Genomic DNA, 72,089 nt, shown 5'->3' on the forward strand with positions numbered 1-72,089 from the left:
CTAAATCCCTTAACTGTGCTGCAAACTGTGATCAAGAATTGGATCAAAAGTCTCGCACTGTACCATCGCACCCTCTCTTCAAGGATATTAGTATGCATCGCACTTCCCATGTGTTGTAGGTGGGATGCATACTGGAATCCCTGTGTAACAGGTACGCTGATCAGAAAAGGCTAATTTTGCCTCGAGACTTTGGTTTTTCTTCACTCTTTTCAGCTCTATTCAGAAGTTTTACTGTCTGTAGTCAGTATACCTCTGTTGGAGACCCCTTTCCTTGCCATTATTCTGCCTCCATTGTGCAAAGAACTGTAAATGTTTTTATGTATTGTGAGCCATTTTCAGTTCTCTTTTACAAAGAAGTAGCGTAATTGAACTGTCGTTTCTTGATTTGGAAGTGTCGCAAGTGTCGTTTTCAGTCATAGAAGAGAATTCGATTATTCTTGATAGTCGATTACACTATTACTCTTGTATTTGATTTGAATTAGTAGTTTTTCAAGTGTCGAAAGCAAGTTTTCAATTCCAAATCACAAAGTGTCGTCATTGTATTCATTTTGTCTTGAAAAGAAGCTTGTTAGTAATGTCGCTTTGAAAAATAATTCAGATTTGCGCTTAGCTTTCTTTTTATCATTCACACATTAAGAAGGCTGAAAAACAAATACATGCATGTGCATTTGCATTTAGACTGTTTTTTTGTTTGATTTAGGACAGTGCATATAGTGTGTGCTCTCTGCTCTCTGCTGAAAGAATATCATCTCTCTTTCTTTAGTAGCTAGGATTTTCATTGCAAAAAGAAGATTAAATGACTGTTTATCATCTTAGATTGCATTTTAGGAATTGTATATCTACATCACGCGGTGAACCTGAAAGGCAAATTTCTTAAGCAAGATCAACTGTAAAATAAATTTAATGAATCTAAAAACGCTTTGGAACCTAACGCACAACATTTAGAAGTCTATGCTAGAGACGTATTCCGGCGTCGTAAAGCCTGGTAACTGTTGTTTTCATTGCTGGTTGGGTGATTCCTCCACTTTGAGACGATAAGTGCTAGTACGGACTTGTGCTACCACGTACCATTGAGTATATATTGGGAGACCACAATAGGCTATATCCTTTATCCATAGGAAGCCGTGTCTGCCGCCCTATCGATTGCAATGCACTGAACACAGCATTCGGGAAGATTGACTGCCGTATCGTAAAAAGTATTCTGCAGTTTTTCGATTGGTTTGGTAATCCCTCTGTCTATATTTCCAGAGTAGTCTCTTTTGTTCCTTTTCAGACTCCTTAAAGGAAAAGGTCCATCTGAGCACTTGTCACTTCAAGCTCATTAAAAATCGAAGGCGACTAGAGTCATCTTTTGTTTTTTCTCGACTCTTAAGAACTGAAAAAACAAGTTGTGTCAAAGCGTCTAAAATTTATTTTAATCAGAATAAATATCACCTTTCCTATGTTGGTCTTAGGTTGAGAAAAATGGAGTCCACCAACCAAGGAGTTCCCCTTGGGGGAAATCCTAGTCCTTTCTCCTCTTGGGGAGATGTTGGTGCACCCCATATGGCCACATTGTCGCTTCCAGGATTGACAATCAACCTGCCCGTATGGCTCTTCTCGACCTCTGTCGTTCAGAACACCGTGATTCCTGAGAAATCAAGTAAGCAACTAGACGATACCAAAGCTACCCCCCAACCTTCTACTTCATCCGGTTCTCCCTCTCCTCCTTCCTCTTCGCTTGATGAAGCTGGTAAAGCCAAAAGTCAAGTAACTAAGAAGAAGAAGGAGAAGAAGAAGAAGGAGCCAAAGGCGAAAGGGGGCAACCAGGCATCATCTAGTGAAAATCCACACACTGCACTGTCAAAGCCTAAATCTCCATGTGTCATTTGCAAAGGAGATCACTATCATCGAGATTTTCCTTGCATCCCTCGGATCTTAAGGGACTGGTCTCCTCGTTTGCACAATCTGGTGTCAACAACCTCTGATGATCATGTTGAAAGTACACCGTCAACTAGTGAAAGCGAAGCGTCGGGACAGAAAAGGAAAATTAAATTCCCCTGTAAACTGTGTGAAGGCGATCACACCATCCACCGTTGTCCCTTCCTAGACGAGGCTAAAAGAGTTTTGGACGACTGTCCGGTTTCACCATTACGGCTTCCTCCTGGATATAAGAAACTCTTGCCAAGTCCATCACTAGTTGAAAATCCGACTGACACGCCATTGTGGTCGGTCGAAGCGTCTATCATTGAAGATAAACCATCTGAATCCACACCAGACGAAAGTCAAAAGGTCGAGGTGGCAGTTGACCCGGTCTTGCCTTCAGAAGGTCCATCTTCAGATGATACAGTCACCGGAGAGAACAAGAACGACACCGTTCAAATTCTCTTCGTAAACACAGACTCCGATGAACATGGGGGCAGTCTACCCATTCCTTTACCACAGGAAGGAAGTTCGTCAGAGTCATATCTGGCCGTCTATTCGGTCCCACCTCCAAGCAACCTAGTTGTTTCCTTCGATTGGAATCTACTAGGCAGACCCCGTTTACCGGCTAGTGTACCATTTCAAATCATTGCTCAAATATACAGAATGGTCATGGCCGGTACCATCATAGATGAAGGGGCTTCTGTGAGTATCCTTTCCTCAACTGCTTGGAAAGCGCTTGGTTCGCCATCGCTTTTGCCAGAAATGAAAAATCTAATAGGCTTTGACAAAGGAACCAGTCGATCGTTAGGGATCCTTCCCAATGTGCCGATAACATTGAGAAGGAAAACCGTTCACATGAACGTAATGGTAGTCCAAGGACCCTTGGATTATAATCTACTCCTTGGACGCGACTATATTTATTGCATGGGAGCCATTGTCTCCTCACTCTTTAGAGTAATGTGTTTTCCGCATGAAGGAAGAGTGGTCAAGCTCGTAGACCAACTTTCATTTCCCGGTTCACACATAACAAATAGTCAAATACCATCCCTGAATGGTCTTTTCACGCAAGGAATGTCTCATCAATCCCCAGTCCATCCACCCGATGAGCGCGAGTGATTCGGGAGGACATGACTGAAACCCAGGGGGCATGCACCCTGGTCTGTTTCAGCAGGAAAACCTTAGGTATAGGGTAGGTTTTCGCGAAGGATATATGACTGGTTTATGAGATTAGACTGGAATAAGATTCCTCCGTTAAAGTTATGTGAGTGGAGGCAAGTTGCACCGCTCACCTTTGTCTATTTCGGTAGACATTGTCGAGGAAGTGTTTTGTCTGAAGTGCGGATAGAACAATCTTTGGTAACCTGGAAATTTTTCGCTATACCTGTGGGCATGCAAGCGAAGAGCGAACATTTATTTTTTAAATTTGTAGGTCCTCTAACCCTTTAAACTCGTAGGATTGGTCGTTTCCTAACTTGCATAAAGAAAGGATGCGGGACAAAGCTTTGAAAAAATGCCATCTTAAATGAGGCATCCTTATTATATGACTGGATCGAGCAGTTTTTATGTGGAGTTCAAGCTCATTAAAAATTAAACATAAGCAGTGAGAAAAGGTTTCCCCTAGAGTTTAAGCTCATTCATTAAAAAATGAACCAATCTCCGGTAAATAACCATCGTGAATGAATTATCATCAGCCTTTGAAGCCTTGGTCGTGTTCTCATCATCACCTCCACTCTGTATTGGCCGATCATTCACCTCCATTTGATTGTTTACCCTTTTCGAGGAACAATTGCGAAGAGTGATCCTGTTAGCCATCCTTGTGACACTGCCATGATTGGAAAATTCCAAACCTTACCTGGAATTAGTTGCTACCTAAATTTATCACCCGTTCCTCGAAAAACGAGTCTCCTTTAAGCTCTTTTCATCTGACTCATAAAATATGAAAAGATTGCCAAGCAATTGGCCTCTCCAGCTCGTTAACGTGACCGAAAGTGCTATCACTCCTTTAGATTTTAATCTTTTTGGACCTGAGGGATTATTACACAAAAAGATCGAGCGCTTGTTTTGTTCGGCTCGTTAAAATTACCGAAAATTCATCCCTTTTGTATTATTTTATACTTTTTCAGACTTAAGGGATTATATGAAGAAAAAGGATTGTTGGAGTTTTCTTTATGCCCCTTTCAGACTCTCTAAAATTGAAAAGGACCGAGTTATCTTTGTCGTTAAACTCGTTAAAACCGAATAGCGACAAACTTGTCCATACAGACAAGAACGAGTTTCACTATCGCTAGGCTCGTTAAAACATAGCGATGGGTTTGCCCGAAGGGAAAATTATAGAACAAGCATATGTTATCCTCCTCAAGCTTGACAAAAATAAAGAGGTATTGGTCAGCAATGACTGGGGAAAAATTGGGAAGAAAACTTGAAGAAACTTTATTGGTAGCAAGTCGCTCTTGAACATGACACTTTCGCTCCGCATCCAAGTCGGGTTGGGTTGTTCCATTCACTGGTCATATCACCATTGGTCCATCACACCATCCACATTTGGGGTTAACACTACCAATCCATCATGTCAGTTTTGCTGATATGTTCAAGAGAAGTCGCTCAGAGAATTCACCTGTGTCTCATCCACTACAATACATTTACACTCCATTCTTTCATGACCGCCACCCTGAACCCTGTATCATCAGATTGTTTTCACCTCCAAAATCATTTACTCCGTTCCGTGCCGTAGATGTGGGATTCATTAAGGCCCTCCTATGGCGGGTCGCTTCTTGTCGACATCAGCTCATTATCCAAGAAGTCGACTTAGGGACAACCCTTTCAGTACTTTGAAGCTTGCATGCCTCAATGGCAAGTTTCTCACTTCCGGCGACAGGTTTACATCAATGGCCTTTGACCGAAAGATTTTGCGTGGTGTTCGATGCCAAGTCCCTTATTCACACCACGTGAATTGTACTATAGTGCCTTGAGGGTCATCATTATTATCGATGATTCCTCTCGCGCCTGTTAACAGCTTACATCATTGGCTGGTAATCAGGCGATGTCTTTCCGTGTTCGACTCCAGAACATCTCTCACATGGATCGACTTGTACTTTGAGTGAAGATCGAACGAGAATGAAGACCCCAGATCTAGTTTCATCCATCCGGGCTGCGATATATATTAAGGAGAATAAAGACATCAAATGTACATCATTGCTGCACATATAATCATCCAACTTAAGGGATGATGGCTCTACCAGAATCATCAGTCTGCACACAGACGATTATCTGTCCTATGTACATGAAAATGAATTTATAAAGCTGAGCATGGGAATGCCCGCCTCAGCTAGATCATGAAAATATTATGAAGATATTGTATTGTATTGTATCTTATTACAGGTCGCCTTCCAGCTCGAAAAAACTTCGGATCCTCATGATAAAGCATTTCACCCGACATCAAAAGATTAACGATCTCATGCTTTAGGGGGCAACTGTTATAGACATTTTTGGGCACTGCAACCCCAATCAAATATGTCCATAAACCAAGGGATCCTAAGTCCCTAAAAGTGTTGTTCCAACCCCTAAAAGAACAAGGTCAACTGATTACATCATCTCCCAGAAGTTCTCCATGAAAAACTACTCAGAACTGGTCAAAACTGGACCATCTCACCTGCTCCATGGTCAAAGTGCACTGCATCCCACCTAAATGCACACGGGAGGTGCGATGCATACTGAAAAGCCCTTCTATGGGGTGTGATGGGCGAGAGTGGACAAATGGCAGAGTCAATTTGCGAGGTGGAGGATCATGGAATCTTCCAGAAACTTCTCTTGTGACACTTGCCTCTTTGCATTCGCCCAGGGATGAGTAAGAGATCATCAATCTCCAAGTGGAATCAAGAACTATCAGAGAGAGGACACTAATCAAATCTCAGAAGCTGACTCACCCCCCTTGCAAACATCTATATATGGATCCCTCATCCCAGAGATCCAGAGGCTGGAATTTTGTATCTTGTAAGGAAGTGCTGCTGGTTTCTTGGTGTAACATCATAGTGTTGGATGATCTAAGCTTTTCATGAGGTGAAGAAGGGCTTTCTTGCTGAGAGGATGAAACTGGGTCAGAAAAATTGGTTGTAATCCTCTTTGATATTCTTGATATTAATAAAGCTATTGAAGTTTTCCTCCACATTCTTGTATGATTGATGATATATGCATTTGTGTGGTCAATATATATCTGGTCCTATATTGTTTATGATAGTAGATCTCTGTTCTTGGATAGTCTTATGCTGCTTTGATTCCACAGGTGCTCTTTGAAGTTGGGTAGACGGGGAAGCGAGTGGCAAAGATCTATCAGAAGGGAGAGGAATCAAGAAAGGAACCAAGCGCAAGACAGAGGTTGGTCTCCTTTGTTCCCCTCTTATCTACTTCTCATAAAGGAAAACGAAAGTAGTTTTAGTTTGTTTGTTTCTAATATAGCTACCAGTCTTAGTGGGACTAGCAGCTCTGCATAGACACTAGATTTCCCGATAACACATTGCTACTTCTAGGGAAGTTTCCTTAGTTGTCATTGCTTCTCCTGCACTCACGGTTTCTGCGGTCACCGATATAATGCTAGACAACAAATCCTGTGTCTCTTTGGGAAATCTCTCAAACACTGAACTCACCACCAAAGCTTCAAAGTTCTCACGGTTCATATGTGCTTGAGAGCTCAACACCTTAATTCTCAAAATGCTAAGTTTTTTTCGTTGGGCAGCCGCCTGTAATTTATAGGCGTTTTTGAATTCAAATCTGACTGTTCCCCCCAAAATTCATTCATAAATGCTGGATTGGCGGCAGATTTTCATAGATCTTCCCCTTAAATTCTGACTTAAATGTTGCCCCCCTGGCTCCATTTGGGCGTTTTCCCACTATCAAGTCATGAACAGTGACCCTAATGGTCACTTTATATCTGCCTTGCGCGGTCCCTTCTTGGATAGCGCAACTCCCTACGTGTTTTTGCTAACATTGTGACATTCCTTTATTCCACACAGCTCCCCAACCTGGGCAGTGTAGTTTATAGTCCCGCGCCTCCTTTCAGCTGCCTGGAGCACTAAGACTGTGTTTCCATCATGTAGTCATCTAGTTGGATCACCATTGTATGGCTTCAACTAGCTCCCATTCACCTTTCCTAGGAAGCGTTCTCCATTCAACTTTACCAACTGAACTGCTCCACTGTCGGTAATTTCCTTGATGGCATATGAACCTAGCGAATGCATTCTAAATTTTCCTGGAAATTTATCAAACTTGTTATCATACAATAAAACCAAATCATTTACCTTGAAGGTGTGCAATGTGATGTGCTGACCGTGCCATGCCTTTTCGTGCGCCTTTTGAACTTGTTGACGGAATCTAGCTAGAAATATATCCTCTTCGAGCTCTGTTAGCTACGCATGCCTTTCTTCCAGGGCTCCATGATCCTCCATTCGTGTGAATGCCGCTATGTGCAGACTAGGTACAATGTATTCGATTGGCATCACCACTTCTATGCCATAAACTAGCTTAAACGTCGTTTGTCCAGTCAGCTTCTTGGAAGTTGTTCTATAAGCCCATAGAACCATGGGTACACGCACATCCTAGTCGTTTCTTTGAGCATTGCAAACCTTTGTCAGCGCACTCTCTAGTATTTTATTGAATGCTTCCACTGTCCCATTATCCAGCAGATGGTAAGACATACTTTTCTGATGGTACACCTGAAATTCCTCCATCAACGTGCTGATTGTCTCATTGAGAAAGTGTGTACCACGATCGCTCATTATAATTTTTGGGCAACCAAACCTGGTTAATACATACTCAATGATAAAATTTGTTGTTGTCACACTTGTACAACCCTTCATAGGTTGTGCCTCCACCCATCTTGTTAATTACTCAGTCGCGGTGATAATGTACCACGCACCCGTCTTCCTTCCTCAGGGCTGAATCGGCCCCACAAAGTCAATCGCCCACTTCTCGAATGGTTGTAACGTCACCTGTGGATTCAGAGGTAGCTCATCCCTCTGCGATGACCTGCTTGTCCTTTGACATGCATCGCATGCCCTAGAATACGCTTTTGAATCCTTATGCAGGGTCGGCCACCACAACCCAATGCATAGAATCTTCTGTGTTGTTGCTTTTTTTGCATAATGTCCTCCCGCGGCTCCTCCATGAGCCTCAACGAGGATGCTGCTTCATTCAAACTCAAGCACATATCCTCGCAGTATTTCATCCAATCCCATTTTGTACAAGTGCCCTGTGATGACGGAAAAATCTGTCACACACACCACCAATTCCTTCTTCTGCTAGCTTGTATATCCTTCTGGAGTTGTTCCCATCGTCAAGAAGTGTATTATATCCTCGAAGTGATTGTCTGCAATGGATACTACAAAAAGCTACGTGTCTGGCAGTCCTTCCTCCAAATTAGTAGGCTCTTCTCCAGTTTCTATGCGCGACAGATGATCTGGTCTTGCATTCAATCGTCCTGGTTTCACAATGACTTCAAAGTCATATTCCTGGAACAACAACAACCACCTACATATTTTCCCCCCCAACACAGGCTTGTTGACCAGGTATTTCAACGTGGAATGGTCTGTATACATCTTAAAATGTCCACCCAACAAGTAATGCCTGAACTTCTGGAGCGCGTACACCATATCTAGTCCTTCGCGCTCTGTCGTGGAATAATTTTTTTCAGCTTTGGACAACTTCCTACTTGCGAACGCTATAGGGTGATCCAAGTCTCCTTCACCGGCATGTGTTAGTACTACTCCCAGCATAATACAGGACGTGTCCACATGCACATGAAATTCCTTCTTCCAATCCGGGAAGACTAGGATCAACGCGGTGACCATTTTCTCCTTTAGCACGTCCAAGCTCTTCTAACATTCTTCATTCCGACAAAATGTAACATCCTTTTCTAACAGTTTTTCCTTCGGTGTGGTTATCTGGGCATAACTTTCGATAAATTTTCTATAGTACCCTACATGCCCCAACATTGCGCGCAACTGTTTCACACTCCTTGGCGCCTCCAAATTAATTATGACCATGATCTTCACAGGATCTACCATCAAACCTTGTCTGCATACTACATGACCCAGCAAGATCCCAAAAGGGACACAAAACAAGCATTTCTTCAGATTGAGTGCAAGCTGGTACCTCCAACATGTATCTAGCATCAAGCACAGAATTGCTACATGGTGTTTTACCAATCCAAACACCTTCCAATCGTCAAAGTATACCTCCAGAAATTTGTGATTGAAATCTTATAACGATATGATGACTATGCGCGAAAATATCGTCGGCACGTTCTTTAGCCCAAAAGGCATCATCGTATACTGGAAGCATCCCCATTCAATTGTGAAGGTCATCTTACTTATATCCTCCGGTGCGATCTTGATCTGATGGTACACAGAGAACCCATCAGCAAACGAATACGCCTCTTGGCCGCCAACATTATCCAGGACCTCGTCGATGAACGAGTTGGGAAGGGGTCATGTATGCAGGCATCATTCAACTTTCTGAGATCTATGCATATCCGTATTTCTTCCTTCTGCTTCTTTTCCTGAACTACTATTGGGATTACCCAATCAAATTCCTCCACCGGTTCAAGAATACCTGCCGCGAGCATCTTATCTAACTCTAAGCGGACCCTTTCTTTATACTTCTGATTGAGGCGGTAAGGTCTTTGCCTAACAGGTTTCGCGTCTGGTTTTATGGTGATCTTCATGACAACTAGGTCCCTTATGATCCCTTTTAGGTCTGAAAACTTCATAGGGAACAAGTCCTAGTATTTGTGGAGCAACTCGCTGAACTTATCTACTGTCACATTGTCCCAATAGTCCCCAATCTTTGCAATTTTCAGCTCTGCCTCTGTGCCAATGTTCAACTGCCTAGTTTTGAGTGGCGCGGTGATGTCTGGATTCTCTATTTGCAGTCCTTCAACTTTGTGGTGACCTTCAGTCTCCGGAATATTAATCTTCCTTGGATCCTCATCTTCTTCATCAACAATCACATTATAACATTCCAGCGTGTGGCTCAACTGAGTAGTCCAATCAGGTTGAATCAGATCTAAAGGATCCTGCGGTATCCTGAAGATCGCTACCTTAAGCTCTTGTAATGCTTCATCAACGCGGTCAAATCCGTCCTCAAAGCTAAATGTCATGATGAACCCTTGGCACAAAATATTCCATTCTTCAGTACCATGGTGGAGCTCTGTCTCCATGTACCAATTCATTGGTATCACATCTAGAGTATGGAAAAACAGATGCACCCACTCAGGTTGAGGCTCTGCTCCATAGGCTTTAGTCCATTTGGCCAAGTGATCACGTGGATCGTCCCTCCCGTCATATTTTTCTGTTAATCACACTTTTGGTTGTCCAAAGCGTATTCTCATCATCTTCCTATATTCGCGCCAATCATCAAAACTATCTTTATGCGTACCCCACCATCTTGCGGGCATAGCGCACGATGCCCAATCCAATGCCTAGAAGTGATGCTTCTCTGGTACTTCCCTTTCAAAGGCATCCAAAAATGTATCAACATCAGTCAATCCATCATAAGAGGGCATATTTCTTACCTCTGATGACACACAATGCAGTGATTTGGTCATCATATTACAGCGTAGCGTAGATACTTCATGCAACCGATTCTGCCAGTGCTCCAATTCTTTGTTCGAATGTGATGTGAAGGAACTTTCACGTTCCCATGCAATACATCCATCCGCTATCGGATTCACCCTATCTTGATCTCGCGCTGTTATCTTATATATATGGTCCAAATCATCATCGCTTTCATAATCGCGGACTGGTTCAATATAGCACGACCCTTTTGGAGGGTCTAGTGGCACCACTACAAGGAGTGATTTCTTCTCAAATATCATTTTCTGCTTCTTCAGATTAATCACTGCATTCATGTCAGTGCCCAATCGACCCCAAGGAGCACAGGATAGGGATTGTTGTCATCCACAATCTCTATCACTTCAAATTCAGCTAGTGCGCTTGCGCCTTCAATATCAACTGTTACCCCCTGCAATCTCCCTATTGGGATGATCTTATGTTGATTTTCCATTCTCAACTGAATCGGATACCATTGCAACGCAGGTCTCCCCATTCGCTCCCATGTTTGTTTAGGTAAGACATTTACGTCAGATCCTAGATCCAAAATTACTTGATCCATTTCATATTCTCTTATCTGCGTGGTGAGTCTCATCTCATGTCCCGTTCTTGGTTTATGCTTACCAATCTTTTCGAGTACGCACAGTTCAATAGGAGCATTTTCCTTGCCAACACACCTATTGATCAGCTCCTGTAGTTCCTTCACCACCTTGCTATCGTGCAATCGCTTCATGCAGGTCTCTAAGAAAGTAGTAAGCATAGAGGATCCATTTCTTTAGTGGGCTTATCTTGGCTTCCTAAGGTAGAGGCCTCAGTGAAACTTTTCTTCGCTTCCATAAATGTTTCTTTTGCGCGTTCCAGATCAAGCCCAGTTTCCTTTTCTAGAGCTTTGCGGACCCACTCACCTTCTTGAGGCTGGTTGCCCTTATCCTCACCAGTCATTGCTCCGCTTCGCAGCACAATGTTTATGTTCAGGTCTTCTTTATGAGGCTCAATCCTCATCATCTGCAGGTTCTGGGTCGGTTGCGGAGGTTGTGCCCCCTTCTCATGTATCCTTGCTATTAGTATGGGGAAATCCTCAGCCTTGTGGTCAAACTGAGTACAATATCGGCATGATAGACGCGTCGGGTTTGTGCATTCTCATGCGTAGTGTTCTGATCCTCCACAATTATAGCAAATCACCTGCCCCCAACCTCTGCCATGTCCTCCTCCACCTTGCCCTCGTCCACGCCCCTGAAAGCCTGCTCGCGCTACCCCAATGCTTTAATCAGGAGGCTGCGTTTCTACCTGAACTCTATACACGGGTGTTCGTTCCATCATTAATTCATAACTATGGTAATTACGCTCATCATGACACACTGATTGACGTAAGTTGCAGAATAGCTGTTGCGGTGTCTATACAAATTTTTGCAACAGATGGAAGTTATCAGTCACATGTTTTCCTCCTACCTAACAAATGGAAGACCACAGTGCAGGCCTTGTACTTGGCCCGACTTGAGCTTCTGGCCTCAGTGGCATTGGTCCTCTTGCTGCAACATAGTTCGTGAAGACTAGGCAATGATCTTTGTCATGCCCCCGACCTTTGCATTTCAAGCACCAAACTTCTTCACGCACCTATGGCCGAGCGGTTCTGTCATTCTTCAGACTCTTTAACTCTAGGCAAAGGTTCTCTAACTATGCATGAATCTACTGAACTCCCAGATTCAGATCTTGCATCGATGTTTCATGCAGTCTCATCGTAATCTCCAAAGCTTCTGCCTGGTTGTTACAGGTCTATTCGGACACATCACTCCCAACATTCATATCAGTAAAATTAAGGCTCATCAAACACTAATTCAGTTGCTACATTCCCTAGACAAGTCATCACATTGAATGCCTTCATTCTTGAAAGTTTCCTAGCCTGAAGCCCTCCTGAAATGCCTCCTTAGGAGACTAGCGCAGCCTTGGTCAGGGGTAACTGCACTGCAGAGAACTTAGGCCCATTCAAGCCTTCTTTGCAGAGCACTTATGCCCACTTACACCTGTGTTGGGTGAGATTGAGCAAAATTTGCATAGGGTTCTAGGAATATTCCTCCATTCTAGATCATTCTAGAAGAATCCCTCCTCTTATCCCCTCCTATGAGCTCGAAATTGGATAGGCTATGGATCCATTAACCTCCTATCCTCTCATCCCTTCCTCCATGGAAACTAACTCTAAGTTTGGAAAGCCATTCAATGCCCAATTTATGACAAAACCACCTCCATTTCCTTATAAATTGAGCACTCATCATAGTGATCAAGGGGCTGGACTTTGAAGATTGTAAGGAAATATTGTTGGTTTGAGGTTTGAGATCATAATTAAGTAATGTTATGCTGTTGGATTGGTGTGGTTTTGGTGTGATGAAGGTTGGAACTCACGCTGGATGAGTGACATGGGATCAGACTTATTTGGTTGTAACTCTTCCTTATACCTTTAATAAAGATGTTTACACCTTTTCCCATATTATTGTCTTTATGTATGATGAATATATGTGTAAATGCTTTCGATTCCATTTACTTATAGTAGATAGATCATGTGTTTTGATTGTTGTCGTTCTCTATTTATGATTACAGGTACCACTTGAGCAGATTGAGTTCGAGAGGGAGCGACGAGAGAAATTCAAAGGAGACAAAGGGAAGTGAAAGATCACAAGTAGGTCTCTTGTCTTATCTATCTATCATAGGAAAAGGTTAAACTCTTTAATTTTGTTGTTCTAAGTGTAGCTACCCACTTAAGGAAGATGTGTTTATCCGTAGATACAAATTCCATATAACAAATTGGCAACCATACTGGGGATCGACCATCATTCCTGGTAGTTTACCTTCATCATATTACCTCTTAGTAGACTTTACTTGTCTACATTGATCTTATTTCAGTCATTTTCAAGTGTTTTTGGTCAAAAATTGTGCTTAGATGTCTCTTGATTGGCCTCTTTGGCACTAGCGCAGGCTTGGTCAGCAGACAGTGCTCTGTAGAGCATCCTTGGCTTAGAGACAGTGCTCTGCAGCGCAGTCTCTCCCACTCAGACCTGCGCTGATCCTCCTTAGGCTTAAAAACCCACCTTTGGCTTGCATTTTTCCAAATTTTCTTATGAATTTGTTTACTGAAAGATCAATTTTTTCTATGGTTCTGAAATCAACTTGCATCTCTTCTCCTAGCCCTACTTTGACCTTGATTGTTTAGTGTTTCTTAAGGGTTTTCTTTATCACTGTCAATTCTCTGTCAAAGTTAGCTTACATCGATTAGTCTTTTCTGAAAAGGAAGTGTTGTAAAGTCTTCATTTCTTTGAAAAAGAAACTGTCGTAAAGTCTTCGTTTATTGTGAAAAGCATTGATTAATCATTTGTGCATTTAGTTCCTTTTTTTTCATCTAAACACTAAAGGGACTGAAAAGAAAAATTTGCATCATGCATATTGTAGTTTGTGAATTCTTGATAGGAGTAGTTTAGGGAAAGTTGCATTAGATGTGCTCTATGATCTTTGTTAAAAGAGTCTGATTGCTCTATCCCTACTAGCTACGGTTTTCATTGTTCAAATCAAATGAAAAGAATGTTTCTCATCTTAGTTGCATTCTAGGAATTTCAGAAACATCACACGGTGAACCTGAAAGGCAAATTCTTAAGAAGATCAACTTAAAAGTTATCTCAATTAACCTAATGGAGCATTGTCACTTAATGCATAACATTTAGAGGTTCTAGGCTAGAGATGTGTTCCAGCGTCGTAAAACATAGCAGATGTTGCTAACTTGTCCGCGATACATTCCAAGTGTGATACCTCATTCCACATACGTAAGTATATCGTAGCTCGTCTATGTACTTTCGGGTATATAGGGCGGTGTTATAGTACGAAAAGTATAAAGGAATGCTCTCACTGTGCAGTTTCACATTAGACAATGCTAACACAGATTAGGCCTCCACATACTTTCAGGTATATATGGGAGGACTACATTAGGTTGCTATCCATCCATAGGTAACCGAGTCGGCCGCCTTATACACTGTGATACACCAAACACAACATTCGGGGAGATTGCCTGCATGTATGTTAAGTCCTTGGTTTACTGAGGCAGTATATTGCAATTCACAGTTACTTGGTAATCCTACTGCCTAGATTATCCCTCTTTTGTTTTGTTTTGTTATTTTGATTAAAATAAAATTAATTGGCTACGGATAACATCCTCCATGTCACTCCTTATTTGATCTTAGGTTGAGACATATGGCAACAAATCTAGAGTCCACCGATCAAGGAATTCCTTTTGATGGGAATCCTAGTCCTTTTCCTCCTTTCGGAAATATTGGTTCTCCTTATATGTCTACTTTATCCCTTCCGGGATTTACCATTGGCTTTCCAGTATGGTTGTTTTCAACCTCCTAGGTTCCAAATGTCGTGATTTCTCCGCAATCGAGTACTCCTCCAACTGGACAAAATCAACCTCCAGTTGATCCTAAAGGGACCCTTTTCCTTCTTCATCGGTTGTTTCTTCCTCCCCTTCTTCCTCTTCACCTGGTGAAAGTATTGACACTAGTAACGAGGTGGCTAAGAAGAACAAGAAAGGTAAGAAGAAGGAGAAGAAGCAAATTCAGCAGGGGGGCAACCAAGCAACCATTCCTTTGAATGCAACTGCTAATGAGAAACCATCCGATAAGCCTTACAAATTTCGATATCCATGGAAATTTTTTACGAGAGACCATCTTCTTTGAAATTGTCCTGATATTCCTCAGATCTTAGAAGAATGGTCTTCTCGTGCACATCATCCTATGTTATCAACTTCTGGAGATCATGTTGGTAACACACCATCAACTAGTGGTAGTAAATTTCATGGAAAGAAGGGTAAGGTTAAGTTTCCCTATAGGTTATGTGAAGGGAATCACCCCATTCACCTTTTTTCCTATCTGGATGAAGCCAAAAAAGTGTTGGATAACCATCCTGTTTTTCCGCAACAGCTTCCATCTGGTTATGGGAGAATCTCCCTTAATCCTTCATTAGTTGATGAAGTGACTAACCCAAATCAACCATTAGTTAAACCCACTCTCTCTGAATGTGAATCCCATGAGTTTATACTTGACCAATCATAGGTCGAGCAAACAATTGACCCGATTTCACCTTCAGTTAATCGTACCTTTCCCGTAGAGAGTGAGTATGATACCACTCAGGTTCTTTTCATTTCTTCAGATTCCAATGATCTTGGGGGCAATCCTCCTATTCCATCAAGACAGGAGGAAAATCCTCCCACTCTCATAACTCAAGAGGGTAATTCTCACGTTCTTGCAGTACCCCCTCCAAGTAGTCGGTCACTTCCTTTCATTGGGATCGACTGGCAGGATGTCGTCTTCCTTCTTATGTGCCTTTCCAGATCATTATACAGGTTTGTAATATGATTGTACCTAACACTATTATAGATGAAGGTGCATTTGTGAGTATCCTTTCCTATATTGCTTGGCATGCGTTCGGTTTGCCGCCACTTGTGCCTATTACCCAGAATTTGTTGGCTTTTAACAAAGGAACCAACCAACCATTAGGGATCCTTCCTCAGTTGCCTATTACTTTGGGAGGAAAAATTGTTTATCTCAATGTGATGGTAGTCCTAGGCCCTTTAGATTACAATTTACTTCTTGGGCGCGACTATGTTTATGACATATGAGCTATTGTTTCAACTCTCTTTCGAGTGATGTGTTTCCTACATGAAGGCAGAATTGTCACCGTTGACCAACCTTCATTTCCCAGTCCAAATATAGCTACCAGTCAACCATATTCCCTAAATGGTCCTTTTGTCCCAATGGTATCTTCCCCGCCACAGGTCAATTATGTGGCAACCCATTCCATGCCTACATCAACTGAAGATCAATTCCGTGATGTTGTGCATTATGTACTGGGGGCAATGGAACCAGATCTCTCTAATGGATTTCTCACTATGGATCCATTCCAAAGCATTGTTCTCCCATCTGATGAGAACCTCTTGGAAGTCATGACCTCTTATGGGTCATGATCAAGGAATATGAGGATAGTTCTTTTACTCTGTCAACCTCATTAAAAAAAAATGAAACAGGTCCAATGAGCATAGTTCCTTTTCTTGTGTCAGACTCGTTAAAAAAATGAAACAAGGAATATGAGCATAGTTCCTTGTCTTATGTCAAGCTCATTAAAAAATGAAACAAAGGAATGTGAGGATAGTTCCTTGTCTTGTGTCAACCTCGTTAAAAATGAAACAAGGAATATGAGCATAGTTCCTTGTCTTGTGTCAACCTCATTAAAAATTGGATCAAGGAATCATGAGCAAAGTTCCTTGTCTTGTGTCAAGCTCGTTAAAAAATGAAACAAGGAATATGAGCAGAGTTCCTTGTGTTGTGTCAAGCTTGTTAAAAAATGAAACAAGGAACATGAGGATAGTTCTTGGTCTTGTGTCAACCTTGTTAAAAAATGAAACAAGGAATATGAGGATAGTTCCTTGTCTTGTGTCAACCTCATTAAAAAATGAAACAAAGGGTACGAGCAGAGTTCCTTTTCTTGTGTCAAGCTCGTTAAAGAATGAAACAAGGAATATGAGCATAGTTCTTTGTCTTGTGTCAAGCTCATTAAAAAATGAAACAAGGAATATGAGGATAATTCTTTTATTGTGTCAACCTCATTAAAAAATGAAACAGATCAATGAGGATAGTTCCTGCTCTTGTGTCAACCTCGTTAAAAAATGAAACAAAGGAAAATGAGGATAATTCTTGGTCTTGTGTCAACCTCATTAAAGAATGAAACAAAGGAAAATGAGGATAGTTCCTGGTCTTGTGTTAACCTCGTTAAAAAATGAAACAAAGGAAAATGAGGATAGTTCCTGGTCTTGTGTCAACCTTGTTAAAAAATGAAACAAAGGATATGAGGATAGTTCATTGTATTGTGTCAACCTCATTAAAAAATGAAACAAAGGGTATGAGGATAGTTCCTTGTCTTATGTCAACCTAGTTAAAAAATGAAACGAAGGGTATGAGGATAGTGCCTGGTCTTGTGTCAACCTCGTTAAAAAATGGATCAAGGAATCATGAGCAGAGTTCCTTGTCTTGTGTCAAGATCGTTAAAAAATGAAACAAGGAATATGAGGATAGTTCTTTTATTGTGTCAACCTCATTAAAAAATGAAACAGGTCCCAGAGCATAGTTCCTTGTCTTGTGTCAAGCTCGTTAAAAAATGAAACAAGGAATCTGAGCAAAGTTCCTTGTCTTGTGTCAAGCTCATTAAAAAATGAAACAAGGTCCCCTGGAGCAAAGTTCCAATTCAAGTCTTTGATTAGATCTCGTAAAATCCTAGTCGAGTCTTTCATTTGATCTCGTAAATGAACCTTCATTCCATCCACCTGATAGCCACAAGTAGTCGACATAGGTGAATGCAATGAAGCTTCGGGGGCATGCACCTAGAATCGAGTCATCATGCTGGGGGCATGTAAACCAATCTCAAGCATAGTTTTTTGTTTTAATCTTGTGTAAAAATGAAACTGAATCCAAGCATAGTTTTTTGTTTCAAGCTTGTGTAAACATGAAACTGAATCCAAGCATAGTTCCCTATGGTTCAAGCTTGTGTAAAAATGAACCCATCTCCATTTTAACCCTCGTGATTGCCATTCTATCAACCTCTTTTGTCAGATGAGCCTTGGTTTTTCTCCTTCCATCATCACTATCTACTTGGCCGATCATATGCTTTCACTTGGTTGTTTTACCATTTTTGAGGAACAATTGCAATGAGTGGTCTTATTAGCCAGCCTCTTCACATAAATCAACATGTTTTGAGAAGTTCCAACATCACCGGAACCAGTTGCTACCCTAGACACCACTCGTTCCTCAAAGTGGAGTCCTCTTTAAGCTCTTTTTAGACTCTCTAAATATGAAAATATTACCGAGCACTTGTCCTTTTGAGCTCGTTAACAGATTGGAAACAACATCTACTCAGTATAATTTTAACCCTTTTTCAAACTGAGATAGATTATTTACGAAAAAGGAATACGTTGATCGAACATGGTCAATAGGTTATCTCTTGTATTATTTTACGCTTTTTCGGACTTGAGAGGAAAATTTACGAAAAATAACTTGTGGAGTTTTATTTTTGTCCCTTTTAAAACTCTCTAAAAATGAAAAGGACTGAGTTCTCATTATCGTTAAACTCGTTAAATATCAAATAGCGACAAACTTTTCCATCATGACAAGACCAAGTTTCACCTTCGCTAGACTCGTTAAAACATCACATAGTGATGGCTTCACTTGAAGAGTCGAATTATACTATAAGCATATGTTATCCTCCTCAAGCTTGATAAAAAATAAAGAGGTACTGGTCAGCAATGACTGGGGAAAATGGGAAAAGGGGTAAACCACTTTATGGTAGCAGGTTTCTCTTGAACATGACACTTTCACTTCATCTCTGTGACTATTTGGGTTGGGTTATATGCTTGATGGTTATCATACCTATGGTCTATCACACCATCCATCACTTTGGTTTTGGGTCAATGCTGCCAATTCATTCAGTGTCGCCGATATGTTCAAGAGAAGTCACTCAGTAAAATTCATCCTTTGCAATACTCATAAACCTTCATTTTCATGACCGCCATTCCTGAACCTTGTGTCGTCAGTCACATTCTGTCTCCAAAAATCATTACACTCGTTTCGTGTCGTTGATGTGGGATACATCAAGGCCCTCCTGTGATGAGTCACTTCTTGTTGACATCAGCGCATTATCCAAGAAGTTGAATTAGAAACACCCTTCCAGTACCTTGAGGCTTTCATACATCAATGGCAAGTTTCTCGCTTTTGACGATAGGTTGACATCACTGGCCTTCGATAGAAATACTTTGTATGGTATTCGACATAAAAACATCTATTCACACCATGCAGAATGTACTGCAGTACCTTGAGGATCATTATCATTATCAGTGATTTCTCTCGTGTCTGTTAACAACTTACATCATTGGCTGGTAATTACATGGTGTCTTCCCATGTTCAACTTCAGATCACATATTCACATGGTTAGACTCGTACTTGATTGAACAATTGGACAAGATAGAAAACCCCAAATCTAGTTTCATCCATTCGGGCTACAATTTCAGAAGAGTACTAAATCATCTGTATGATGGCTTTACACAGATGGTCATCCTATCATGGGTCTATATTTGTAGACAACTATCTGATTTATCTACATGTAATGAAAAGTTTATATGTTGAGCATGGGTATGCCTTCCCTCAAAAATTCATGAAAAATCCAAAATATCATGATATTATGTATTGTAATTGATGTAGGTCACCATCCGCTTCAAATCCTCCTCATCACATCATAAATCATATCACTTGACATTATCATTTTCGACTTCATGCTTTAGGGGGCAGCTGTTATAGGTCTATTTGGGAACATCACTCCTGACATTTAGATTAGTACAATTAGGGCTCATCAAACCCCAATTCAGTTGCTACATGCCCTAGACAAGTCATCACATTGAATGCTTTCATTCCTGAAAGTTTCTTGGCTTGAAGCCCTCCTGAAATGCCTCCTTGGGAGACCAGCGCAACCTTGGCTAGGGGTAACTACACTACAAAGAACTTAGTCCCATTCAAGCCTGCTTTGCAAAGAACTTAGGCCCACTTACACCTGCGCTGGGCGAGATAGAGCGAAATTTGCATAGGGTTCTGGGAATATTCTTCCATTCTAGATCATTCTAGAAGAATCCCACCTCTTATCCCCTCCTATGAGCTCAAAATTGGATAGGCTATGGATCCATTAACCTCCTATCCTCTCATCCCTTCCTCCATGGAAACTAACTCTAAGTTTGGAAAGCCATTCAATGCCCAATTTATGACAAAACCACCTCCATTTCCCTATAAATTGAGCACTCATCATAGTGATCAAGGGGTTGGACTTTGAAGATTGTAAGGAAATACTGTTGGTTTGAGGTTTGAGATCATAATCAAGTAATGTTATGCTGCTGGATTGGTGTGCTTTTGGTGTGATGAAGGTTGGAACTCAAGCTGGATGAGTGACATGGGATCAAACTTCTTTGGTTGTAACTCTTCCTTCTACCTTTAATAAAGTTATTTACAACTTTTCCCATATTCTTGTCTTTATGTATGATGAATATATGTGTAAATGTTTTTGATTCCATTTACTTATAGTAGATAGATCACGTGCTTTGATAATTGTCATCTTATGTTTATGATTGCAGGAACCACTTGAGCGGATTGAGTTCGAGAGGGAGCGATGGGAGCAATTCAAAGGAGACAAAGGGAAGTGAAAGATCACAAGTAGGTCTCTTGTCTTATCTATCTATCATAGGAAAAGGTTAAACTCTTTAATTCTGTTGTTCTAAGTGTAGCTAACCACTTAGGGAAGATGTGTTTATTCGTAGATACAAATTCCATATAACACCGGGTCACAATCTTTTGTTGCGATAGCACAATCCTTAGATGAGGCAGAAGCGAGGCCACAAACCATTTGTAGGGCTGCCCATCTGTCAGATTCATGTTGGCTTTATGGATCTTGCACTTCAATCTTTGGTCCAGCTCCCAGGGCATCTCACTAGGCTTCATCATGATCTCCTTGAATCCCACAACGGATTGCGCTTCAAACTTAGGTCTACTGAATTCCTTATTCATCGCAATGTGGATATGCGCTAATGCGTACGTCAGGTTATCAGTGCAATATTTAATGTACCACGTTAGTGCGCGGTCTTGCAAGGCACTAACTAGCTTCGCTTTCTTCATTTTATCATTCGTGATACCCTGAGCTTCCCACATAGACTTTGCGATGAACCAAAACTGGGTTGGATCTTCATTCCCTAGGCCTTTGAACATAGGAATCTTTACCGAGTTCGCCATACTTAATGGTGGTGGAGGTGGTGGTGGTGTGGGCAAGGGTGTAAGCAGTGGAGGTGAAGATGGAGGCGGTGTGGGTGGATGTGGTATCTGTGGGAACCCTTGTCTTATCAGGTGAACGACTGTTATAGACATTTTTTGGCACTGCAACCCCAATCATACATGTCCATAAACCAAGGGCTCCTAAGTCCCTAAAAGTGTTGCTTCACACCCTAAAGGAACAAGGTCAGCTGGTTACATCATCTCCCAGAAGTTCTCCACAGAAAACTGCTCAGAACTGGTCAAAGCTGGACCATACAGACTGCCCAGTGCAGAGGGTGTGATGCATCTCACCTACTCAGTGTAAAGGGTGCGATGCATACTAGAAATCCCTTCTGTAGGGTGCGATGGGCGAGAGTAGACAAATGGTAGAGACAGTTTGCAAGGTGGATCGTCATGGAATCTTCCAGAAACTTCTCCTGTGACACTTGCCTCTCTGAATTCGCCCAGGGATGAGTAAGAGATCATCAATCTCCAAGTGGAATCAAGAACTATCAGAGAGAGGACACTAATCAAAATCCTAGAAGATGACTCACCCCCCTGCAATTATCTATATATGGATCCCTTATCCTAGAGATCTAGAGGCTGGAATTTTGTATCTTGTAAGGAAGTGCTGTTGGTTTCTTGGTGGAATATCATAGTGTTGGGTGATCTAAGATTTTCATGAGGTGAAGAAGGGCTTTCATGCTGGGAGGATGACGCTGGGTCAGATCAATTGGTTGTAATCCTCTTTGCTATTCTTGATATTAATAAAGCTATTCAAGTTTTCCTCCACATTCTTGTATGTTTGATGATATATGTATTTGTGTGGTCAATATATATCTGGTCCTATATTGTTTATGATTGTAGATCTCTGTTCTTCGATAGTATTATGCTGCTTTGATTCCACAGGTGCTCTTTGAAGCTGGGTAGACGAAGGAAAAGCGGCAAGGATATGTCAAAAGGGAGAGGAACCAAGCAAGGAGCCAAGCGCAAGACTGAGGTTGGTGTCCTTTGTTCCCCTCTTATCTACTTCTCATAAAGGAAAGCGAAAGTAGTTTTAGTTTGTTTGTTTCTAAGATAGCTACCAGTCTTAGTGGGACTAGCAGCTCCGAGTGGACACTAGATTTCCCGATAACAAAATGGCGACTCCACTGGGGAGCGAATAGATTGTTTGCTTGTCTATATTTGTTTGCTTTATAAACTTACAGACGGAGCCTGAAGTTAAGCCAGCTAGCCTTCGAACTGCATTTTCTATGCAAGTGTAAAGTAGATCAATGCTACTTCAGTCTATCTCCAGGTTTTGTTTATAAACTGAACAATCGATTTGAAAACATCCTAATTGCCCTAGTGGTGGCTCTAGTAACTTCATTGGATCAGCCCCTTTGATTTCTATTTACTGACTATCATTAGCTCGGCCTAAATCCATGAACTAAGTTGCAAACTGTGACTAAGAACCAAGTTGAAGTCTCATCCCTGGACCATCGCACTTTCTCCTCTTGGGAATCTGGATGCATCGCACCTCTCGTGTGCAGTAGGTACGCTGCATGGCACCTTCCCTGTGTTGCAAGTGCGCTGATAAGATAAGACCTCTTATGCTCTGAGATTTTGGTTTCTGTGTTCACTCTCTTCAGCTTTATTCAGGAGTTTTGCTGTCTGTGATCAGTATACCATTGTGGAAACTCCCTTCCTTTGCATGATTCCACCTCCATAGTACAAAGAATTGTGAATGTTTTTATGTATTGTGCACCATTTACAGTTCTCTTTTACAAAAAGTAACGTAATCAAACTGTCGTCTTTTGATTTGGAAGTGTCGCAAGTGTCGTTTTCAGTCAAAGAAAAGAATTCTATTGTCCTTGATGGTTGATTATATAGTTACTCTTGTATTTGATTTGAATTAGTGGTTTTTCGAGTGTCGAAAGCAGTTTTCAATTCAAAATAACAAAGTTTCGTCATTATCTTCCTTTCGTTTTTGAAGAGAAATTTGTTAGTACTGTCGCTTTGAAGAGATAATTCAGATTTTTACTTAGCATTCTTCTTGTCATTCACACATTAAGAAAGTTGAAAACAAATACATGCATGTGCATTTGCATTTAGACTGCTTGTTGGTTTGATTTAGGACAGTGCATCTAGTGTGTGCTCTCTGCTCTATGTTGAAAGAATATCATCTCTCTTTCTTTAGTAGCTAGGATTTTCATTGCAAAAAGAAGATTAAACGATTGTTTATCATCTTAGATTGCATTTTAGGAATTGTATATCTACATCATGTGGTGAACCTGAACGGAAAATTTCTTAAGAAAGATCAATTGTAAAATAAATTCAATGAACATAAAAATGATTTGGAACCTAATGCACAACATCTAGAAGTCTAGGCTAGAGACGTATTCCGGCGTCGTAAAGCCTGGTAACTGTCGCTTTCATTGTTGGTTGGGTGATTCCTCCTCTTTGAGACGACAAGTGCCAGTACGGACTTGTGCTCCCACGTACCGTCAAGTATATATTGGGAGACCACAATAGGCTGTATCCTTTATCCATAGGAAACCGTGTCTACCGCCCTATCGATTGCAATGCACTAAACACAACATTTAGGAAGATTGACTGCCGTACCGTAAAAAGTATTCTGCAGTTTTGCGATTGGTTTGGTAATCCATCTGCCTAGATTTCCAGAGTAGTCTCTTTCGTTCCTTTTCAGACTCCTTAAAGGAAAAGGTCCATCTGAGCACTTGTCACTTCAGGCTCATTAAAAATCGAAGGCGACTAGAGTCATCTTTTGTTTTTTCTCGACTCTTAAAAATTGAAAAAACAAGTTGTGTCAAAGCGTCTAAAATTTATTTTAATCAGAATAATATCACCATTCCCGCGTTGGTCTTAGGTTGAGGAAAATGGAGTCCACCAACCAAGGATTTCCCCTTGGAGGAAATCCTAGTCCTTTCTCCTCTTGGGGAGATGTTGGTGCACCTCATATGGCCACATTGTCACTTCCAGGATTGACGATTGGCTTGCCAATATGGCTCTTCTCGACCTCCGTCGTTCAGAACACCGTGATTCCTGAACAATCGAGTCAGCAACTAGATGATACTAAAGTTACCCCCCAACCTTCTACTTTGTCCGATTCTCCCTCTCCTCCTTCCTCTTCGCTTGATGAAGCTGGTAAAGCCAAAAATCAAGTAACTAGGAGGGAGAAGAAGGGGAAGGAGAAGAAAGAGAAGAAGAAGGAGCCAAAGGCGAAAAGGGGTAACTGGGCATCGTCTAGTGAAAATCCACACACCGCACCGTCTAAGCCTAAATCTCCATGTGTCATTTGCAAAGGAGACCACTATCATCGAGATTGTCCTTGCATCCCTCGGATCTTAAGGGACTGGTCTCCTCAATTGCACAATCTGGTGTCATCAACCTCTGAAGATCATGTTGAAAGTACACCATCAACTAGTGAAAGCGAAGCATTTGGACAGAAAAGGAAATGTAAATTTCCTTGTAAACTGTGTGAAGGCGATCACGTCGTCCACCGTTGTCCCTTCCTAGACGAAGCTAAAAGAGTCTTGGATAACCGTCCTGCTTCACCGCTACGGCTTCCTCCTGGATACAAGAAACTCTTGCCGAGTCCATCACTAGTTGAAAATCCGACCGACACGCCATTGTGGTCGGTCGAAGCATCTGCCATTGAAGATAAACCCGCTGAATCCATACCAGACGAAAGTCAAAAGGTTGAGGTGGCAGTCGACCCGGTCTTGTCTTCGGAAGGTCCATCTTCAGATGATACAATCACCGAAGAGAATGAGAACGACACCGTTCAAATTATTTTCGTAAACATAGACTTCGATGAACATGGGGGAAATCTACCCATTCCTTTACCGCAGGAAGGAAGTTCATCAGAGTCATATCCGGTCGTCTATTCGGTCCCACCTCCAAGCAACCTAGTCATTTCCTTCGATTGGAATCTACTAGGTAGACCCCGTTTACCGGCTAGTGTACCATTCCGAATCATTGTACAAGCTTACAAAATGGTCATGGTCGGTACCATCATAGATGAAGGGGCTTCTATGAGTATCCTTTCCTCAATTGCTTGGAAAGCGCTTGGTTCACCATCGCTTCTGCCTGAGATGAAAAATTTGACAGTCTTCGAAAAAGGAACCAGTCGACTGTTAGGGATCCTTCCCAATGTACCTATAACGTTGAGAAGGAAAACCATTTATATGAACGTAATGGTAGTCCAAGGACCTCTAGATTATAATCTACTCCTTGGGCGCGACTATATTTATAACATGGGAGCCATTGTCTCCTCACTCTTTAGAGTAATGTGTTTTCCGCATGAAGGCCGAGTGGTCCAGCTCGTAGACCAGCTTTCGTTCCCCGGCTCGCACATAGCAAATAGTCAAAAGCCATCCCTAAATGGTCTTTTCACGCAAGGAATGTCTCATCAATCTCCAATCTGTCCACCTGAAGAACGCGAGTAATTCGGGAGGACATGACTGAAACCTAGGGGGCATGCACCCTAGTCTGTTTCGGCAGGAAAACCTTGGGTATAAGGTAGGTTTACGCGGGCGATATATGACTAGTTTGACACACCTGTCCATTTAGGGAAATAGGATTAGACTGGAATAAGATTCCCTCGTCAAAGTTATGTGAGTGGAGGCGACCACGCCACTCACCTTTGTCTATTTCGGTAGACATTGCCAAGGAAGTGTTTTGTCTGCAACGCGGATGGAGCAATCTTGCAAACGCGAGAGCTTTCATATGGTAACCTGGAAACTCTACTTCGCTATGACTGGGGGCATGCAAACCTTTTTGCCTGCAAGTAAAGAGCAACCATTGATTTTCCTAGTTTGTAGTTTCTCAACCCTTTAAACTCGTAGGATTGGTCGTTCCTAGCTTGCATAATGAAAGGATCTGGGTCAAAGTTTCGAATGGTGCAAGCTCCCTAAAAATTGAGCCTATCGATGAAACATCTTTATTATACGACTTACACGAGCAGTTTTTATGAGAAGTTCAAGCTCATTAAAAATTAAACCTAAGCAATGAGAAAATGTTTTCCCCAGAGTTTAAGCTCATTAAAAAATGAGCCAATTTTCGGTAAATAACCATCGTGAATGCATTATCATCAGCCTTTGAGCCTTGGTCGTGTTCTCATCATCACCTCCACTCTATTTTAGCTGATCATTCACCTCCATTTGATTGTTTACCCCTTTTGAGGAACAGCTGCAAAGAGAGATCTTGTTAGCCATCCTTGTGACACTGCCGTGATTGGAAAATTCCAAACCTTACCTGGAATCAGCTGCTACTTGAAATTATCACTCGTTCCTCAAAAGACGAGTCTCCTTTAAGCTCTTTTCGTCTGACTCGTAAAATATGAAAGGATTTCCGAGAAATTGGCCTCTCCAGCTCGTTAAAGCTACTGGGAGTGCTATCCCTCCTATAGATTTTAATCTTTTTGGACCTGAGGGATTATTACACAAAAATATCGAGCACTTGTTTTTTTCGGCTCGTTAAAAATATCGAAAATTAATCCCTTTCGTATTATTTTATACTTTTTCGGACTTAAGGGATTTCATGACGAAAAAGGATTATTGGAGTTTCCTTTACGTCCCTTTCAGACTCTCTAAAATTGAAAAGGACCGAGTTATCTTTGTCGTTAAACTCGTTAAAACCAATAGCGACAAAACTTGTCCATATAGACAAGAACGAGTTTCACTGTCGCTAGGCTCATTAAAACATAGCGATGGGTTTGCCTGAAGGGAAAATTATAGAACAAGCATATGTTATCCTCCTCAAGCTTGATAAAAATAAAGAGGTACTGGTCAGCAATGACTGGGGAAAAATTGGGAAGAAAACTTGAAGAAACTTTATTGGTAGCAAGTTGCTCTTGAACATGACACTTTCACTCCACATCCGAGTCGGGTTGGGTTATTCCATTCACCGGTCATATCACCATTGGTCCATCACACCATCCATATTTGGGGTTAACGCTACCAATCCATGTCAGTGTCGCCGGTATGTTCAAGAGAAGTCGCTCATAGAATTCACCTGTGTCTCATCCGCTGCAATACATTCACGCTCCATTCTTTCATGACCACCACCCTGAACCTTGTATCATCAGATCGTTTTCACCTCCAAAATCATTTACTCCATTCCGTGTCGTAGATGTGGGATTCATTAAGGCCCTCCTACGACAGGTCACTTCTTGTCGACATCAGCTCATTATCCAAGAAGTCGACTTAGGAACAACCCTTTTAGTACTTTGAAGCTTGCATGCCTCAATGGAAAGTTTCTCACTTCCGGCGACAGGTTTACATCAATGGCCTTCGACCGAAAGATTTTGCGTGGTGTTCGATGCCAAGTCCCTTTTTCACACCACGCAAATTGTACTGTAGTACCTTGAGGGTCATCATCATTATCGGTGATTCCTCTCATGCCTGTTAACAGCTTACATCATTGGTTGGTAATTAGGCGATGTCTTTCCATGTTCGACTCCAGAACATCTTTCACATGGATCGACTTGTACTCCGAGTGAAGATTAGACAAGTTTGAAGACCCCGGATCTAGTTTCATCCATCCGGGCTGCGATATATTCAGGAAAATAAAGACATCAAATGTACATCATTGCTGCACAGATGATCATCCGAATCAAAGGATGATGGCTCTATCAGAATCATCAGTCTGCCACACAGACGGTTGTCTGTCTTATGTACATGAAAATGAATTTATAAAGCTGAGCATGGGAATGCCCGCCTCAGCTAGATCATGAAAAATATTATGAAGATAATGTATTGTATTGTATCTTATTACAGGTCGCCTTCTAGCTTGAAAAAACCTTCGGATCCTCATAATAAAGCATTTCACCCAACATTAAAAGATTAACGACCTCATGCTTTAGGGGGAAATTGTTATAGAAATTTTTGGGCACTGCAACCCCAATCATACATGTCCATAAACCAAGGGCTCCTAAGTCCCTAAAAGTGTTGCTTCACACCCTAAAGGAACAAGGTTAGCTGATTACATCATCTCCCAGAAGTTCTCCACAGAAAACTGCTCAGAACTGGTCAAAGCTGGACCATACAGACTGCCTAGTGCAGAGGGTGCGATGCATCTCACCTGCTCAGTGTAAAGGGTGCGATGCATCTCACCTACTCAGTGTAAAGGGTGCGATGCATACTGGAAAACCCTTCTGTAGGGTGCGATGGGCGAGAGTAGACAAATGGCAGAGACAGTTTACAAGGTGGATCATCATGGAATCTTCCAGAAACTTCTCCTGTGACACTTGCCTCTCTAAATTCGCCCAGGGATGAGTAAGAGATCATCAATCTCCAAGTGGAATCAAGAACTATCAGAGAGAGGACACTAATCAAAATCCTAGAAGATGACTCACCCCCCTGCAATTATCTATATATGGATCCCTCATCCTAGAGATCCAGAGGTTGGAATTTTGTATCTTGTAAGGAAGTGCTGTTGGTTTCTTGGTGGAATATCATAGTGTTGGGTGATCTAAGCTTTTCATGAGGTGAAGAAGGGATTTCATGCTGGGAGGATGATGCTGGGTCAGATCAATTGGTTGTAATCATCTTTGCTATTCTTGATATTAATAAAGCTATTCAAGTTTTCCTCCACATTCTTGTATGTTTGATGATATATGCATTTGTGTGGTCAATATATATCTGGTCCTATATTGTTTATGATTGTAGATCTCTGTTCTTCGATAATATTATGCTGCTTTGATTCCACAGGTGCTCTTTGAAGCTGGGTAGATGAAGGAAAAGCAGCAAGGATCTGTCAGAAGGGAGAGGAACTAAGCAAGGAACCAAGCGCAAGACTGAGGTTGGTGTCCTTTGTTCCCCTCTTATCTACTTCTCATAAAGGAAAGCAAAAGTAGTTTTAGTTTGTTTGTTTCTAAGATAGCTACCAGTCTTAGTGGGACTAGCAGCTCCGAGTGGACACTAGATTTCCCGATAACAACGACGCTCTGCGGAGAAGCTTGTGCTGCTTCCTCGTCATCACTTGGGGGAGGTTCAATTAGCGGGCTATATTTAGGGCCTCTCCTCCCTTCGCTCCTGTAAGTTCTTCCACTTCGCGTAGCCTCAAACATCAAGGCAACTTCATAACCCTCTTTTCACACAATAGCATCTTAATCCAAGTATTTAAAGACCTTAAATACTTACCTCGCAGCCCTTTGAAGAAACATCGCTCTGCTTCGTTGTAATTGACCGAAGTATCGACCGCGAACTCTGTCATAAATCCTCCTATGATAAGATCAAGCTAAAGATCGACAGCGCGCATGATCTTATCTTTAGAGGTTTCCAATCTTCACACCAACTCGGGTGTCCAGACAATTGGACCATCAAGCCTCCACCTCCCTTGGTTGTCTGCTAACTTCGGGATCCACTCGTACAATTCCACTGGGAAGGAACCAAAGAAGATTTTGTGTATCTTTGTGTAGAGATATCTGTCCAATCAATGTTCTTTCATCAATCACGTATTCCTATTCTCTTGCATCGTGAATTCATGGATCTTTCTGTCCAACCAGTTTTCAGTTTCTTTCTTAGTTAGATTCCAGTGATGCGACATCACACATCTCTCATGCAGATCCCGGTCCCGACAACAGAACCATTTGTTGGCTTGATGAGCCCTAACCCAGGTTTAGCATTAGTCAGCCAAGCAAATCCCTACACTATTGGCCCTTTCGACATCAATCCACAGAGTGCAGACTGAAGTCTCGCCCGAAGCAGTATGGGGGGATGCAGGAACCAAGCTTCCACACCCTCAGATGGTTGTGATGTTGGTTTTATACCTTCAATTCCTTCCTCACTCAGGTCAATAAGCCCTTTAGGCTTATCAATATATTCTTCTTATTCATTCTCTAAACCTCTGTGAAGGCCTACGATGGTCCTTCGCGCAACCCTAATAGGTGGTTCAGGAACTTACGCGCCTTTGCTATATAATTACCCGAATTATCTTAAGTGTTGGCCTACTTTAGCATGTATGTATAATTATCTTCGCGTAACAATGTATCTTTACTTGCATTCATATAACAGAGGGAAACATATAGATCCGTGCATCGGAACACATTAAACATAAACCCAGTGCTCAACATAACATAATTGCATGCATTTAACAGAAGTAAAATACAAAAGAATTCCATAATACTTATCTTTATTAATGATTCAAATATCTAGTACAAACTCTGACCTTCCTGCGCACACAGTTGTAGGGGTACACGCACTTAGCTATAGGCTTCTACCCTAGGCCTCTGTGCACTCAGCTGTAGAGCCTCTTCCTATGCTAAGACTCTTTCTCTTAGTCCTTTACAAAATAATCAATGACTCTCAAAACCTATTTGAACTATCTTAGAATCCTCTAAGACTTCCTTTTTATACAATCCCATGGTCCACGGACCAAAGGAAGATCTCATCAAGCTGACCCAAACTATCTAAACTAAGGGTGGAAACCCTCTTTGCCTCTTGACATCTTTGTGCTCTGCGACCACAAAATGTGAAGAATTTACATTCCTTCATACAAAATTCGGGCTTTTTGCCCCAAAACTTGGGCTTTTAACCCCAAAATTGACCCTAGGGGACCCGTTCCCAACACCAACTCTTTGGGAGTCCTAGAAGAGTTAGACTCACCATATCATCCTCGGCAACCATGATTCCAACATTTCCAAGTTCATCATGACATTGAGTGAACATGGTCAAGTATTTTGGAATAGTATTTCCTTTCTCCATTTTGATTTTTCAAAGTTTGACCTTCAGTGCCAATTTCCTTTGGTCACTGTTGTTTTGATACAAGTCCATCAATGTTTTCCACATAGCATACAGAGTTTCCTTTCCATGGAGATTCGAAACAATGTTGTCTCAAACTCCTTCAAGGATTATCCGCCTCGCCTTCACCACACACTTCTTCCATTCAACCAAATTTTGTGCATCCAATGTTGTTGGATTAGGAATTTCTTGATCAACAAATTCCTTCAAGCCATTATCCTCTAGCACAGACTCCATTCTGTCCCTATAGGCTATAAAATTCGAGTTTCATTCCAAGGCATACTCGAGCCGCAAACCATAGAACGTCATCTGCTGATCCTAAAGTATGTATTGCAAATTCAAATTTCACATGTAACCCAAAACTCAAAACTTCAAAATCTCCTCTAGTATATTGTCTTCAGCTCCGGTACCATGTATAAAATCCTGTAGATTCACAAGCTCATGCAATGTACTAAAACATAGGACAAGAATATAGTTCTACTTTCAACCAGTGGAAGCCAATAGATCGATGAAAACAACATGAACAAGAAGAAGACAAATCAATGGCACATAACAAAATATGTATACGGGGAAATCCACTGCTCAAAACCTTGCTATATGTATTGCATATATCAGAAATATGAGTGAAGATACAAAGCTTGTTCTCACTAGAACAATTACGCACAAGTATGCTAAACTCCCTTAGCTCACAAGCTAGCTCAAGCCAAATCCTTAGCCTATTCAGCAGCTCTCAAAGCCCCTAATCTCTTGCATAATTCCTAGGATGAATAACCCATATTTAAAGGGAATTCATGCTTCCAAAACTGCGCAATCCAAACATAGGTTCTTCTCTGATTGCATGCATGATATTTACAACTCAATAAATCACACAACTGATAGTACACTGTCCCTGCACTCTAGTCTCAATTGCGTATTTCTCATAATCAACATGCATGAGTTTTTGATGAGGGAATCTTCAATTAACTAGAGTGACACAAGTGGATGCACTGATGTACCAACTGACTGTTAACTCTCTATTAGTTCCACAAACAGTTTGGAACTAATTTAACTGAAATTAACTCAGTAAACTAAGTGATCTAATTGCAACTCACAATTAAACTCATCCTGGACCCCTAAAAGTTAGGGAGAACATATATATGACTTCAGAAAGACTTCCAACTCGAAATTCCTAAGTTAATTAAGCTAATTAAACTTAATTAACTATTTACAAGTTGCTATGAGAATAGAATTCGATTTTAATTCATAGTTTAAATTCAAGGACAAATTTAAACTGGAATTTCTTGTTGCCATTTCTCAACAAGATCCGTAGATCAATTGGTGGAGGATCTGGTGTTGGATCCTTAGATCAGTTGTTGGATTACTAGATCTATATATTGGACCAATATATCTGTTATTGGAGTCATGGATCTGTTGATCAAACAAGCTACTGGAGGTGCTCATGAATTAAAAGCAGGGCACTATTGAAATTGTTTTTTCACAATGAATAATCACATTGCAGAGACATACCTTAATGAGAGAAATAAAATTGATGGGTCAAATTATGCCAACTGGAAGTTCAAGTTGTAGACATTGCTCGAGGGTTCTAGTGCGTGGAAAATTGCAAATGGAGATGAAGCAAAGTCGATTACAGTCGGTGGTGCCACAACCGCATCAGTTCAAGATTGGGAAAAGAGGGAAAATAAAGTGAAGGTGTTGTTGAAGATGTCGGTAAAAGACAACATAATCCCTCATATCCAAGAATGCAAAACTGCCAATGAGATTTGGGTGACACTCAAGGATTTGTATGAAACGAAAAATACAAATTGTGTGTTGTTTCTGAAGAGTAAGATTCTCTCCATTAGAATGGAAGAGAATGAATCTATTGCTGCATTCATCTCACAGATTAAAGAACTGAGAGACAAGTTAGGCGACATAGGGGAGAAAGTGTCCAACACAGATCTCGTCATGATTACCTTAAATGGCATGACAAAGGATTATCAAATGTTCATTACAGGGCTTGCAGCAAGGGAGAAAGCTCCCACCTTTGAAGAGTTGACAGGGATTTTGATGCAGGAAGAAGAGAGGCGTAAGAATCTGAAGCCTCAGAATGCAGATCTGGCATTGGTGGCAAAGAAAAAGTTCTTCAAAGGGAAACCAGGAGGAGGACATAAAAGCGGTGGTCCATCCCAGAAAAAGTCATTTCAAGGTATGTCATTCGCTAAAAATGATTTAGGAATTAAGTGTTTTTACTGTGGCAGAACTGGTCATATTGCTAGAGACTATTATAAAAAGAAGAATGATGAAAATAGACATAGACACAAGAGGCATATAGGGCATTTTGCTGGTGAAGATCTGAATCATGATCTTAAATTATTTGTGTCTGATGCTGCTCTTTCTGCTGAGACCAATGAGGCTGGAACTTGGTTTGTGGATTCTGGAGCATCCACTCATATGACATGTAATAAACACTGGTATGAAAATTTCAAGGAGACCAACAATGGTGCGAACATCTACCTGGGAGATGACAAAGAATATCATATTAAAGGGTATGGATATTGTTTGGTCAATTTAGAGTGTCCTAAATTGCTATTTTAAAATGTCAATCCGGGATTCGTAAACTAATGAAGTGAAGTGCACTATATGTGCAAGATAACCATTTTCTTAGTCTTTTGTCGTTTTTGAGTTTTTTTTTTAGTTTGTTTTTGGGTTTATCTTTTGTGGATTCCCTAGTGTGTAATGGCGAAGTTGAAAGTTAAGTATGGATGGTAATGGTGATTTCTACGGTGATTTTCCAAACTTAAAAGTTGTCAAAAAGAAAGTTTCAACTGACTGTAATGAAATCAATTCTCAAAAGGAAGTAAATGTACCAAAACAGTGAACTAGTGACAATGGCCCAATATCCTTACTGCTGTATGAAAAAGAAAATAAAAACTGAACTTAAAGCAACTCAAAGACTGAAAGCAAAGCAAACTAAATCACACTACTTCAACCCACATTCTGACCCTTCACCTTTCGACTCACTCCGGCTATAGGAAGTAATCATAAACAAGCTGAGTAATATGATATCTAAATTGCAGAAAAGGAAACTAAGATTTCACTACTCATTCATATTTCAACTCTTGAAAATGACATAAGTAATTCAATCTCTAACTTGCAGGAAAGCAAACTAAATCATACTACAACAAGTAATATTCTGATTCCTTACTAATTGAGTCGCTTGGCTATAGAAAGGAAATCATAAACAGATGAGTAATATGATGTCTAAGTAACAGAAAAGTAAATAAGCAAAACAAAACTTGAAAGAAATGACAATGCTGGAATTAAACTCAGGAAATGAAAATCAGCAGAAAGGACAAGATGATCTCATGTCAGTAGTTATCAAAAATATGTAAATTTTCCCGAGCTGCCTACAAAAACCTGTAAAAGAAGCACTGATCAGCTAACAGTTATAAAAGAAAACATAAAGGAAATATGGACAACAATGAACATCGGAACAGCGCAATATATATACAAGCAATGATTATAAAAACAATAAATGAAAGCAAGTAAGAAACTATACAGAGCTTCGATGTACAGGGGCCCTCTGCAACCTCATCCAGTCAACACTCAGTCACAAATCGAATTTAGGAATGCTGTCTTCTCATATATTAAAGTGCAGTGATAACATAGGAATAAAGCACGGCACAATGGCTCGTAAACACAGTCAAAATTACACCTCAAAAGCTAACTATCCAGCGTATATCAACGCGTTATTTATAAGTAAAAGTGCTGCAACTAATTCCTAGATTTTATGCTGCCAAGAGACACGTAAATCTCCACGGCCTGAGATCTAGCGTGATGGTCATCATGACAGTTGAATCCATGGAGTGGTGGCTGCTCGATTCAGTTCACGGGCTGCTCTACAGGTGTGCCAGTACCTCTGGAAACTAAGGATCATGCCACGCAAACCTTCACGTGGGCAAAATAGAGCCGTGCCACCGCAAAACTCCTTGTTTGGCCCTTCCTTTGACCGTCGTTGACCACGACCGTTTATGAGTGATTTGGCTGAACTGAGGGGACACACTCCATGTACACGTCACTTGCAGCTTGCCCATGTGGCCGGTTTCTCCATTGGACACCTGTAACATAGCCTTTAACAAAATGGCTGCGGAAACTTGAGCTGGCTGCGGAAAGTGACAAGTTTCCGCAGCTGTTTGAACAAAAATCTAAATCAAACAACAATCATAAACATAGTTAGGAAACCATTTCATAAGCTATTTTTAGACTAATATGCAATGATTTGATAGCTTGGTGGATGAAGTAAATGGGAAAAAGAAGGCTGATAGGGTATATAGGGAAGTGTAGGTTTGGGACTCAACATACCCCCACTGTGAAGGTGTTGCATGTCCTCATGCAACCAAAATTTAGTCATTCCCCTCTAATCCATATGTTCTGAAGCTTCTGCTAGGACATCTAGCCCTCTTTTCTTCTTCTTTGGTGCTACCACCATCCTTGGTTTCCTGATTAGACATCTGAATTTGAGATTGATCAATTCTCTGCTCAACTTTCTGCACTTTTTCTTCAGTTTCTTGTTTTTCTTTTGCCATAGTCCTAAATGAAGCATAGTGTTATCATGAGTAATTTTATCTACCTTGCTCTGCTCCTTGAGTGCTTCATTTTCTTGCTTGATATGCCTTTTTAGGACCTCTAATTCAAATACCTCCTGCTTTAAGGATTGAACTTGTGCATCTAGTGGCAGAGTGGTACTCGGACCTGCAGTTGATTTTTCTAATGATTCCAAGTAGTCATATACCTCCTGTTGATTGGGATCTACCTCAGGTGTCTTTCTTGGGCTGAGTACAAAATCTGGTGGAGGAGGAGGACTGCTCTCTAGCTCTGACCGAGAAGGGCTTTTATCATGATGTGGAGGACTAAGTTCAATACTTGGCTGAGGATGAGGTGGAATATGGCTAGCTGGAGGTTTCTCGAGTGTCTCACCACCCAAGTCGATGAAGTGGGGCCATTTTGTTTGTGTTTTACTCCCTTTTCCTCTTAGCCTTGTGCTTCTCCTTAAGTATGGTGGACTAGTAATCTTTTCTTGTAGACTTTGTTTTCCTTTTTTCTTTTTCTTTGCTATAGCAGCAGCCTGAAGATGTACTAATCTTTCTGACAGTGGTTGATAATCCTCCTCTATGGATGGTTCAGGTGACTGGTAGACTTCTTGGATAGTCCTTTTTCCTTTTTCTTTCCTCTGTTTCTTGGCTTTAGTTCTGTCTTCTTCTTCTTTTTGACCAATTTCTTGAGTTTCTGTAGTAGGGGTGTCTTGGACTATGGTGCTCTTTCCTCTTCTCCTACTTTTTCTTGGTGTCTTTTGTGTATTACTTTCAGGTGCCTCAGATGGCTCTTGAAAGTAGTTTCTTATCAAGAATTGCTCCCAGGTATCTTTGTTTTTCTTTAGTTGGTCCTCAATGAGAATTTTGATAAGTCCATGATGATATAAATGAGGGTTTATATTGCCTATGTGTTTTTGGACTGTAATACTCATCTTCTTTAAACTCAACAGTAAGAAATAAGGCAAATTAAGAGTCTGATTCTCTAAGAAATTCATCAACAGTCTAGCATGGTACATGTACATCGAACCAAAGCGTCCTTCACAAGTGACAAATTTTTGGATAACTAACAACAGACTGGCCCATTCTTCCTTCAATGCATGAACAAGAATTCCTTTAGTAAACACAGTGGTGTCCATACCTGGGTTTCTTAGCATAATTTTCCATGCCTGTTCGTCCACGCTTTTGTTTTTGAACCATTGCTCACCTTCCTGGGGTAAGCCTGTGGCAGCTGCTACTATTGTTTCGGTCACCGTGAGCTTCAAATCTCCAATCTCCACCATTTGACCATCGAAAGACCGTGCAAAAGCCTTGGTTACTTCTTTGTTATAGCCTTTAAACTTTTGGATGAAGCGTAACCATTTGGCTTTCTTCAGCAAATCCTTGGCTTGAGGGTAACCTTCTAGATATTTCGGTCCTTCTGGCTCTGCCCTTAGTAGTTTTCCCATTCCTTTCTCTGTTTTAAATTTCAACTGAGGATGCAATTGCGTATGAGGATTTAGCAGAGGGAAGGTAGCTCGGTTGCAGGGTTTATGGTAAAATGCAGTGGCTGCAATCGGTAGTAGGTAACGGGAATGCTTCAGATTACAGGCGGAACAGAGGATGAGCAGCCGAAAATGAGTTCACAAGATGACATGCGGGTATATGCGAAGAGGATGGTCTTTAATAGAATGGTAAGTGGATGGAGCGAAATCGAGATTTTTGAACTAACGGCTGCGTACGAAACATTAAACGTTTTGATGGATGGCTGCGGAAAATGCTGCAGAGAGGAGCCGTAAAGGGATTGGTCACATCTTATGAGCGCAGGTGGCAAATGAAAGTGCAGTCAACTTGAGTTTAAACCCGAAAATACATCATGAGTCCGTTAAGAAATGAATGCATGGTGTGCGAATTAAATCGTGGAAAGGGAGTGGGTAATGGAGCTATTGTACCGAATCATTGCACATAGTAGAACTTTTTATGGTTTGATAACTATGCATAATCATGACTTTAATTGTTATTTGATGAAAATTTTTGCTCATACCTTTGGAAACTTTTTCATTTCTTGCTCATAGCTTCTAACCAACTGCTCTTCCTTGATGTTTTGGAGATGCCCCATGTCTTCAGCTCAATTACACTTGCATTTTCATGATTATTGCACTAACAGTTGACTGCAAATTTGAAAAACAGAGTGATGGTAGCTGCGGAAATCATTTCTGGCTACGGAAACTGCTTCTGGCTGCGGAAACGGCCTCCAGCTGCGGAAACTGAGACAACACCTACTTGGCTGAACAAAGATAGTTAGAAAATAACTAACTCAGTGAAAATAGTCCTGAAAGGGATTTTTATTGATGAAATGAAAATGAAATGAGTGGAATGGAGTGAGAGTGAAGTGAAATGAAAATGAGAATGAGATGGAGATGACAAATGAGGTGGAGTGAAGATGGAAAAAGAAGGAGAGAAGATTTTTTTTTTTGGAAAATATGGAGTGTCAGGTGTCCCTGATTTTCACTCTACATTTTCTGCATAAGACCGCCAATCTGTGATTGGTTTTCAGGCTTATACACATTTTTTTTTTTTCAAGAACTGAAAGAAACAAAGGTTACGCTGGTGGGGGAGAAGGATTCTTCTCCACCAGCCTTATTGTAGAATTCTCTTGGAACATTTTGACAAATTCCTCTTTTGAGAGTGTCTTATGATAAATTTTCAATCGGTGGCCATTCACAATAAGAGGTGTCTGAAATTCATCTATGGTCTTGATTCTTACCGCTCCATTGTTAAAGACTTTGTCAATCTCATATGGCCCAAGCCAATGAGTCTGAAATTTTCCTTTGAAGTCTTTAAACTTGGAATCAAATAGTAACTCCCAATCTCCCTCTTGAAACTTTCTCTCTTTGATGTATCTGTCATGCCACTTAGCTCTTTGATGTTGAACTAGATCAGTCCTTAAAATTGCTTCTTGTCTCATCTCATCTAGCTCATTCAGCTGCTCCATTCTGTGCTTTTGGGCTTCTGATAGATTCATCCCCAACTGGACTGCCATCTTGAAAGTCTTGACTTGAAACTCAATGCGGAGCAGGACTTCTTTCCCATAAACAAGTTCATAGGGAGAATGTCCTGTTGTATTCCTCCATGTAGTTCTGTAGGCCCATAAGGCTTCAGGAAGCCTCTCTGCCCAGTCTCTTCTGTGTAGATGAACAGTTTTGGTGATGATGCTCTCAAGAACTTTGTTTGTAGACTCCACTTGGCCATTTGCTTGCGGATGGTAAGGAGTAGATTTTCTGTGCTTGATTTTGTATTCTTCCATCAGCTTCTCCATCAAGTTAGATGTAAATTGACTTCTCTGATCTGTCACAATTTCTCTTGGGACACCAAAACGAGTAAAAATATCCTCAAAAAGAAATTGAACAACTGAATTTTCAGTGGCAGAAGGCAATGCTTTGGCTTCTACCCATTTAGTGACATAATCAGTGCAAACCAATATATACTTCTTTTGTCTAGAAGGTGGATTAATGGGTCCAATGAAATCTAAAGCCCATTTTTCAAAGGGTTTGATGAGTACCTGTGGCTGTAATGACATTTCATTTGAAAGAGTCGGTCTCCCAACTCTCTGGCAGCTGTCACACCTTCTGACATATTGTTTTGCATCTTTGAAGAGAGAAGGCCAATAATATCCTAAGGAAAGGATTTTATAGGCCGTCCTCTTGTCAGCAAAGTGCCCACCGCATGGTTCATCATGACATTCCTTAAGGATGTCAGGCATTTCATCTTCCCGAACACATCTTCTGATCACACAATCTAGCCCTGTTTTAAACAATTCATTAGAAATCCATGAATAATTCGAACTCTCCTGAATAATTCTTCTTTTTTCATTAGGAAACAAGTGTGGAGGTAGCTTCCCTGTAACCAAATAATTAGCAATATCTGCATACCAAGGAGTCTTAGTAGTTACTGCAAATAAATACTCATCTGGAAACTTATCCTCTACAGGAGAATCTTCATTAGTATTTTGGATTCTAGACAAGAAATCAGCTACTGTATTTTGTTTTCATGTTCTATCCAACACAGTAATATTGAATTCTTGTAAAAGTAAGATCCATCTTGTAACTCTGCCATTAGTAACATGTTTGTTCATTAGATATCTAATTGCAGAATGATCAGTATGGACAAAAGTTTCATAGCCTGTTATATAATGTCTAAACTTGTTGATTGCATGAACAACAGCTAAGAACTCTTTTTCAGTCACAGTATAATTTAACTAGTGGGAGTCAAATTTTTACTGGTGTAATAAATGGCATAAGGAACTAAATCCTTTTGACCCAACACAGCTCCTAGAGCTGTATCTGAAGCATCTGTAGAAATATGGAAAGGAAGTTTCCAATTTGGCCCTCTCAAAATGGGTGCTTCAGATATTCTCATTTTGAAGGTTTCAAATGCAGATTGACAATCAGGATCCCATTTGAATTCACAGTCTTTTGTAAGTAATTTGAAGAGTGGAGATGCTATTTTGGTGAAGTTTTCAATAAATCTTCTATAGTATCCAGTGAATCCAAGAAAACTTCTAACATAATTTTGACAATTTGGAATAGGCAACTTGGAGATGACTTCAACTTTTGATCTATCAACTTTAATTCCATCCCCTAAAATATGATGTCCCAAAACAATCCCTTTAGTAAACATCATAAAGCATTTTTCATGACTTAATGAAAGGTTTGTTTCTTTACATCTTATAAGGACTTTTTCCAAATTTTCTAATGCCTCTTCAAATGAATCACCATGAACTGTAAAATCATCCATATAAACCTCTACACAATCATGGATTAGATCAGAAAAGATTCCTAGTACTGCCCTTTGAAATGTTGCGGGTGCATTACATAATCCAAAAGGAAGTACTCGGTAAGCAAAAGTTCCCCATGGACAGGTAAATGTGGTCTTATTCTGATCTTCAGGTGCTACCTGAATCTGATTATAGCCACTAAAACCATCCAAAAATGAGAAATACTTTTTGCCTGCTACAATATCTAATACCTGATCAATAAAGGGTAAAGGAAAGTGATCCTTCAAAGTTGCTTTGTTCAATTCCCTGTAATCAATGCAAACCCTCCATTTACCATTCTTTTTAGGTACTATAACCAAAGGAGAAATCCATCGGCTATCTGAAATTGGATAAATGAAGTTTATATTGAGTAGTTTTTGGAGCTCTTCTTTCATTATCTCCCTAAGGTTTGGATTCATCCTTCTCTGAGGTTGTCTGATTGGTCTACTGTTTTCCTCGATGTAGATGTGATGAATGCAAGTCTTAGGGTCAATACCTTTCATATCAGTATACTCCCATGCAAATGCAGTAGAATGTTTTTGCAAGATTTTGGTTAGCTCTTCCTGTTGTGATCTTTCCAAGTTTTTGTTGATATTCAATGTTTTACCTGGAAAGATCTCAATGGCGGAACTACCAAACTCTTCCATAGAGAAAAGAGACATTTGTCTAGATGATAGATACTCAATGTCAGAATCTAACTGAAATTGTGTGTGGTCATATTCTGAAGATGTTTCAAAGTTTTCTAATGTGTTCAGAATTTGACTATCTTCACTGATTTCAGAAATGGTAAAAACAGGTTGTATAGTATCCTCATCATCAACCCACTCATTATCTCCTATTTCTATAATTGCTTTTGCTGGAGGATACAGATTGAATTTATTTGTCAAATTACCATCAGAAATATACATATCCCCAGACCTAAAACTGATAAAAGCATCAGATGTGGCTAGCCAAGGTCTTCCTAAGATGAGAGGGTGTCCTCCTAAGTTACTCTTGGGAGTTAAAATCATGAAATCTACTGGATATTCCCAAGAGTCTAAGGAGACCGAAATGTCTTCTAATACACCATCTGGTTTGATAATTGATCGATCTGCAAGTTGCAGTAAAGTAGGTGTAAAAAGAAGATTAGGAAGTTTCAGCTGTTCCATAGTCTGTCTACTCATAATGTTGATAGTAGCCCCTAAATCAATCAAAGTATTTGGAATTTCTACCCCATTGATATGAGTTTTGACAATTGGACTACCGGGATCTACATACTTCTGCATAGTAATTTTTCCCATCATGATATCTGCAATTTTTCCTACCAGGTGGATTCTTCTTGTATCCCTCGGCTTCCTTCCTGGTCTTTTAAGACTCAACTCCTTTATTGTTTTTGCTAGAATAGGAATCTCTTTAATGGCTTGTAACAAGGGAATCTTGATACAGACATTCTTTAATTCATCTAGGAAATCATAGTCAGGCAACAAGATTTGTTTTTCCACCCCTTTGTCAATTTGTAACCTTTCAGGAAAAGGAGGTGTGGATGAAGATGTAGGTTGATCAACTATAGGAGTTGTGGGGGTTGACTCTTTTTCTTTTTGAGTGCTTGGGTTTTGAAGAGATGCTTCAGAACCCTTATTGGCTTCAAGAGAATCTTCCTCAGAAATGCTTTGCTTTTGAGCATCTATAGAAGGCTTATCTAAAACTCTACCTGATCTGAGTTGTACATCATTGAGAGGAACAATCATATAGGTAGGAAATTGTTGACCTTCTACCATGTAAGCATTTTGAGGGTTTTTATTGTTGGGGTTTGGAAATGGCTGAGAAGGTAGTTGATTTGGCTTTTGTTGAAATGGAAGCAAGAGTTGAGAATTTGGATTCTGTTGAGAAGGTTGTTGTTGTTGTGGAAATGGCAATGATAGTTGTGGATTTTGATTTGGAAGTTGTGGAGCTTGTTGATTTTGAAAAGATGGAGGATATTGATAAAATTGAGCAAATCTCCCATAAGGATTTTGCATACCTTGTACCCATGATTGAAAAGGATTTTGAGGTTGGGACCAAGGTTGTTGCCAAGGATTCCAATTTGGTGGGGGTTGAAAGTTCATAGAGTTATTAAACCCTTGGTTTTGTTGCCCCTGCCAAGGTCTCCTTGCGACAAAATAGAGAGACTCAATTGTATTTGGATCTTCTTGAAAGACAGCTTTGAGTCCAGGAATTGAAGGACAATCCTTGGTCTCATGGTTTTCTCAACAAATTACACATGTTTCTACAACTTTTGCATCCAAGGGACATTCCCTTAGAGCATGTTTCTTTCTACATTTTGGGCAAAAGATGGCCAAAGCTTCAGCTTCTGCGTTTTGTTTGTTGCGTATCTTAAGGGTGTCTAATTGCTCACTAAGACTCCCTAAGATATCAGTTTTGAATTCATCAAGCATGTCACCAATCTCAGCCCTACTTACTGATCCAGTTGCAGATTTGTTTGCTCTAATGAGAGAAGGATCTCTAGGCCCTTTTCCAGTTTTAGATTTTCCCCTTGAGAGATGGACACATAGCTCTGCTATATCATGAAGTGGAAGTTGAGATATATCTCCTTTTCCCATCATGTTCAAAATATCTATCCATTCATCTCTAATGGATTTTAATAGAAGGGATTTCAAGGTTTCCTCATCTAGGTTACTCATTTTTGCTCTTTTCAGGTTGTATTGAAATCTTTCAAGTAAATCCTCCAAGTTTTCATCTTCTTTTTGTACCATTTTGAATACTTCATCCTTGTGATTGGTGGGCATACAATAGTCCAGGTATCTATCCAAAAATGTTTGTTTCATATCATTCCAAGTCCTAATGGATTGAGTGAGTAATCCCATGAACCATTTCAAAGCTGCTCCTTGCAATGTTGAAGGAAACAATTTGAGTTTTTGAGAGTCTTCCAGATAATCATAAGTTCGACACACGACCTCAAACTCAAATAGAAATGTTTCAGGATCCTCATTTCTTAACCCATGAAAGTTTGGGAGGACAGATGGTGAAATATTTTTCATTGTTGCTCGAGAATCCTCATCGACTATAGGAAATCCGAATGAGTTATCTCCATCCCTATTTCCCCCATTGTTACCTCTACCTCCTCCATTATTTCCTCCTCCTCCTCCTCTACCTCTACCTCTACCAAATCCGTTTACTACTTCCTCTGTCATGATAGTTTCCTCAGAGAATTCAAAGTCCTCTGGTTCCTCTACTAATGGCGAACGAGGAGGAATTTCTCCCTCTTCTTCTTCAGGTGATTCTACTTCTTCAATTACAATGTGTCTCCCCGTAGAAAGAAAGAAAGGATCTTTTCCTAATTCAGATTCGATGGATGGTGTGGGAGAGTCTCCTAATCCAACTACTGCCTCTTGAATTCCAGGAATCCTAAGGCTAGGAGTGTGAGTTGGAGATGATGGAGGTGTCTCTTGTCTATTCCTTGAAGTAGATCTAGTTGTAAAAATCGAACTCTTGGCCCTAGCTAAAAACCTTCCCCTAGAATCTCTTGCTCTATGCATGTCATTTTTTTATTTTTCTTCAAGTTGGGCTAATAATTCTCTTTCTAATCTTCCAGATCATTCTAAGTGCAAGAAGAGAGCATACTCAAGAAATTATTAAACCAATAACTCTCTTTTCTGATCCTCGAGATCACACTAGGTGTAAGAGGAGAGCATACTTTGAGAAATTATCAATTTTTACCTTCCTTGAAATTTTCTTGTTTTTTTTTTTAAGAAATTGGCTACCTAGTTTCACTTCCCCGGAAACGGCGCCAAAATGTTTGGTCAATTTAGTGTGTCCTAAATTGCTATTTAAAATGTCAATCCGGGATTCGTAAACTGATGAAGTGAAGTGCACTATATGTGCAAGGTAACCATTTTCTTAGTCTTTTGTCGTTTTTGAGTGTTTTTTTTTAGTTTGTTTTTGGGTTTATCTTTTGTGGATTCCCTAGTGTGTAATGGCGAAGTTGAAAGTTAAGTATGGATGGTAATGGTGATTTCTACGGTGATTTTCCAAACTTAAAAGTTGTCAAAAAGAAAGTTTCAACTGACTGTAATGAAATCAATTCTCAAAAGGAAGTAAATGTACCAAAACAGTGAACTAGTGACAATGGCCCAGTATCCTTACTGCTGTATGAAAAAGAAAATAAAAACTGAACTTAAAGCAACTCAAAGACTGAAAGCAAAGCAAACTAAATCACACTACTTCAACCCACATTCTGACCCTTCACCTTTCGACTCACTCCGGCTATAGGAAGTAATCATAAACAAGCTGAGTAATATGATATCTAAATTGCATAAAAGGAAACTAAGATTTAACTACTCATTCATATTTCAACTCTTGAAAATGACATAAGTAATTCAATCTCTAACTTGCAGGAAAGCAAACTAAATCATACTACAACAAGTAATATTCTGATTCCTTACTAATTGAGTCGCTTGGCTATAGAAAGGAAATCATAAACAGATGAGTAATATGATGTCTAAGTAGCAGAAAAGTAAATAAGCAAAACAAAACTTGAAAGAAATGACAGTGCTGGAATTAAACTCAGGAAATGAAAATCAGCAGAAAGGACAAGATGATCTCATGTTAGTAGTTATAAAAAATATGTAAATTTTGCCCGGGTTGCCTACAAAAAAACCTGTAAAAGAAGCACTGATCAGCTAACAGTTATAAAAGAAAACATAAAGGAAATATGGACAGCAATGAACATCAGAACAACGCAATATATATACAAGCAATGATTATAAAAACAGTAAATGAAAGCAAGTAAGAAACTATACAAAGCTTTGGTGTACAGGGGCCCTCTGCAACCTCAGCCAGTCAACACTCAGTCACAAATCGAATTTAGGAATGCTGTCTTCTCATATATTAAAGTGCAGTGATAACATAGGAATAAAGCACGGCACAATGGCTCGTAAAAACAGTCAAAATTACACCTCAAAAGCTAACTATCCAACGTATATCAACACGTTATTTATAAGTAAAAGTGCTGCAACTAATTCCTAGATTTTATGCTGCCAAGAGACACGTAAATCTCCACGGCCTGAGATCTAGCATGATGGTCATCATGACAGTTGAATCCATGGAGTGGTGGCTGCTCGATTCAGTTCACGGGCTGCTCTACAGGTGTGCCAGTACCTCCGGAAACTAAGGATCGTGCCACACAAACCTTCACGTGGGAAAAACAGAGCCGTGCCATCGCAAAACTCCTTGTTTGGCCCTTCCTTTGACCGTCGTTGACCACGACCGTTTATGAGCGATTTGGCTGAACCGAGGGGACACACTCCATGTACACGTCACTTGCAGCTTGCCCATGTGGCCGGTTTCTCCATTGGACACCTGTAACATAGCCTTTGACAAAATGGCTGCGGAAACTTGAGCTGGCTGCGCAAAGTGACAAGTTTCCGCAGCTATTTGAACAAAAATCTAAATCAAACAGCAGTCATAAACATAGTTAGGAAACCATTTCATAAGCTCTTTTTAGACTAATGTGCAATGATTTGACAGCTTGGTGGATGAATTAAATGGGAAAAAGAAGGCTGAAAGGGTATATAGGGAAGTGTAGGTTTGGGACTCAACAGATATATTCCTGTGGTATTTACTAATGGTAATAACAGGCGCATCCAGAATGTCATGTATGTGCCTGGGATTAAAAAGAATTTGATCTTTGTCTCCATGATTACAGATCAAAGTTTAAAGGTAGAATTTTTCAAAACTTATTGTGTTGTAAAGGATTTTTTGGATCATCAAAAGCCGGTTGCATCAAGAGTACGAGTTGGAGGCCTATATAAGTTGAATGTTACAAGCATGCCACATCAAGCTTTAACTTCAACGACTATGACAACAAAGAATCTTTGGCATCAAAGGTTTGGTCACATCAACCTTCATGACTTATTGTTGCTACAGAAACAAGGTATGGTTGATGGACTTCCTATTTTAAGAAATGAACATATTGATTGTGAAGGTTGTGCACTTGGAAAAATGCACAGGGATGAATTTCCCTCTAGCTTAAATTGGAGAAAGAAAGATATACTTGAACTTGTGCATACTAATATTTGTGGACCTATGCAAACAAGGTCCTTAGGTGGAGCTTATTATTTCTTGTTATTTATTGATGACTGCACAAGATATACATGGGTATACTTTCTTAGAAGGAAAAGTGATGCTTTCAAGTACTTTAAAGAATTTAGAAATATGGTTGAAAATCAGACAGGGAAAGTCATCAAAATTCTCTGCTCAGATCAAGGGGGAGAATACAGGCTTGGAAACTTCATCAAATATTGCAGAGATCATGGAATACTACAACAGTTTACAGTACCCCACACTCCACAACAGAATGGGGTTGTAGAGAGAAAGAACATAACTTTGGTGGAGTGTGCATGCAACATGATGAAAGGTAAGAACCTATCTAATGGCTTTTGGGAAGAAGCTATTTGTACTACAGTTCACTTAAATAACAAAACTCCAACTAGGTGTCTTGATCTCAAGAATCCATCTGAGGATTTGTATGGTTTTAAACCTGCAGTCCATCACTTGAGAGTATTTGGTTCTAAAGCGTTTTCACACATTCATAAGTAATATAGGAAAAAGTTGGATGTTAAATCTATAAAATGAATATTTGTAGGGTATTGTTATGATTTCAAAGCATAGAAGATGTTTAATCATTCTACTAATAAGGTATTTGTGAGTAGAGATGTTATCTTCCATGAATAGATTGATGAAGGGAATAAGGAAAAAAGTTATGAGGAGTGGCACATGCCTTTACTGATTGATGACAACAATCATGGATCCAAAGATAGTCATTTGCAACAGCAGCAACTAAAAAAAGAGGAATCTAGTGATGTGGACACATTCAACAGTCGAAGTCCATTAAGAGGTGAGAAAGAAATCACACAGGAAGAATTGAGGCAAGTCTACTACCAAGGAGATCATGACGACAGATTCACTTACCTGCAAGGTACAAAGATTATGCTCTTATGAATAGTATTTTAAATGTTGTTGAGCCCGTGAATTATAATGAAGCAAATCAATATGATGAATGGAGGTCAGCTATGAAAGAAGAGTATGAGTCCATAATTAAAAATAAAACCTGGGAATTAGTTGAACTGCCAAAAGGAAAAGAGCCCATAGGTTGTAAATGGTTATTTAAACCTAAGTTCAAAGCAAATGGTAGTGTAGACAAATATAAAGCTAGGTTGGTGGCCAAAGGGTACTCACAAAAAGAAGGGATTGATTATGAGGAGACTTTTTCTCTTATAGCTAAGTTAAATACTATTAGGATGTTAATAGCTCTAGCTACAAAGTACCATTGGAGTTTACACCAGCTAGATGTAAAATCTTCTTTTCTAAATGGGGAGTTGAAGGAAGAAGTATATTTAACACAACCAGAAGGGTTCATTAAAAAGGGGTAGGAACACTTGGTCTATAAATTAAAGAAGGCATTGTATGGGTTGAAATAGGCTCCTAGATCTTGGTATGGAGAAACGTGAAACATCCTCAAATTATCCGCATTTTATGGTCGTGGAGCACGAAGATGTCAAGAGTCATGAAGGGTTGTCTGCTCCTGTTTTGTAAAGAATCATGTCGGCTGTAAAGATCCACCCATGGTTCGCGGACCATGGGATTGTATAAAAGGAAGTATTAGAAGAGTATTTTAGAAAAAGGAAGATAGTAAGAGTCATTGATGAGTCCATAGAGAGCTAAGAGTGAGAGTCTTAGCATAGATGGAGGCTTTGCAGCTGAGTGCACAGAGGTCTAGAGTGGAAGTCCACAGATGAGTGCGCGGACCCCTATAGTTGTGTGCGCAGGGCGGATAGAGTCTGTACTGGGAACTTGAAATATCAATAAAGAGAAGTGTTCTAGAATAAATGTGTATTTTTCCTCTGTTTATTGCAATTGATTATATTATGTTAAGTTCTGGGTTTACATTATAATGCCAATTTGATGCGCGAATGTATCTGTTAATTGAACGCAAGTAAGAATATAGGTTTACGCGAGGACAGCCTTAAGGCATGAAAGAGTAGGTAAATACTTAATATAATTTGGGAACTTATACAATAACGTAGTTACAGAGGCGTGTAAGTGCCTGAATCACTGGTTAGGGCTACATGAAGGTTAGTCGTATACCTTCGTGGAGGTACTGAAGGTCAGAAGAGAGGGTGCCTTGATAAACTCGAAGGGCTTATTGATCTGCGTGAAGGTAGGATTAGGGAATAAAGATCGACATCACGACCATCTCAGGGTGCAGAAACTTGGTTCCTACATCCCCCCATACTGTTTCGGGTGAGACTTCAGTCCGCGCTCTGTGGATTGATGCTGAAAGGGCCAGTAGTGTAGGGATTTGCTTCACTGACTAACGTTGATCCCAGGTCAGGGCCCATCAAGCCAACAAATGGTTCCGTTACTGGGACCAGGATCTGCATGAGAGATGTGTGATGTCACATCATTGGAATCTAACTAAGAAAGAGATTGAAGATTGATTGGATAGAAAGATCCACGAATTCGTAACATAGGAGAATAGAAATCCACGATTGACGAAAGACAAATGGTTAGATAGATACCTGTATACAAAGATACACGAAATTGTCTTATGTTCCTTCCTTGTTGATTTATACGAGTGGATCGCGAAGCTAGCAGAAAACTAGGGAAGGTGGAGGCTTGACGGTCCAATTGTCTAGACCCCAGAATTAGTGCGAATATTGGAAGCCTCTGAAGATAAGATCACTCGCGCTGTTGATCATTGGCTTGATCATATCATAGGAGGATTTGTAACCAAGTTCGTGGTCGATACTTCGGTCAGTTAGAGCAGAGCGACGCTTTTGCAAGGGTCGATGAGGTAAGTATTTGAAATCCTTAAATACCTGGAGTAAGATGTTATTGTGCGAAAAGCGGGTTATGCAGTTACCTTGATGTTTGGGGTTACGTGAAGTGGAAAAACTTATAGGAACGAAGGAAGAAAGGGGCCTGAATATAGCCCTCTGATCCTCAGGGAGTAGCACAAGATTCTTCATGAAGCACTATCGAGTTGATAAAATAGGGGTTCCTGTGAATACCACATCCACCTAGACCACCTCCATCTTCACCTCCATCGCTTGCGACCTCACCCACACCACCGCATCCACCGCAGTTTAGTATGGTGAATTCAGTAAAAACTCCATTGTTCAAAGGCTTGGGAAATGAGGACCTGGACCAATTTTGGTTCATCGTGAAGGTAGTATGGAAAGCTCAGGGCGTTACAGATGATAACATGAAGAAGGAAATGTTGGTTAGTGCTTTGAAAAAGTGCGCGCTAACCTGAAACATTAAGTACTCTAATGATAACCCAACAGCTACGTTGGCAGAAATCTAGACCACACTGAATAAAGAATTCAGTAGGCCTAAATCTGACACGCATTCGATTGTGGGGTTTAAGGAAATCATGATGAAACCAGGCGAGACACCCTAGGAGTTGGATTAGAGATTGAAGTGTATGATCCGCGAAACTAACATGAATTTGGCAGATGGGAAGCACCATGAGTGGTTCGTGGCTTCACTTTTGCCTCACCTAAGGGTTGCGCTATTACAATAGAAGATTACGACCCAGGCCGAAGCCTTGGAGATTGCAATGAGACTGCATGAAACACTGATGCAAGATCCGAATATGTGGGTCCAACAGATTCATGCGCAGTTGTAGAACCTTTTCTTAGAACTGTAGAGTCTAAAGAATGATAAGATAGTTCGACCAGAGGTGCACGAAGAGATATGGTGCTTGAAATGTAAAATTCAGGGGCATGACAAGGATCACTGCCCGATCTTCGCGAATTATGTGGTAGCAGGAGGGCCAATGCCTTTGATGCCAGAAGCTCAAGCAGGGCCAAGCGCGGGACCTATGCTATGGTGTGCTATATGTCAGGTAGCAGGGAAACATATGAATGACAATTGCCATCTACTACAAAAGTTTCTACAAACACCACAACAACTGTTCTGCAACTTCTGTAAATCGGCGGGGCATGATGAGCGCAATTGCCATAGTTATGAGTTGGTGATGGACAGAACACCCACCTATAGAGTTCAGATAGAAACATGGTCTCCTGATCAGGGCGTTGGGGTAGCGTGAACAATATTCTAAGGGCGCGGATGAGGCCGAGGTGGGGGAGGACCTGATAGAGGTTGGGGACAGGTGATTTATTACAATTGTGGAGGACTAGGACACTATGCCCTCGAATGAACTAACCCGACGCGTCCGTCATGCCAGTATTGTACTTAGTTTGATCATGAGACTGAAGACTGTCCTACATTGATAGGAAGAATACGTGAGAAGGGGACGCTACCTCCATAGTCTACTTAGAACCTAAAGAAGACGAGGGTTGAGCCTCACGAAGAAGACCCAAATGTGAATATAGTGCTATGAAGTGGAATTGCAATAGGCGACGATAAGGGGAAATAGCCTCAAGAAAGCACGTGGATCCGCAAAGATCCCGAGAAGGAGGTTGAATTTGACTTGGAGCATGTGCGTGACACGGTTATGGAAGCAAAGAAGAGCTTCGCTAAGGCATCTACCTCAGGGAGCCGGGATAAACTTGCTGAAGAGATGGATCCTTCCATGTTGACTACCTTCGTAGAGACTTGCATGAAGCTGTTGTGTGATAACAAGGTTGTAAAGGGTTATAGGAGCTAATAAATAGGTGTGTCGGGAGAGAAAACGCCCCTTGTGAGCCATGCGTAGTTCGAAATATTAGTAAGCATAAGACAAGGATAGGATGTGAGATGAGACTCATGCGCAGATAGGAGAATATGAAATGGATCAAGTTATTCTGGATCTAGGGTCAGACGCGAACGTTTTTCCAAAGCAGACTTGGGAGCAGATGGGGAGACTCGTGCTGTAGTGGTCTTCGATTCAGTTAAGGATGGAAAATCAGTAGAAGATCATCCCCATGGGACGATTGCAGGGAGTGACTGTAGATATTGAAGGCGCGAGCGCATTGGCTGATTTTGAAGTAATAGAAATTGTGGATGACAACAACCCCTACCCTGTGCTCCTTGGGATTGATTGGGCTATTGACATGAATGGGGTGATCAACCTAAAGAAGCGAAAGATGACATTTGAAAAGAAATCACTTTGTGTAGTAGTACCCCTGGATCCTGCAGAAGGGTCGCGCTATACTGAACCAGTCTGTGACTACGAAAGCGATGACGATTTGGACCATATATACAAAATAATGGCACAAGACCAGGACTGGGTGAATCTAACAGTAGATGGAGGTATTACGTGGGATCATGAAAGTTCCTGCACCTTGGGCTCGGATGAAGAATTGGAGTGCTGGCAGAATTGGCTACATGAAGTAACTATGCTGAGTTGTAACATGATCACTAAGTCGCTGCGTTGTGTGTCATTGGAGGTAAGACATCTGCCATTTTATGATGGGTTGAATGATGTGGATATGTTTTTGGATGCATTTGAAAGGGAAGTGCCAAAAAAGAATCACTTCCAGGCTTTGGATTGAGCACTGCGCGCTACGCCCATAAGATGGTGGGGTACGCACAAAGGTAGTTTTGATGATTGGCGCGAATATAGGAGGATGATGAGAATACGCTTTAGACAACTGAAGGTACAGATGACAGACAAGTATGATGGGAAGGATGATCCACGCGATCACTTGGCCAAATGGACTAAGGCTTATGGAGCGGAGCCCCAACCTGAATGGGTGCACCTGTTCTGTCACACCCTAGATGTCATACCAATGAACTGGTACTTGGAGACAGAGCTCCGCCATGGCACTGAAGAATGGGATATTTTGCGCTAGGGGTTCATAATGACGTTCAACTTTGAAGATGGGTTTGACTATATTGACGAGGCGCTACAAGAGGTTAGAGTAGCAATCTTTAGGATACCACAGGATCCTTTGGATCTAATTCAACCTGATTGGACTACTCAGCTCAGCCACACACTGGACTGCTATAATGTAATTATTGAAGAAGAAGATGAGGATCCCCGAAAGATTAATATTCCTGAAACTGAGGGTCACCGCGAGGTTGAAGGACCATAGATAGAGAATCCAGATATAACCGCACCGCTAAAAACTAGACAGATAAACATTGGCACAAAAGCAAAACCGAAATTCGTGAAGATTGGAGACTATTGGGATGACGCGACAATAGATAAGGTTGTTGAATTGCTCCATGAATACCAGGATTTGTGCCCTACCAGGTTTACGGAATTAAAAGGGATCATAGGAGACCTAGGAGTTATGAAGATCATGTTAAAACCTGATGTGAATCCAGCTAAGCAAAGGCCTTACCATCTCAATTCGAAGTGCAAGGAGAAGGTCCACTTAGAGTTAGACAAGATGCCCGTGGCAGGAATTATTGAGCCCGTAGAAGAATATGATTGGGTGAGCCCAATAGTAGTACAGGAAAAGAAGCAGAAGGATGAAATAAGGATATGCGTAGACCTCAGAAAGCTGAATGACGCTTGTGTGCATGATCCTTTCCCGACTTTGTTTACTGATGAGGTATTGGATAATGTAGGCAGCCAGGAAGCGTACTCCTACACTGATGGGTTTTGTCGGTGTCCAGGTATGAACATATTAGTCAACCCTTTTCCTACATTAATTCATCAATCCGGGTGCGTACTCTTTTCAAGGTAACACGCAAGGTATATGCAGGAGAAAAGTTACAATCTTACATCAACCAAGGGTTCGTGATTAAGAAATCAAAGCATCATTGTAACAGTAATGGAAATTAAACTGCAGAACTTAAAAAGGCATTCACAACAATCTATGGAAATTTGTAACAACAATAAGGAAATAAATACAGCAAGTAAAACAACACACATAAAAGGAAACACGCAACACCTGATCAGAAGAGTGGGCCCAACTCTTTGATCAAGGCTGTGTTCACTCACAACATTGATTAATCTGAAGAAAAGTTGTTACAATGCATATCCTGGTACGGCTAACCCTTCACATAGGAACAATCCATCTTTTATACAATACAGGGGTGATAACATCTTCCCCAAAACCTGGCAACTACATGCCCAAAAATATACATCAGTTCAAAACAACACTAGTGCCGAGAGAGCGAGAATAGAAATGATCCAAAACGGATTGGGAATAGCTGCAAGTTGGTTATGCTATTTTAGCGTTGCTGAACGACTATTGTGAATCATGAAACTGCCACTATATGCCATGAGATCAACACCTGTTCTCCAGAATCTGTGGACATAACAAGTTTTAGTGGTTCGCATAAGCAAAACCCTTGTGACTTTACTTCATTAATTAAATATTCCAAGAGACAGAGAAAGGGGTTTACCTCATAGGTTTATCATAATAAATGTATGTTAATGAGTGTAAAAAGGATAAAAGGATGGGTGGAAATGTAAGGAAAAGTTAAGCAGATTTGGTGCCCAACATCTCCCCCCAACTAGCCTTCTGCATGCCCTCATGCAGCTCGCCACCTCCACAGGTCTGGGTTAGATCGGTTGTGGTCCTCGTGGAGTTGGGCGAGATCATATTCCTCTGCCATATCTGTTCCTGGAACCTTGTACCCCTCTGAAAGAAGAACTTCCTTCCACCAATCATCTGGTACATTATATGCTGGGGTATAGTGCTCTGCTGGCAACCAAATGACAGGAAAACTGAACCGGATCCCCATCCACCGGACCCCACATGTTTGGATGCATGCCACGTATCTTGGCACCCTACTTAGTGCCCATGCAAAATTTGGTGCCCCAAACGGTTCCCTGTTCCGGACAGATGTAGGTGACATCATCCACCTTTTCTGGCAACTGTCGAGGGCCTCATCCTGAAACGTGACTATTTGTTTGACACAAAGATCAATGCACCACCTTTGTGTCCTCAACATACGTTCTTTGTTCCCCTCAATCTCTAAAAAGGTGGTGTGCTTATTGTACATAGTCACTGACCGCTCATGTTCTCCTCTCACCATAAGAGGCTTTGTGGTCTAATTTGATTCAAACGTATTGGAAGCCTTCTGCTAGCTTATCTGATTGAGAGTGTAGGAGGTGAATGCCCTTAAATGAATGTCCCCCACATATGGGACCAGATTAAATTCTTTGTCAGCACGCAGGAGATATCCATGCAGATAAAACTCACACATCAAGTGTTGAGTTGCTAAATCATGGGCCCTCAATATCCGAAGGAACTGTACCCCATCCTCGATCTCGTGACTAATTTCCTTCTTAATTCTCTCCAAACAGAAGAAAAGAAATTGCTCATGCAAGAAAAAAGCATAGCTAGAAGCAGGAGGGTGACATGCCATTACCTCTTGTGCCAGGCTGAACATCTGTTCTTTATTAGCCTTCAATTCTGTCACTTGTTCCTCCAGCTGCTCCACCTTGAGCTACTACTTTGCGTGCCTCAATCACAATATGTCTATGCACTCCACATATTCGAAGATAGCCTTGGATGCTTGTTCTTGGGCTCTCTTCACTTCATTCTGATATCGAGCCGCGGTGGATTTCCAGGTTTGAACTTCAACTGTCAAGGAAAACTCACGACCTTCGAACAAATGCTTAATAGGGTCTGTCTGAATGGCAACAGAGGTTGTCGCCACATTGTCCACCTGTGTTTCTGCTTCAGCCACTGTGGCTTTGGGCTTCTTAGCCCACCGCCTATATTTCTTCACCTGTTTCTTTAGCTGGTGCACCTGCCTTCTCAGCCTCCTAACCTCTATTTTTAGCCGCATCGCATCCCTGAATTGCAGCTGATATTTCTGCTTAATGGGTAGCCTTCGTTGCTTACACAACTCTATCCATTCCTTCTTGACCACCACCTCATCTGGTACTACAGTCGGTTAAGGCAGGAGGTAGGTCACCTGGGGGAATGTCTACTAGACCTATTGTCGGGTTTTCCTCCATTGTTTGCTCTTCCTCAATCACTTCTTGCTTCATGACCACCTCGACTGGCCTTGCCGCTAGTTCGGCAGGTGGTGGATTACTCAAGGGAGTATCCACAGGTTCAATTGTCGGGACTGCTCTGCTTGGTCCCTCTTCCTCGGGAGCAGCTGCTTCCTTTTTAATCGTTACCTCGACCTGCTGTGAAGCTGTCTCAGTAGGTGGTGGATCAACTGGATGGATATCCATTGGCGTTTCAACCAGCATCTCCCCTCCTGGTTCCCCTATTTCAAAAACGCCTGCCCCTTCCTCTCTTCTGGGTTCCAGGGTACCTGTTGCCTGAACAGTGTTTTCCTCACCCAATTGTTGTGCTTGTGGCTCTGCGGGGTGTTCTTCCTCCCTTTGTCCCTCAGGAAGGTCTTGCTGGGAGTCTGTGGCCAACAGACCTGTGGCAACTGGTCCTTTGATCGACCCATCAAATTTCAAAATAGGAGGAACGACAACCTCCTCCTCTGCACGTCGGGGAGAGCGAGACACCCTCGCTCCTCTCGGGATGGAGAAATAAAAAGGGGATTGAAAGAGGTTTTCTGCTTGGTCTATCCCGGCCCCGGCTGTGACCTCGAGCTCTTTTCCTCTATCTACAACAACTCCGCTCTGGGTCGAGACTTCCTCCTGTGTGGTCTCCTGTCCCACGGTTGACACTGGTTCTTGTGGAACAGTGTCAACCTCAGGATTTAATTCCTCCACAATTTTCGGAGCCGGACGGGTTGGTGGTGGTTCTTGTGTGACACCACCACCCGTATCCAACATTTCTTGAGTGGCTGATGCTGGCACTGTTTCTTCTAGCACGACATTGATGAAAGTGGACTCTTGTATCACCGTGTCAACCCCGTCCATTATGTCCATAGTTTCTCCTCCTGTTGGTCCCATGGTTCCTTCAGCCTCGGGCCCCTCTTGTCCTAGTCCATCTTCCTCCATTGGCCCCATAGTCGAGGCTGGTTCTTGTGGAGCAGCCTCAGCTGTGGTGCTAATGACTTCTTTCGTCCCAACTCCTTCCTCACTCGGTCTGTCTTCCTCCATTGGCTCCACGATCGAGGCTGGTTCTTGTGGGACAACCTCGACCGTAATGTTGATAATTTCTTCTACCTCAGCCTGCTGCAGTACCTCTTCTCCCATTATGGTGCTGCTGATTTTCTCCCTTGGCTCCATAATCGAGGCTAGTTCTTATGGGACAGCCTCGGCCGTGGTGCTGACGACTTCTTCTATATCAACTCTCTCTTGCTGCAACACTTCTTCTTCCATTGGTTCCACAGTCGAGGCTGGTTCTTGTGTAACAGCCTTGACTGTTCTCTCTGCTTCAAGCTCCCTGTTTTGTTCCAACTCCTCAGTCTCCATCTCCATTTCCTCTGGTTCTTCTTGATCCACGTATTCATCCTCCACTACCGGTTCTTCCTCCATTGCTTCCGGCTCTTCCTCTCTAGCAGCTATAATAGCTGCTATCTCTTCCTTTGTAGATTCCCGGAATGTTTCCCATGGGATTTGAAACTGGGCAATTGCATGCATAACCAATAGCTGAACTAGCCCATGGTTGGTGATGACTACCGCAACTTTCCGTGAACGTCGAGCAGATTGCGCCATCAGCTAGAGGCTTTTTAACAAGAAGAAAGACATGTTTAATGAAAAAGCTTCCAACTGTGGAAACTAGAGGTGAGCCAACACTCTGAAGTGATATTTAAATATAGTGGTATACCTCCCTTCACAGGTTATATATCTCATTACAAAACCTGCTACATCACCCCATGGGTGTGGTAATGAATTCCGGTCATACCCTCGACCTTTCTGGACGACGTTCTCACCAGCTTGCAGAAATGCTTTGGGGAACTCTGGGAGGGAGGTTCTTCGTGAAAACTAGCTCTGTCCTTGCTGGGGTAGCCCACTGACCTCCGCGATGGCTTCCTTTGTGACAGGGATTTCTACCCCTCGAACCCGAGAGCTCTCCTCACCTAAATTGAGTGTGAATTCAATTGCAACTGCTTCGTTGAACCCCTGCAACCTATCAAGATAGACGTCCCAACCTACATTTACGAAAATCTGCCATACTTCCTGGTTGTTTCAGACCACTGTTGTATCCTCCAGCTCATGGCACACAGCCAACCCACCCATCGTTGTAGAGACAGTAACAACACGGTGGACGCAGTCGGCTGGTAGGGGGAGAGTAGTAGAAATCCACACTAACAGTGACAATGATAGCAGCATGGTGGCCGCGGGGTAAAAGGGTAGTGAGAGTGACTGGTATGTCTTGGGAAACGCAGCGAATGATGGCGAGTTATGGCTGTACCATGGAATAATTACAGCAATTGAATGCAATGCATTGGGGAAAATAATGATAAGGTTTTTGGCGTACGAATTCAAATCCCAATGCGTCGGAATCATAATTACGAAATCACGATATTTTTTTGGTTCCCGTTCACATTAGATTTGGTAATGATGTGGTATAAATATGATTAAAGTACGTTGTCGTTTATTTATGATGGGACCCCCCCAACTTAAATGCAGCCGTCCGCGACACTTACTAGTCTCTTTAATGGAATATTTTAATTAAATCTGTAAGAGTCAACGGAGGCGTACCTGGTGACCTACCTGGCGGTGGAGTAACAAAAGAAATAATTGGCGGAGTAACAACAACGAAAAAGTAACAAAACCAACGGAGAAACATCAACGACGGAGTAACAACACCAACAGAGTAACAACAACGGTGGAGTAATAGCACTGATGGAGTAACAACAACGGTGGAGTAAAAACACCGACGAAGTAACAACAACGGCGGAGTAACAACACCGACGGAGTAACAGCAACAACGGAGTAACAAAACCGATGGAGTAATAGCAACAACAGAGTAGCAACACCGACAAAGTAACAACAACGGTGGAGTAACAACACCGACAAAGTAACAGCAACGACAGAGTAACAACACCAATGGAGTAACAACAATGGCGGAGTAACAACACCGACGGAGTAACAACAACGGTGGAGTAACAACACCGACGAAGCAACAACAACGATAGGGTAACAACACCAATGGAGTAACAACAATGGCTGAGTAACAACACCGATGGAGTAACAATAGCGGCAGAGTAACAACACTGATGGAGTAACAACAACCAACACTTAGAAAATTTTTCAGGAGTAACAACAGTGACGGAGTAACAACATGAAATATTCCTTGGAAATTTTTTCTTTCAGCTCCTTCTTGTCATAATTCGATCATTATCCCTGCAAAAGACAAACGAGTAAGTAGTAACAACATATTATATATATATATATATATATATATATATATATATATATATATATATAGATATATACTATTTATTTTTTTTAGAAGGCAGAGAGAGCATTCTCTGCACCAATAATCATTGAACCATATTTATCAGAGAGATGTTTGATGAAGGAATCCTTAGAAGCTGGACGATGGTATAATTTTAGACGGTGTCCATTCACTAGGAAGGAAGTACAAGTTTCATCTATTGTAATCAATCTGACTGTTCCATTGTCAAACACAACATCCACTTCATAGGGTCCCATCCAATGAGTGTGAAGCTTTCCCTTAAAATCCTTGAATCGGGAGTCATAGAGCAATGCCCAATCTCTTGTATGAAACACCTTGTTCTTGATAAATTTATCATGCCACTTCATTCTCTACTGTTGAATAGCAGTAGTTTTCTGGACAACCACTGAACGGATCTCATCTAACTCATTGAGCTGTTCCAGCCGGTGTTTCTGGGCCTGATAAGTCTAATCCCACTTCCAAAGCTGTTCTGAGCGTGCTGATCTCAAATTCTACTGGAAACAAGGGGGATTTCCCATAGACTAACTCAAATGGTGAAAACCCGGTTGTATTCCTCCATGTTGTCCTATATGCCCAAAGAGCTTCTAGAAGTTTCTGAGACCAATCCTGGCAATGACTTGCTACAGTTTTTGTCAAGATATTTTCCAATACCTTGTTTGTACTTTCTACTTGTCCATTCGCCTGGGTGGTAAGGAGTTGTCACTCTGTGTTTAACCCCATATTTCTGCATAAGCCTTCCTATCATGTGGGATGTGAACTGTGCTCCCCCATCTAAAACGATCTCCCTTGGAGTACCATATCGAGCAAAAATCTCTTCAAAAAGAAAATTTGCAACCACCTGTTCTGTTGCTTTCGCAACAGCTCTGGCTTCCACCCACTTAGTCACATAATCAGTGCAGACTAGAATGTGAACCTTTTGGTGAGAAGGTGGGTTGAAGGGTCCAATGAAGTCAATGGCCCACTTCTCAAAAGGTTCGAGGACTATCTGGGGCTGTAGTGGCATCTCATCCAATTTCCCAGGCTGTCCCATCCATTGACAACTGTCACATCTTCGGACATAATCTCGGGCATCACGAAAGATAGAAGGCCAGTAGTATCCCATTTGCAGCACCTTGTGGCCTGTTCTTTTATCTGCAAAATGTCCTCCACAAGGGCCATCATGGGCAGCCTTCAGTATCTCATAGATGTCATCCTTTGATACATAACGCTGAATCTGCTGATCAACCCCTGTATGAAAGAGGTACCCTACCATCCATGAATATCAAGTACTATGATGAATAATTTTCCATTGATCCTTGTATGAAAAATGACGAGGTACCTTCCCTGTAGCAAGATAGTTAGCAATATTTACATACCATGAGTGTTAGCAGAAATTGAAAAAATATGCTCATCTAGAAAACTATCTTCGATGGGTGTACCTTCAGCATTATTTTCTAGCCTAGACAAAAAATTAGCAACCACATTGTCCTTCCCTAGTTTATCTACTATGGTAATGTCAAACTCTTGAAGTAACAAAATCCATCTTGTAATACGACCAAGAGTAATGGGTTTATTCATCAAATACCTGATTGCTGCGTGATCAATATGTACAAAGGTGGGGTACCCGAGTAATATAATGCTGGAACTTGTTGATGGTGTAGATGACAACGAGGAATTATTTTTCAGTCATTGTGTAGTTCAACTCAGCAGGAGCCAAGTTCTTACTAACATAGTAAACTGCATATGGTACCTTATCCACTTGCTGTCCCAAAACTGCCCCAACTACTGTCTGAGAAGCATCAGCATGAATATGGAATGGTAATGTCCAGTCTGGCCCTCGAAGGATCGGAGCGCTACAGACAAGTTCCTTGATCTTCACAAAGGTTGCATCACAGTCATCTGTCCACACAAAATCTGCATCTTTTGTCAGCAATTGAAAAAGTGGATGGGCTATTTTAGCAAAGTTTTCTATAAAGCGCCTATAATAACCAATAAAACCAGTAAAGCTATGTACCTTTATGTGTGTTTTAGGTATCAGGAAGCGAAATATTACATTTATCTTAGCTGGATCCATTCGAATTGCAGTAGCTGAAAGTAAATGTCCCAAAACTATTCCTTCCTCCATCATCATGTGGCATTTTACCGTACTCAAAGAGACATGCGCCCATTTGCATCTTTCAAGAACTTTTTCCAGATTTTCCAACCCCTCCTCGAATGAATCCCTGTATGGAGTGAAATCATCCATATAAATCTCAACACTGTCATCTACTAGATCAGAGAAAATCCCCAAAATTTCCCTTTGGAATGTTGCAAGCACATTACAGAGACCAAATGGAAGGACCTGGTATGCGAAAGTTCCCCAAGGACATGTGAAAGTGGTTTTATCCTGATCTTCGGGGGCTATCTAGATCTGGTTGTACCCACTAAATCCGTCTAGGAAGGAGAAGAACTTCTTCCCAGCCAAAGTATCCAAGACTTGGTCAATGAATGGTAACGGAAAATGGTCTTTCTGTGTTGCCTTATTTAATTCTCTGTAATCCACACATATCCACCATTTACCATTTTTCTTAGGAACCATCACCAATGGGGAAACCCATTGGCTGTCCGAAATGGGGTAGATAAATCCCACATCCAGTAGCTTTTGAAGTTCTTCCTTGACAATGTTTTTCAGAGCAGGGTTCATCCTTCTCTGGGGCTGTCTCACAAGACGACAATCCTCTTTGATGTATATATGATGGGTACATAAATTGGCAGGAATCCCTTTCATGTCTGTGTAGTCCCAGGCGAATGCTTCTTTGTGTTTTCGAAGAACATCCAAGAGTTGTTTTGTCTGGGATTCTCACAAATCTGGACTAATATTCAGGGTCTTTCTTGGAACTATTTCCACTAAAATGCTGTCATGGGATGCAGTTGTAGGTAGCTCATCGAATCCATCGGCTGTTCCAATATTTTCCTACGTTTCATAGCTCAAGACGGACTCTAGGATTCACTGATTTGAATCTAAAATAGAACATGGATCACTAATAAAAGTAGTAATTGTGTCATCTTCTGTTTCTATTTTCAACTGAAGGGCTTGTCCAATAGTAAGGACTGGTCTTAATTCCTCATTTTCAGATTCAGATTCTTCCTTTGGTAAAGGTTTCTTGCGGCCCGCTGGTTTCACTGATGGACTAGGTTCTGCAAGAGGATATAACACTAAATTTTTATTAATATGTCCATTCGAGATAACCATATGTCCATAACGACACCCAATATAAGTGTCTACGGTTGCCAACCACGGTCTTCCCAGAATCAGAGGATGGCCACCAATTGGGATTTGTGTTTGCAGTACTAGGAAATCCACAGGGTAGTACCATGAATCAACCGAGATTGTGATATCTTCTAACTTCCCTACCGGTTTAACTGTAGATCGATCTACCAGCGCTAACATAGTAGGTGTATGTTTCAGGTTTCGAAGACCCAATGCATGCATGGTTGTTGGGTGTGGGATCCCCCCAAGGCAAGTTTTTGGGCTTAAAGCCTAAGTTTTGACTAAGTCTGATGTAAAGACTCCGCGATTTGTGGGCGCAGAGAGTGAAGTTGTAATAAGTCATAGGGTTGTCCGCCCTTACTTTTGTAATGTAATGTTGGCTTGAGAGTTCTACCCATGGTCCACGGACAATGGGATTGTATAAATAGAGCAAGGTTCTAAGCGTAAAGACACATCTAAGGAATAGAAGAAGATAGAAGATCTAATGATGAAGCATTGAGTCTAAGTGTAAAGTCAAGCATTTGGCTTGTAGAGTAGGAGAAGGCTTTACAGTTGAGTGCACAGAGGCCTAGTAGTCTGCAGCTGATTGCGTGGACCCCTGCAGCTGAGTGCACAGGGCAGGTTGAGTCTGTAATCGATTGAAGCATTTTTGTGTATCTTTCCATGTTTTATGCATTGAAGTATAGTGGGTATGAATTTCAAGTTTATATTTATTTGATGCGCGGACTTATATGAATATGTTGAATAAGTAAATATAAGATAAAGTATTTGTTTACGCGAAGATAACTAACTGTTATAAGAAGATAAGTAAGATCCATGGTGTAACTTGGGGAAATAGCGTAGATCGCTGCTTTAGCAACGTGAAATCTCCTCAGCCCCTGGTTAGGGCTGCGCGAAGGTGAGTATAACAGAGCGTGAAGGCCTCGCAGGTCAGGAAAGTGTGTGAAGTGACCTGCGTGAAGGTATTCACAGTTGGACTAAATCAACCCCTCAGACATCTCAAGGGTGCAGAAACTTGGTTCCAACATCCCCCCATACTACTTCAGGTGAGACCTCAATCTGCACTTCGCGGGCTATTGCCGAAAGGGCTAGTAATACATGGATTTGTTTGGCTAAATAACTCCGAACCTGGGTCAAGCCCCCTCAAGCCAACAAATGGTTCCATTTCCGAGACCGGAATCTGCATAGAGATGTCTGATGTCGTATCATTGGAATCCAAATAAGAAAGAAATTGAAGGTTGGTTGGACAGGAGAATTCATGAGTTCGTGGCGCAGGAGAATAGGAATCCGTGACTGTCAAAGGAAGAGTGGTTAGACTACTACATGTACACAGAGATCCATGAAATTTTCTTCGCATCTTTCCCTACTGAGCTATACAAGTGGATCATGAAGCTAGCAGATAGCCAAGGAAGGTGGAAGCTCAATAATCCTATTGTGTGGACCCCAGAGTTGGTGCACAGATTGGAAGCATTAGAGGATAAGATCACGCGCGTTGTTGATCACTGGCTCGATCGAATTATAGGAGGATTCATTATTGAGTTCGCGGTAGATACTTTAGTTAGCTATAGCGAGGCAGAGCGACGCTTTCTCAAAGGACCGCGAGGTAAGTACGTAAAGTCTTTGAATACTTGGATTAAAATGTTATTATGTGAAAAGAGGGTTATGCAATTACCTTGATGTCCGGAGCCACGCGAAGTGGAAAAACCTACAGAAACAAAGGAAGTAAGGGACCAGAGAATAGCCCTTTGATTTCACCTCTGTGAGGGGACGAGGAAGAGCTTGCGAAGGTCTCGCCGTGAAGTGCGATCAATTTGATAAGGCAGAGGATTCCGCGCATACCACCCCCACCCACACCACCACCAACTTCACTGCCTTCACCTCCATCTTCACCCATACCTCCTCCGCCACCACTACAAGTCAATATGGCAAGCGCGATAAAGTTGGAGCCGGAAATGGACCCATCTATGCTTGTGACATTCCTAGAAACATGCATGAAGCTACTGCGCGATGGTAAGGTTGTAAAGGGATTACAGGAACTCATTAACAGATGCGCTGGGACCGCGCTAGGAGAGCCACACGTAGTCCGGAAGATTGGAAAGCGTGCGATGAGGACGGGAAGAGAAATGAGGTTGACTGCACAGATTAGAGAATATGAGATGGACCAAGTAATTATGGACCTAGGATCAGACATGAACGTTCTGCCGAAGCAAACACGGGACTGCATGGGAAGGCCTACGCTACAATGGTCTCCTATCTAGCTACAAATAGTGAACCAGAAAAAGATAATGCCTATGGGAAGATTGCAGGGAATCACCGTGGATATTGAAGGGGCAAGTGCACTAGAAAACTTTGAAGTGATAGAGATTGTTGATGACAGCAATCCCTACCTTGCGCTCTTAGGAATCGATTGGGCCACTGAAATGAACGGGGTGATTAATCTGAAGAAGCATAAGATGATTTTTGAGAAAAAGTCTCTGCGCGTAGTCGTACCTTTGGACCCTGCAAAAGGATCGCGCTACATAGAGCCAGTGTGCGACTATGAAAGCGACGACGATTTGGACTTCATCTACAAGATAACCGCACGAGAGCAAGACTGGGTAAATCCCACCATGGACGAACGAATCTTACGGGAGCACGAAAGCTCTTGTACTTCAGATTCGGATGAAGAGATAGAGCGATGGAAGAAGCAGTTAGATGAAGTAACCATGCTGAATTGTAACATGATGACAAGATCACTATGATTCGTATCAACAGAAGTGAGATATTTGTCTCCTTATGATGGATTAGGTGAGGTAGATGCTTTCTTGGACAGATTTTAAAGGGAGGTTCTGGAAAAACAATGTTTCGAAGCTTTGAAGTGGGTACTACACACTACGCTTGCGAGGTGGTGGGGTATGCACTAAGGAAACTTTGAGGATTGGCATGAATGCAAGAGAATCATGCGCATGCATTTTGGGAAGCCTCAGATGTGACTAACAGATAAATACGATGTACGGGATTGTCTGCGCGCACATCTGTCCAGGTGGGTACAGGAATATGGTAAACAACCTGCATGGATGCACATGGAATTCGCATTGGGGAACACGGTCAATAACCATGATTTGGGGGGGAAATTGTGTGAATGGTCCCTCAAGTTGAAACAACAAAGTGTGGAAAGAACGAGTGTGCAGAAGGTTACCCACGCAGAAGCATTTAACGAAGTGTGCGAAGCACTGAACAGGGTATATAATGCGCAACGAAGTGATTGGGACCTGCGCGTACCAACAGTTTTGTGGGCTTATAGGACAACGTGTAAGAAACTGATAGGACAGACAGCTTCTAGGCTAGCCTATGTGTTAGTGTTAGTATATGCATACTTCCATTAGGGATTAGATATTCTCTTTGCATTTTCATTGTAGGTGTCTCACACTAAATCTTTTGATCATTCCACTAGGTCATGCGAAAAATGATCCACTGATGGTTGCCTTCTTCCTCTCAAAAAATCTAATTTTCCCTCATCAGGTATTTGTTGACCCATCATGTTTCATTCAGTTATGGTTTTAGTTACATTATTTTTAGAGTTAAGGAAGTCATGTCTCCATTAGGTCTTAGAATTCATTTCCAAGGTCAAAAGCTTTGTTTTATTGCAAATTAAGGGCAGAAAAGGTATGAGGAAGACCAATAAATAAAGAATGGTTGGTATTTAGTCATGGTTACTGTACAAAATCCTTATTTCACTAATGTAATTTTCATCTCAAAAAACAATTTTTTTTTGAGATGAAAACATAGTATTTTAGTTTGTCCATATTTTTGATGTAATTCAAGTCATTTTATGTAATAGTTGTTCCCATAAGCTTCCCAAGGCACTTCTCCTTGCTACAAGAGAGGAATCATTGAAGAATCAACTCAATCAAAGCATCATCCACCTAAAAAGAGACAAAGAAAGAGAAGCATCAGACAGAGATTTGAAAACAAAGTAAAAAGTTCCAAACAAACATTATAAAGTGGGTTTTTCTAAGGAAAAATCAAACTCATCCTCTATATAAGATTTCAAAAGCATCTTTCAAACTTCATCAGCTCTTTTGCACCCTAAGCTCTCCTTGGCAAAGAGGAAATTGAGTGAAAATTTGAAAAAATCAGGAAGGCGCTGCACATTTCAGTTGGACGTTGCATGTTGGGCAGAGTCGCTGCATGCCTGAGTGTGGCATTGCACACCTATGTAGTGAAGGGCATGTTTTCCCGACTGAGCTAGAGAACATTTCAACGGCATTGCGTGTCTGTGAGTTGAAGGGCGCGTTTGTCAAGGACACTGTGCGCTAGAAATTGGGTGCTGCGCGTTTGGCCAGTAAAGCCTGATAAACCCTAGGAGTGCCAAAACACCACTTTTCTTCATCTGCTCAAGCTACAAAGGCTTCTATTACCTGCATACAACAAGTAAGTGGCCCAGTATCTCTTTTTATTCATCAATTAAGCAAGTTGGCACCCTAAATTTTAAAACCCTAGCAAATATTTCTTGTACGTCTCCAAAATCATCTATTTGATCATAATTATAGCACTTCATAGACTTTTTCACCCTCAAATCATCCTTGCTTGTACTTCATTCAATATCTCTCACTATTTCACTCACCTTGACCCAAATATCAGTCCCCCAAGTTTCCACCTTAAAAACATGGCAAAAGAGGGTCACACTAGTTCAGAAGAAGGGGAAAAACAATCAAGGAGGCTAGCCAAGAAGGGAGGTAGAATTATCAGATTTGAACCCGCTGATACCACAAAACTTATGGCATCACCACTTGCAGTATCATGTTTCAAGTACATGGGTTGTTTTGAGTTTTTCCAAAGGGTTGAAAGGGTGAATTTTCATCAGCAGTTAACCAAGCAGTTCATCCTCAATTTGCAAAACAACCAGGTCACTTTAGTCGGGGTCACATTCACTATATCTCCTGCCATCATATCACAGGCCACTGGAATTCTAAATGCAGGAGAGAAATGGTTCAAGCAAAAAAATCTGCCTCACAGTTTTTATGAGCCATATCTTAAAACAAGGTTTAAAAATGACAAGAAAAGAATTTTCGCTTTCTGTTATCTCTTAGACAAGTATGCGCCATTAATGAAGATAATCATGAGGTATTTCACATGTGAGGGTAGGTTTTACAGGCTCTACTCATATCATATCAACCTTCTCATGCACTTTAGTAGGGTAAGAATGCTCAGTTTGCCATATTACCTTTTCATAAGTATTGACAAGATGACATATATTGCTCAGAAAAGGGATCCAGCTCATTAGATGCCTAGTATTTTCCATCATTCTCTTATCAAAATGATAGTTGTCCATCACTTAGATCAACTAGGCATTGCTTGGGAGACCTTCATAGCTAATGAAATATTCAATGAACCACCTACTCAGCCAGCTCCCCGCATTCCTCCATCATCCTCCACTCATCCATCTACTTCTTCTCATTCACCACAGCTTACTTATCACTCATACTCAACAGATCATTCTTCACCATACACCCCCACACCATCTACATCACCATTTCATGTAGCCATTCATTCACCCGATAGAGATGATGAAAGTGATGAGGAACATGATGAGCATGATGGTAGTGAGGGACATGATGTACACACTGAGCATGGTCAGAGTAGTATACCATAGAGGAACAATTTGCAGCCATTTTCTTTCACCTATCAGAGGGGAAAGAGGCAAGTGTTTACCCCACGGAAAGTGGGAGGGGCCTTTCCTTTGTCATCAACATTACAGGTTAAAGGAAAAGAGAAAATGGTGGAGGAAGCAAAGGTCAAATAGCAGCATGAAAAACATGACACTGAAAAGGAGTTTCTCCTTGTGAACTCAAGTGATGAGGAGAAAGAAAAAATCACTCAGGCTGCCTTGAAAGCAAAGGATACCAAAATTAGGAAGCTTGAGACCAGTTTACAAAGGGCCAAATATATCATCTCCTTTTATGAGCAAGAGAACAAGCAGCTAGAGGTCAAGCAGGAATTGATGCAAACCAAGTACATCAAGGCAAAGAGGGAGGCTGAGAAGGCCAAATTTCAGCTTGATGAGGCTTATGGAGATTATGGAGAGCTGGATGATGAATAGGGACAGAGAAAAAGACCAAGAATAAGAGGATTAAAGAGAGCCTTAGAGCTTGAAAGGCAAAAGGAGGCAGAATTGGAGGAGCAACTCACTTTAAATGAGCAATTGGTCAAGGACATAGCTGAGAACAGAGAGTCTTGGCTTGAGAAGGTGAACACACACTTGGAGACCCTCTTGGACAAAGCAAACAAAGATGTTGAGATACAAAGGAAGATGGCCAAGTATTATGCATGGAGGAACCAAGTGGCAAGGAGCAAGCTCAAAAGAGCTCATGAGAAAATTGACAAATTGACCAAGCAAGAGGAGAGGAGGAGACTTCACATACTTTTTGAGGCATCCCTACATGCCTCTAACCTTTTATTAGTCATAAAAACACATTTTTGGGCATGTTGAACCATTTTTGAGCTTGAAGGAAATTGCTGTGTTTTTCAGTCCAGTTTTTGCATAGTCATGGAGGGAAAACGCGCAACGCCTTGGGCGCTGCGCTCTTTTTTGAGACATCCAATCAACAAGAAGTCAACATTTTTGGGTTTCTAGTGATGAGTACATACACCCTGTACATTTTCTAAGCATTTGGAGGAAAACTGGTTGGTCAAAAGGTCAAAAAACACCCAAAAAATGACCTTTCTGCCCTCTTTTTGGCTTGGGCGTTGCATGCTAAGAAGTGTTGGGAGATTTGGTTTTTGATTGGGAAAATGACATCCAAATTTAGAAATTCAAGTTGTTCTAGAAATTAGACAGGCAGAGATTTCCAACAAGCTATTGTGGGCCCAATTTGGACATCGGGAAAGCCTCCAAAAGTGCAGCTAAAGTTGAAGGGCGCGCTGGCACTTGGCGCTGCACGTTTGACACTTTGCCCAAAATTTTGCAGATTCGACCCAATTTTCACTTCTACCATGACAGATGATGTTTTTACCCTTGTAATTGATAAGTTGAATGTAATTATGATGCTTCTAGAGCTTACTAGGGTAGATTCATTAGGTAAAACAAATTTACGAGGTGTAATGTATCAATTTGTTTGGATTAGGGATGAGTCACTTTGACCACTGTATTTTCTTGTTAGCAGTTCAGATTTTGTTAGAAATAGCTCCTCCTCTCATGTATTCGACTCCCTGAGCTTAGGATGAGTTTTTTTGGTTCTATATGATTCTTTTCCTCAATCATTGTACGGGTTGGAATCAGTGGGATGCTTATGTTTTGATTAGATATCATTTTGTATCAGTTACTGCAGGAGATTAATGGAAAATTGCAGCTATTTCTTTGGGATCTATGTGGTATGATGCTTAGTTCAGTTATTCTTTTGTATTCATGTGTCAGAATGTATTGTTGGCTCCATTTCATCATTTCATTGCCTTTATGTGAATGTATACAAGTTCAAGAGGCAGAATCGATATCTTTTATGCTCTGTTTTGGGTAGAAATTTCACAATTTTCTTCAGTTTAGGAAGAATCCATGTGGTTTACATGCTCTTTCTAGATCGTCACCTGTCTTTTCACCTCATCCATCAAACACTAAGGTTCTGATCATTGCGCCTACCTTGCCCCATCGAACACCCTACAGTTTTGACCTAATTTCCTTGCCCTAACTGTTTGGCTCTTTATGATCCAGCAAAACCCTTCAAAAAAAAATCAAATCAAAACCCTGTGATACTATAGCTAGCCTAATATTAGTTTCTTGATCCAATCATTTTGGCTGAGATCCTTATGGAGAGAGCCCTCTCCTAGCCTAGTAGGGCTAGCTACTTGGCTAAGCGTGCTTTGTGCTTACCCCGGAATTGCCTTATTCAGCCTGAGGTTCAATCCAGGTGCTAAAATAGTGGCAACTATACTGGGGAATCAAAAGATCAGAAATTAATCACCTCAGTAAGTTTCTTTATTTAAATTCTTTAGATTGTGGATGATGAGTTTTAGAATTTAATCATAGGCTGAATTGGAAAGTTGTAAAGCAATATCTTGATTTTCAAAATTAGACACTGGCTTTTCGAAAATACACCAAATCAAATCTAGATTCGAATCCTCTGACCATTGTCAGTGATCCTCAATGTATTGGGTGAAAATCTAAGAAAGTTGCAGAGATATCTAGTTTAATCGGAGAACAAGCAAGTAAGGATTTAATTCCTAGAGTTAATTCACTCCCCGGAAGGTTAGACACTTTGCGGGACATTGAGTTTGATATTAATTTTGAGCAGAGTTTATTTCACAGTAAATCTTTAAGTTAAATTGATCAGACAGTTGTTGGTTCCTCTATATCTCTTCATAACCCCATTGAAGATTTGTTTTCACACAATAAATGAGGGTCACAACTTATTCACACTCTTGATCTCTTGCAGAATATCTCTTCAAACTTAAACACTTGGGTGAAAAATAAGATTCATAGGCCATCTTTCGATTTTGGAAATAATTACATTGCATCTACTACCACTCAAAATATCCCTCATCCTCTACCTTCTTCTTCACAAACTGTTCACACCACTCAGACTATTGTTAATCCCCCTTTGATTATACCGAATATCCCAATCCCTATTTTAAATCCACCACCTCCCCCACCTCCAGTTATGGCTGCCCGATATGCACCCCTTGTTTTTCCTCAAAATCTTGGTGCCATGCCACCTAATTATCAAAACAAAATACCTTTGACAGCACTCAAACTACTACATCTCAACAACACGTAGACAAGATGAATGATTTCTTTGACCTCCATGAAGTTGAAATTGAAGATGTGATGATGAGGCTATTTGTACAAAGTTTTGGAGGAGAAGTTTGGAAATGGTTAAGAGCCCTACCAATAGCTTCTATCCCTACTCTACCTATCCTTCAGAGGCAGTTCCTAGATCGGTGGGAGGTGAAGAAGAATCCCCTTCAGATTTTGTCCGAATATGAGAACATCAAAAGAAATGTTGGCGAGAGTGTACAAGACTATTGTGTGAGATTTAATGCAGTATATAATGATATTCCTGCAAAATATCAAACCAACAGAGGGATTGACTTTGATTAAGTTTCTAGATGGGTTTGATGTCGATATGGCATATCAGTTACGTGAACGTGATCCTAAAACTCTAGAAGACATGCAAAAGAATGTTGTGAGCGTAGAAGCGACCTTGCTGTCCAAAAGAGCAAGAATGAGATCAGAGAAAAGAGTGATTGTGAAAGAACAAACATCTACTTCAGATGCAAAAATGGATACATTGATTCAAACAATGGAAATGATGGTTGACTGGTTGTCCATCTCAGACAGACCTGAATTGTAGATTCGGAACCCAAACTTTAGAGGACAGCAATAGCCCCAATTCCAAATCAAGCAAAGATAGCAAAAAGCACTGGAACAACCAGCGCAACAACAACAACAACAAATCAAGACCCCATTACAGCAGAATTATGTTCAAGGAATGGAAGAAGAAGAGGAGGAAGATCCGGTATTTGAAACAAATCATTTCTTCATTGTAGATGGTATGCTTATATTTCTAACCGAAGATGAGGAGTATGCAAAAAGTTCCAACATTCTAAAGGCTGAGGACTACATCTTAGCAAATGATGTTGATTTGGAGATCGAATCTGATGATTATCAGCGTGGTTGTATGAATGCTTTGAGCACACAACAGAAACAATACTCTTTGAGGAGTAGATATGTATCGGTCAATCCTATTCAAAAGAGGAAGGATGTTTAGTCAAAGAATTATCTCTCAAACAATCAGAAAAGAGGAAAGGAGCATGCCAATCAGAATCCTAGCAAGGTAAATTAGCGATCAACAAGTATAGCTGCAAAAGAGAAATACAATCAGAAAAAGGATAGTGTAACGAAGGAGAAAACAGATAAGAGGGACATCATTGTCAAAGAGGTAGAAAAAGTCACATCTTTTAATTTAGAAAGTGAAATTGCTAAATTGAAAGTGTCCATTCCTTTGACCGAGCTTGTTAATAATATCCATTACAAACACCATGTGTCTAGAATACTGCAACTTGATCCTCTGTCCGTCATGGTGAATGTTGAGGATGATCATCGTGAGCTTACTTTTGTTTCAGCTATAGATGGTCAGCTAGAAGATAGTGAGGTCCCACCCTTTTATTTGAGTCTTAGACTGCATGAGTATATTCTTCATAATGCTATGCTTGATTCCGGAGCT

The 72,089-nt window shown here is 41.1% G+C and overlaps 1 protein-coding gene across 1 annotated transcript; it reads left to right on the forward strand.

Moving 5' to 3' along the window:
- The first annotated feature begins 32,961 nt into the window (after nt 1-32,961).
- LOC149214102 (uncharacterized) lies at nt 32,962-53,040 on the forward strand. Its single transcript, XM_089389294.1, has 3 exons — nt 32,962-33,644; nt 52,667-52,832; nt 52,987-53,040. The coding sequence occupies exons 1-3, from the start codon at nt 32,962-32,964 to the stop codon at nt 53,038-53,040; spliced, it is 903 nt and encodes a 300-aa protein (XP_089245420.1).
- Nucleotides 53,041-72,089: the final 19,049 nt, after the last annotated feature.

Source organism: Pinus tabuliformis, chromosome 1_1 (assembly GCF_031772625.1).
Source record: "Pinus tabuliformis cultivar Carrire ecotype Pingquan chromosome 1_1, CPIR1, whole genome shotgun sequence".
NCBI lineage: Eukaryota > Viridiplantae > Streptophyta > Pinopsida > Pinales > Pinaceae > Pinus > Pinus tabuliformis.

Excerpts from the sequence above, each read along its gene's own strand:
- LOC149214102 (XM_089389294.1), top strand. The coding sequence starts at position 32,962 with ATGGAAGAGAATGAATCTATTGCTGCATTCATCTCACAGATTAAAGAA. Across the intron at positions 33,645-52,666 it reads AAAGAATATCATATTAAAGG|GTTTACGGAATTAAAAGGGA; the intron begins GTATGGATATTG and ends GTGCCCTACCAG. Across the intron at positions 52,833-52,986 it reads TGGCAGGAATTATTGAGCCC|GCAGCCAGGAAGCGTACTCC; the intron begins GTAGAAGAATAT and ends TGGATAATGTAG.